Source organism: Dipodomys merriami, unplaced genomic scaffold (assembly GCF_024711535.1).
Source record: "Dipodomys merriami isolate MVZ:Mamm:240054 unplaced genomic scaffold, mDipMer1.0.p SCAF_4, whole genome shotgun sequence".
NCBI classification, from domain to species: Eukaryota; Metazoa; Chordata; class Mammalia; order Rodentia; family Heteromyidae; genus Dipodomys; species Dipodomys merriami.
This window is the reverse complement of record NW_027205603.1, coordinates 78,004,752-78,076,840: the sequence shown is the minus strand read 5'-3', so window position 1 is coordinate 78,076,840 and position 72,089 is coordinate 78,004,752. Positions and strand designations below refer to the sequence as shown.

Genomic DNA, 72,089 nt, shown 5'->3' with positions numbered 1-72,089 from the left:
GAAGGACATGGAGTTGGGCCAGTTTAGGCTGTACTAGGCAGCTACTGAAAGAAAAATTTCTGCAACGAGAAATCTGTCTATGAAAAGTAAATTTTGTGGCCAGTGCTGCAGAAATGTCTCTCTTTTCCCCCAGCAATAAGCATAAACTTAAAACTCCTTCAGGTTTAGGAGATCTGCAATTATTGCACCAACACAAACATAAACTTGAATTCAGTGTCCTCAGAAGGTATTCTTTAGAATACCCAGATGAAAGGGATGGACAGAGCTGGATAAGTTTGCTACTGATGTTTCATCATTGCTACCTCCTCTTGAGGAGGTAATGATGCTAAAGTTGAGGTCCTTAACTAAAATTAGTTTCCTCATTTTGAGTAACTTTGATGCCATCTTGCAAATGTCACTTTATTAATTCCCAAGGTGGACTTTTCGAACAAGAAGAACGGACCAATCTAGTGACCCTATCCTTCATGCCCAGTAACCCTTCCTTCATAGCTATTGTCAGAACAAGGTGGTTACCAAACCAAATTAATGCTTGGTAAGACAAAGTGAAAATCTTTGATGACATTCTCTTTTATTTCATTTAAGATCTTTTTGTAAAAAAAAATCTTTAACTAGTTGTACAAAGGTATTTTAATTCAACATGTCAATTTATGAGTACAATGCACCTCAATGCTACCTTTTCCATCATCTTCCCCATCTGGCCCAGGCTCCAGCCATCCTTTCAAGTAATCTAGTTCTATCTTTACATATGTACATTGCAATTATGACTTTATTCACCCACCCTTACTCTTTCCATTCTCTTTTAAGTTAAAGGAAGATATACCACTCCCTAGTAGTCTAGTCATTTGGATGATTACAAGATAATTGTTAAAAGAAGTCGTCACTCCCTTTCTCTATTTCTGTTTGTCTTAACACACTTCCTCTTTCTTTTAAAGAATTGGTCACTATATATTTCATGAATAAAAAAGAAGTTTTGGGCTTCATTAAGTTTTCCTTTTTGCACTGAAAAGGGCATAGTTATTTATGGTGTGTTATATGTTCTGTGGTTAAAAGTAATATTGGAAATAAAAATAGAGAAAAGTAATACTGGAATAAAAATAGAGGAGGATAAGGAAGCAGGGAGCAAAGAAGGAATTGGTATTCTGGATTGCATGGTCCAGAAGATGACATCAGAGCAGAGCTTGCATTAAACGGAAGTCTGTCCAAGGGTGAACCTGAGGCAAGGACCTCCAAGCAGAATCAATTGCAGTCTAGAGGTCCTGAAGGGAAATTCTGCTGGATGGTTGTGGTTTGAGGAAGAAAGTGATTACATCTGGACCAGCTTGAGTATCGTGAGAGGGGATAGTCTAAAACAAGCACAGTTGTAAGCCATGGTGAGGGATATGGAACCATTTTTTAATTAAGGAAATAATTGGAGGCTCACAACAGAGCTATAGCATGACCTATCTCTGCATCAAAGGATTTCTCCAGCCCTCTCATAACAAATAAACTGAGGATGGATATAATAAACTACTTTTCACATGTCATCTAATGATCCCCAACTTCTGGTATTAGTGTTCTCATGTCATCTCCTCCACTTGAGTATGAGCAGGGCCTATGGTGTGCTTTTACCCAATAAAATGGAGTAAAGGTGTTCAGATGTTGCATCTGTGATTTGCTTATGTAACACCGTAACTTCTGTCTTGCTAGTGCACTCATTAACTTAACGTACACTTTGAAACAGGGAGCCATGTTGAAAAGTCACATGGCAAACATGGCATTTGGCCAACAGCCAGACCCTTTGTCAGGAACCTAGTAGCGATTATCACTAAGTGTTACCAAATTCCATTTGTTCTAGAAAGGGAGCCTAGCATATAGCCCATGTATTTATCACTTCTCAGCTTCTTCAGATAACTACCCTCAAGGCCTTAGAATCTTGTTACCATCTTGCCTTGGCAATGTTAATGAGGGCCAGTCACAGTGAAGCTTCAGGATACCTGAGACCAGAGTTGTCAAGGGACCGAGTTTAGAATTTTTTTTAATAATTTTATTTTACTGTAAAGATGCTGTACAAAGGGGTTATCATTACATGAGTAAGGTAACGAGTACATTTCTTGTCAAGAATTGTTACTCCCTCCTTCGTTGTTCTCCCACTATCCCTTCCCTCCTCTTCTTTCCTCACTCCCCCCCCCAAAGTTGTAAAGTTCATTTCCCATATAGTGTCTTGTGGGTATCATTGTTGCAATGGGTCATCCTGTGCCCTTGTTTCAGCATTTTGTTATTCCACTCCCCCTCCCCAAATTGGACAAATGTATATACAAGATGCAGGATACCAATATCAAGTACAATGACAACAGGAGATATACCATAGGGGGAAGAACATACAAAGGAAACAAAACCATCACATAGTACATTAAAAACAACAACAACAAAGAAGAACCGCTTGTGTCCCTATCTTGGGGTTTGTTTCACTTAGCATCATCTTCCATGGTCCTATGTACATAGCTTTTGAGCTTTTCTGCTCATCTTATAAAATTACTAATTATTGGAAATGAGGGAAAACATGGGGGAAAACAACAATAGAGAAAAAGAACAAATGATATAGAGGGTCTAATGAGAGCCTCTTTTTCCCAGAAGTTGGAGTTCGTGTTAATATGCTTCATTATAAATAGTTCTTTGCACTAAGCGTTAGAATTTTTGAATTAACTTCCAGAGTTGGGTACTTCCAATTCATCCTTTTTCATTATTGGAAAATCTTGTTCCTTGAGCTGGATGGTAACCACTTCTCTAATGAAGTATTCATCTGTTAGAAACCCTTCCATAGCTATTGTCAACAATTATCTGGCTGAGAAAAATTTCTTGTTTACTAGTGATAGATAATATCCATGGACATTATTATACAACTTCATTTCATAATAAAACACATTTTCCCATATCAAGTTATAGCTACTTAGCCATCAGAGGATTGTAAACTGTTTCACAATCATATTTTTCTACATACACAGAGAAAAATGTTTCTCAAATATTGAGATGAAGCTGTAGACTTAGCTTGTTGAAAATAACAGCTTCAGCAGGCTAATGATATATGTAATAGTTTTGTGAAGCAAAACATCTTTTTGAAAAAAGAAAGTATTGATAGAAAACACTTAAAAATTCTTGAAATGATGAGCGTATACCATCAATTGACCAGATACATTACTGAAATGAGTATAGACCACAGAAATCTATTCTGACTAATTCAAATAATTAAAGGAATTTGTTGTAATGATGCAGGAAAGGTGATTCAGAAATCAAAAGACACATGAATCCACTAGGTTCAGGTCAGACTAGAACCAGTATAGCTATAGGGAGTAAATGTACCACCATCAGATTATGTCAGCTTTCCACTGTCATATGGGGCTCTCTCCTTTCTGTACTTTAATCTCAAGGCTCTGGTAGAAACATTTAGAAAAGTATAGTATAGATCATATGTTTACTGTAAGCAGTGCCTGGAAGCTCTTAGCAGTTCAATAAATTGCTTTTTTAGGAATATATAAATGAAAGCCCAATATGTCATGGTCTTACCACTTAATTAGAATTGAAAAGATTGAATTTGATGTTCTAGGAAACCTGTGTTAGATTCCTGTTCTGTTGGTAATATATTACTATATTTATTTGTATAGAAATCCCATAAATTTATTGTCACACAGTTCATCCAGTCTAATTCCTTCTGGAAACTCTAGTGGAGAATCTATTTCTTGATTCTTTTCATTTCTAGAGGCTTTGGAGAGTCTATAGCTTGTGTCTCCATCACTCCAGTCTTTGCTTTCATTATCACAATTCCTTCTATTGACTGAACTCCTTGCCTCCCTCCCATAATTATATTTGACTTACTGGGTAATATAAGATCTTTTTTCCAACTCAAGATCCTGAATTTAATCAAAACTGAAAAGTCCACTTAACCATGGAAGTTAAAATATTCAAAGATTTTGAGTATTAGAATGGAGACATGCTTAGTTAGCCATTTTATTTTGCTTCCCACAAGATTGCTGAAATTCCAGAACTCTGGGATGCTCATAATACTGATACCAACTTTATAGAACATATAGGACACCTGGTATTGTTGTCCATAAAACTCACAGAGTTTTATAATCAAAATGGACAAAGCTATTACTATAGCAAGTCAGAGATTCATATTTGAACTTACTTTGTCTACTGGATGAACCAAAAGTTTAGTGTCTACGACATATAATTAGTGATAAGATCATGAATTTTAGTTACAGAGTTTCTACTAATTTCACCTCCAAGAATGGTGTCAATGCAAGAGAACATTATCTGAAGAAGTTACTCAGACAGAATTCATACCTCCTAGAGTGAATCTGAACAGACTAACAACCACAGGGGCCTCCAATCCTGAAAAATTCCTCTCTCTCCCTTCTGATTAAGAATTCAACAAAAAACTTTAAACCACAAAGTCAATGTAAAGAGCTAAAACAAATATATAAGTGTAGTTATGATTTCTACTTGAATGCTTTTTTTGGAATATTTATATAGAATACTTTTATTTTCACAACTGGCATTTTGTTGTTAGAATTTCCTGTTGCAATAAGTGAATTCTTATTGGATAATCTAGTCTTAAATATTTCTAGCCTGTAGGAAATAAAATTAACATTACTTATGCAAGCCACTAATTTCTAGATACCATTTTATTGTTGTTGTGGTTGGTCATGGGACTTGAACTCTGGGCTTGGGCACTGTCCCTCAGCACTTCAGCTCAAGGCAAGCACTCTACCACTTGAGCCACAACGCCACTTCTGATTTACTAGTGGTTTATTGGAGATAAGAGTCTCTCGGACTTTCCTACCCAGGCTAGCTTTGAACCAAGATTCTCAGATCTCAGCCTCCTCAGTAGCTAGGATTATAGGCATGAGCCACTGCCACCCAGCTAGATGCCATTTTATTCCTCCATTTTATGATACCTGGCATTAAGAGGACGCTGGCATTTTCAATTTTATCATAATTATTTAAATTGAAATAATGATCCACCATTTATAGATATAAAGATATAAGATATAAAGATATAAGTGATAAAAGATGTTAGATATAAAACAAAAATCTCATGCAGATCACTAAAGTTGTTTGTTCACAGTAATTTGTGCTTTTTATATTTTAGACCATACTATGTTATTTCCCATCTGAGCTTTATGCAATCACAGAGAGAAGCAATTGGCATTATTTAGCAATTGTGTTATTCCAACAATTATTCAGTCATACATGTAATCCAGAATTTAACCCCAAAAATGATGGCAAGTATTGTTATTATATTCATTTTATAGTTTAGAAAACTAAGGCCTGGAGAAGATACTGAGTTTTGTTCAGATTATGCAGAAGAATATATTAGCCAGGGGATTGGTGTCTAAACCAATATGCTATAGTAAATTCATAGTAACACAGTGGCAAGATATTATTCAAACACAGAATCTACAATGATTTCCTTTCAACTTCTTTAATCTATTTCTTTTATATTCTGTTTTCATTGTAAATTAATAAATATTAATACTAGTGGTTCTGAACCAGGTGTGGGCTTCAAGTGGATATAAATGAATGGCACTTTGAGTGTTAACGAAAAGCTGATGTTTATCTCCACAAAAAATATATTTGAGATTTCCTCAAAATACCCCAAGTAAGAGTTTCTAGATATTCTTTTCAGGCACAACTCGGAGATTCTGATTTTACATGCCAGTAGACACCTAGTATGTTACTACATGCCAAGTCTAGTAGTCACCTGTATGTTACTTCACTACCGACTCCTGGGAGAGAACCACTTCACCAGATCTTATTATTTTTGAAAGAAGTGTATCATTATGTCACAATTTACAATTGGAGAAATCTAGGAACTCCAAGTCGAATTAGAAAGCTGATCAATACAATTCAACCCAACAGCATATGACAATTGCAAAAAGACTGTGAGTCTAGCTCAGAGGGAAAGAAAAATTTGCAATGGAAAGGTGATAACTGACCTGATACACTGTGATACTGGAAACCTTTGAAAAATGGGCTCTTTTGGTCCTTTGTGGTCCCTTTGTTACAGTGATGGTGATCACTATGTTACAGTATGCCTTTGCATTCATGAGAAGAAAGTTATATGGGGAAAAAAGCACTGAAAATACATTGTGATGGGAGTTAAATAGGCACAGTCATTTAAGGGAAAAAAGGAGCATTCTTATCCAACAAAGAGCAGGGGTAATAATCCCAAATTCAGCTCCATTTTTCTGGCCAGGCTCTCACAATTCTGCAAAATGAATTTACAGACTAAATAAAGATATAGAGAAAAGCCTTTCTGAAGGATTAGTGTCCTGTGTGACAAGTTCAGACTGGTTTTGAAAGCTCCCTGCATGACTTCATACAAATTATGTAAAGTAATTCACCCTTTGCGACAAAATAACCCATTTATTCTTTTAGTCTGTATGTGATATTCTTGTTGTTGATATAGTGGAAAAAAAAACTTTATGGCTTTCTATTTTGTTTGTAGTTGTGGGAAAGGCAAAGGAAGTTTGTTTATAAATTGTACTGTCTGCTGCTGTAGTTGATTTTTAGAAATGAACTAATCTAGTATCATCTACTGAGAGTTTGCATGTGTAATCAACAAACAGTATTTTATTAGGATGTACTGCATTTTTTAAATTTCCCAAGATTCATCTTACATGTTACTGTTTTTATTAAAATTCCATACATAGTATTCTGAACTTTCATTTCCTAAGATCTGTTTCTCTCTTGGTTTATTCCATTTATCTCAGCTTTTCCCCTGATTTGGTCTTAGATTATAGAGCTGTTATCAAATTAGATATGGTTTAAGAAATACTACCACCAATTCTCCTGATGTTGAATATGTGTTTCAGTAAAACCACCCACTGGAAAAAATCAATAGTCACCCATTCAAGTGACAAAATTAAATTTTATTTTTCATCTGGTCATGGCTTGTAAAGAATAGCTGCTTTGACAACTCATTTGCTTGACCTGATATTGATTTTTCTATTTCCATGATAATGATTCCACCATCAAACAATATCAACAGAATACCTCCAGGGCAGAAAGCTAAGCTCTGTGCTAGATCTTGAGCATGAGGTCACTAAGTAATTCCATTTTCCTTCTTTGCTAAATTTGAATGACAGAAATCATTCCACTTATCCCTTTCCCTTTACATACATACTTCTTCCTAGTAAACACCATCTAACTACAACTGCCTGCAGATGCAAGTGTCATGCATTCCTACCAGAATGGTTTTGGCTGGAATGATCAAAACTGGCTATTACCAGCAGCACAGCAGCATCGATTCCTAGATCTACAGCCTTCACCACATGTGTCAGCTTTGATGGCATTTCTCTGGAGAGGGCCTCCAGGACCTTTCAACATAATTTTAGAAAACACTGTAGCCCCTATTACTCACTCTTCAGCACTTTCAGTATTCTACCACTCTCAATTCCCCACATCAAATCACATGTTTATATATTTATCCAATTACCTGTTTAATTTGTGTCTCTTCTAGGATGGCAAAAAAAATGTTTATTTTATTCTGCACCATATATCCAGCACTTCACATAATTTCCAACATACAGAGTGCACTCATCACTTACTAGCTTATTAATTTGTTCACCAACTTTCCAAAGGATAGCAGATAGGAAAATGCACATGGCAGGGGAAAAAGTCATGCCTTCTTAGAATTTATATTAGACTGGAGAGGGGGGAAAAGATAAATAAAGGTAAATAAAAGGGGGCACGTTTTAGGAATTTCAGAAGCCAAATCATTTTGAAGATGCACTGTTGGTTTTATGTATAAGCAATGGAAAGTCAGCTGCTGCCAGAACAACATTTTGATGTGCCCTCATTTCATAGATAGAAAAGATGAATAAAAGGGAATCCTCAATTGATGAAATACATCATGTTGCATGTATAATGATGATAAGTGCTAACGTGAAAATAAAAGTAGACAGGATGGGTCAGGAGAGTTCCTTGAGTTGTCACATGAATGAAGTTGTATTAAGTATGGGGAAAATGGATGATCATTAGAATTGACATACAGATCCAGGCTCAACTTTGTATCCATGTGCATACGTGATTTTAGTTTCAGTTTCTTATTTTTTTAAAAAGAAAGGATAAAATATACCAGAGATGGTGAATTAAAAATATATACTGTTAATGATTTAATTATCTCCATCATTTTATTCAGAAGCAAAAAATTAACTCTTTATGCATTGGAGTCAAGACATTTATATCAAATGCCTTGCAACTAAATGGGTCTTTAAAATACTCACTGAGTGAGTAGAGAAATAACTTTGGACAGACCAGTCCCAGAAGACTGTTGATTTTGATTATATGAGATATCTACGTTAGTCAAACTCATAGGCTCATAGAACACAGTAATGTTTTCCACAAGCTGAAGAGTGAGGAAATGGGTAATTGTTTGATCAGTTTGAAATTTCGATTATATTAGATGATTAAGTTGTGAAGATGTACTCAACAGCATAGTCTTCATAGTTAACAATCCTATAAGCTCAAATAAGTTCAAAATCTGTTAGAAAGATCAAGAACAAAAAGAAAAAACAAGACCCAAGGAAACCTTGGAACCTATGAGTATTACCTGGCTTTTGGTGATATAATCACAAATTGTTTACATCTGTCCAAACACAAGAAATTATACACATTATGTATTTATAGCTTGTCATTTGTCAACTGTGTCTCAATAAAGATGTTAAAGTAATAATTAAAGCTGGGAGGTGATAGGTCACACCTTTAATACTCAGGAGGCTGAGCTCTGAGGATCATGGTTCAAAGTCAGACTGGACAGGAAAATACATGAGACTCTTATCTCCAATTAACCACCAAAAACCAGAAGTTGAGCTGTGGCTCAAGTGGTAGAGCACCAGCATTGAGAAAAAGAACTAAGGGACAACACCAAGGGCCTGAGTTTAAGCCTCAGTATCAGCACACACACACACACACACACACACACACACACACACACACACACACACACACACACACACACACACACACACACACACACACACACACAAAATTTATTGGATTTGTTCCAAGAAAAGCATACATTATCATTAGGGCCTTTGTACTGAAATACAAGACATCTAGATATTCTTTCAATGAAATTTCATTTGAGTACTAAATGAGTAGCTTTACAGGATATAATGACTAGCTGGGATGATCAGGAAGACCCAATGGAATGATAGATCGATACTGAGCTTGGGCTTTCCCCATCCATACCACAGGCAGTGACTACTCTCAGAGGGATTTTTATGTGCTTCCCTGGCAGACCACAGCCAGCTATTAACCTTACAAGGTTCTCAAGAGATTGCACATGTTTCCCAACATTTTTGTATGGGTGCCAGAATTTACAGATGTAAATTTACAGATGTAACTCCCTGCTGGAGTGTAGGCTCTTAGGTAATATAAAACAACGGGGGAATGGTTGGTTTCCTAGCCTTATTTAGATGAACTTGCTCTGAGGAGCAATAGGCCCACTGGTGGATATGCCAACTTGCAAAGCACTTCTCTGAAAATGAATTAGCCTCTCTCCTATGTTAAGAACTGACTAAGGCATTTACCAAAGGTATCCAAGACCAAAATTCCCTTCGAAATATAGAACTTTCTCTAACCACAACTGACCTTCTCCTGGCTTTGCAGGTCAAAAAACTAATTTGAAAAAAATAATAACTGTTTGAGGATGGTCTTAAGTCCAGCCACCCAAGCACCAAAGCCAACACCACTTTGACGTAAATGGACAGCTGGCCAAAAACGTAAGGCTCCGTGTTGGGTTCCTCCTGCTCTTCTAACCTGGGAGTGAAAAGTGGAAGAAGGGAGGAGAGGACAGCAAGCCAAGAAATCAACAGAGTGCAACATGTCTCATAGCCAAGTCAATGTGGCACAATCCCTCAATGTTGTTGACCACTTTCTGCACTGTGCAGAGAAAGCCAGCTCCCGAATCAGATGAGTTGTTTGTATTCTTCCAACTTGGCATCCGTCCCCAGGCTCCCAATAAACCAGGCACCAGTGAAGGAGCATTTTAAGCATAGTTAAAAACACCTTTAAGACTAAAAATCATTGACAAGTTATGTTCAAATGATGTATTGATAATGTCTTGAATGAAGTTAGGCAGGACTGCTCTCAAGATATGTTAGGCCACAGCTGAGTTCAAGCTCTTCTTTCATTTCTTTCATTATTTCTACTCATGTCACTTGGACTGATTCAACCTATTATCTCATCTCTAGTATAGACATTAGTAATATTATTTTTAACCTGTATTTAACTTGAAAGGCCAAATGATAAACTGATGTAAAGATATTTTGTCAACGATCTAAAGCACTGTGTGAATGAATTAGATTTTGTCTTGTGGCTTCAATGATCAATTGGTAGCATATCGCTGAAGATAGGAGGATAACAGATCTATTTTTATGACTAATGATATCACAACCTATTTTGACTTTTCACATAGACTGGAACAAAAGTAGAGATTTTCCAAACATGAAACTTTGCAGAATAGAGGAAGCTTTAGTCCAAGGTCATTCATATTGTCTGCTACTCTTCCTTTTAATCCTTTCTCAACCTGGAACACAACAACCTCGTCATCTTTGTGGTCTAAGAGCAATGGGTATGGTATGCATGGGTAAAATAAGACACACACTGACTCTCCTGAATTGTACGGTCTTGCCCTTGGGAAAAATTAAAATAAGAAAAAAGATACTTTAAAAAAGAATAAATTACTTTACAAATGGTGCCTGAAGCTTCTATCTGAAGCTTCAGAGAACAATAGAGCCTAGCTTTCAAAATCCTCCCCATGCTCCCTGCCTTCCTTCTCTGTGACTTTAGCACCTGTGTCTAGGCCCTCCTTCAGCTTTGCATATCTGCCTCTGCTGGGCCCACACTCCTCCATGAACAATGCATGCACCACCCCCACCCATCTCTGAGTCTTCAATAACCTTCTTTCTCCAAACCTGGGATTCTAGTGTTCTTCCCAAAGCTTTCCAAAGCTCCTATCTTTGTAGAAGCCTTCACATATATCATCCCCATCCCATTTCAAATGCATCCCCTAAACTTCTGCAATCTTTGTACCCTATGTCCTTCATTATGTTCTCTAACCCCTAACCTCTGCTTAACTCTATTTCAGAATTTCTGAAATGTGTGTAATAGTAAGCTCCAATTAAGGGATCAGATAGGAGATGAAGAAGACAGGAAGAGATCCAACATCAGTGAGTTCTATAGTAACAAGTGAGACTGAACACATTTTTAGGCACTTGTGGGCAGGTAATTCTCACCTGACTTGACCAGCAAGGTTGTTGGGATGTTTGGAAATCTGGGTTATTCTAGCAAATAAGGTGTATTTGTAGAATGAACTCTCTTTAAAATTATAAATTTCCTGCATTCAATGACCTTGACAGTTTTGTCCCTGTAGCTAAGATGTGGAACCAACCCAGATACTCCTCAGCAGATGAATGGATCAAGAAAATGTAATACACAGACACACAGACACACAGACACACACACTGGAATTCTATGCCTCCATCAGAAAGAATGACACTTCCCCATTTGTAAGGAAATAGAAAGACTTGGAAAAAGTCCTATTAAGTGAAGTAAGCCAGACCCAAAGAAACATAGTTCCCATGGTTTCCCTCATTTGTAATAATTAGTATATGCCTAGCAGATAAGCAGAGTAGCTCAATAGCTATGTACATAGGAGCATCTAAGATGATGCTAAGTGAAATGAACTCTAAGACATGACCTTAAAACTTTTTTAAAAAGTGAATTCTAGACATAAGCAGAATCTATCCAGGAATGATTGTGTGTGTTGTAATCCCAACATTTGGGATGCTGATATGTGAGTGATAGACTATAGCCTGTCACCAAAATGGGTGGAGGTGAGGAAGAAAGAAAAGAATGGAATCAGGTAAAGAAAAGGAATTCAGAACAAGTGTGTAGGTAGAGATTTGTGGGCAGAGAATAGCCCAGACGAGATAGAGTCTGAGAAAGGAAGAGCAAGGTTTGAAGTACAAACAATGCCCAAAGAAAAAAGCAGCCTGTCATCTGCCCTACATTTCCTTCTTCTGCACATGAAATGGCCTTTGAAGTTCATATTTCTGTAGGTACTACATAGTATTGGTTGAGAATTAGGAATAAGAGAGCAGAGGAATCTGAGAATAATCAAGGCCACCTTTTGGCTTCTGGTAGGAAGATTCATCTGGGCTTTGGTGTCCTTTCTCAAGAGACACATTGCTTTGACTAGGAGGAGTTCCCAAAAAGCCAGGCACCCTTGAACACCTAAGTCAGACCAGGTGGGAGCATTATGCTGGGTCTCTAAATGCTGCCTTATTGTTCTAACTCCAGCCTGTATATGGCAAAAATGGTTTCACGGCAAGACAAAGTCTCACGATTAGAAATTTTAAATTCATGAAAAGTAGGACCTTTTGCCTACCAAAAAATGTATTCACACTCAAACCAATTTCTTATTCGGCTTAAGAAGGGTCACATCCAGTGGGGATCCAGTGGGGAAATTAATTAGAATGTGTTGAAACATTTGGCTGCTTGGACTAACAGAGATGTTTGTACCTTGGTTAATAATAATATTATTGTATCATTATTTGTCATATTTCAATATTTATCTTTCCAGGGTTCTGGTCCAGAATACTGATAGTGAATTTTCAGTGTTTTATAAATGAGGGTTGTCTTTTATTCTAGCTAGTGTATCATTATACTAAGCAAGTTTATACATGGGTTCACCCTTTGAAAATGTGAACTCCTGGGACAGCTCAGATCTTTGGATGGCTCATTCTGGTTGGCAGGTGTGGGAAGTGTGACTAAGTCATTCATTTTAGAATCTCAAAGAGATACTTGTTAGAGGATACAGCAAACAGTAACTGATTCAGGAGCTCCTTGGGTTCCAAACAGCCGGGTACTTACCACAGATTATAGTTAAAGGAAGCTCGGCTCCTTCTTTAGTGGTTGTTTAGATGTAGGAGAGATGAAAGGAGGACAAAAGCAGAAGTTCCAACAGCAAGTGCAGTGAAAAGTATGGACCAGGGGAAATTTTATGGTTGTTAAATAAATCAACATATGATAAGGCTTGGATGGTGTCGGATAGAGATCTGGCAGTTGAACAGCAAATAGTCTCAGGTCTTGTGAAGGATTTATAGGCTAAGAACAATAGAAAAGTAGGTAGAACTCAGGCTCTGAAGCTGGACTGCTTTGCCTTTAGATTCATGCTCATTTGCTTGTTAGCTTGGCCCTTCCATTTCTCTTGTGCCCGTATTTCCTCATCCAGAAACCAAGAAGCTAGGGGCTGTATCTACTTTCTGGTCCTTGTTCCAACAAAATACATGGAAGGCATTTAAAACAGTGCCTGAGAAGCAATAAACACTCCACAAACATGAACTCATCACTGAAGTATCCCAGAGGATTGCTGGGTCTTAGGGAAGCTCTATGTTTAGTCTTCCGAGGAACCTCCATACTGCTTTCCAGAGTGGTTTCCTTTGTTACTGTTGTTGTTGTATTTAAGGTACTGTGTGATTTCTTCTTTCTTTTGTGTGTGTGTGTGTGTGTGTGTGTGTGTGTGTGTGTGTGTGTGTGTGTGTGTGTATGTGTGTGTTTCCCCCCTATGGTTTATTCCCTGTTGTCATTGTATTTGATTTTGGTACCCTGGGTATAGTATATATATTTATCTGAATTAGGGAAGGGAAGGGGAACAACAAAATAGTGAGACAAAGGACAAAGTGGGAACCAATGCAACAGCGATACAAGACAATACGTTGGAAATTATCTGTACCTGTACAACTGTGGGAGGGGGAGGAGAAGAAGGAAAGTGGGAGAAAAATGAGGGAGGAGATAACAAGTTCAAAGAAATGTACTCACTACCTTACTTATGTAACTATAACCCCTCTTCACATCACCTCAACAATAAAAAAGAGAATAAACAACAAAAGAAAAGCTTTCCTCTTTCAAGGGAATAGATTGATGCCTTGAAATAAAATTCAATATCATATGAAAAAATGTCTTTAGCATCAGAGCTGTGAACACAGTAGTCAAGTTGAGCATCTGTCTAAAGGGATGTCCAGGAAGGAAACGAGAATTTCATTAAAAGGTCCATATGCCAGACCTTCCACCCTGTAATGCCAAAAGCTTTGTTACTTAATAGAGTGCTATTCAGTGGACTATCACTGGTGAAATTATGGATATTCAAGTGTGGTACTGGCTAAAGCACACATTTCCAATAAGAATAAGATTTTCTGCAAGTGGGAAGAAATTGATCTTTAAAGGTTGAAGGGTATAAATAAAAAGTATGAGATAAAATTAAGGTGTCGTGGCCTTTCAAGCCTGACTAAAATCTTATTCTTTTGTCTTTATCGCATTAAACTAAATTAGATTTAAGAAATCTAACTAGGGCACTACTTAGGAGGAGATGGGGAAGGGGGAAAGAAAAGGAATAAGAGAGGGTAAAGAATTTTGAAATATATTTTGAAAGAGGATGAATATGGTTGAAATACATGGTTTGCCACCATGAAACATGGAAACCCACTGAAATTATTTGGGCAAATGGGAAGAAGGTAGTGACAGAAGGGGTGAGATTGATTGAAATACAAATGTGCAAAAATGTAACAATGAAATTCCCCTCTGTATAATTAATATAAGCCAATAATAAGAATATTAAAAATTAAGATGAACATTTTTTCAGTGGAGTTAATAATTTTTAAAAATATGGAGAAACATTGGTTTGAAGCATTTTACAACTCTTCTATGCCCTTGTCTGAATACAGAATGTGGCCAAGTTTTGTCTTTATTTTTAAATTGATGCCCTAGGTTTGAGTCTTGAACTGTCCTATATTCCATCTCTGATTCTGGAAGTACAGACAGAGGCATTGTAGCTTCATTCTGCCTCTGGAGATTGTCACATTTGATTCAGCTTGATGTGTTATTATGCAAAGTATGTTCAGAACTCTCCCTGCTAAATTGATGAAAGCTAGGACTTCATCAAAGTGCTAATTCACATTGGGTGACTACTTGGGGACAGACTGCTAATAAGCATGCATACATTGGCAGAGTTGTGTCTAAGAAGAGAAGCCAACCATGACCTATTTCTAACTCTTGGTTGCCCTGAAGAGATCCCAAAGACCTAAAGTTCTGCATAATAAAATCAACTTTGTACTTTAGAAAAAGCCTTAAATTTATCATGGGCAGCAGAGTTTCTTAACAAATTAGTCTGTTTAATTAGTCTAATTTAGACTGTCTGAGCTCAGATCTATCCAGCACCTGTTGACCTTATGTAAGTTAGTTAACATATCTGAGCCTCAGTCGTCTTCTTCTTCTTTTTTTTTTTTTTAAAGAAGACTGGTAATAGTGTCCATGTCAGAGTAGTTAATACATGTGAGATGTTAGTGATGTGCATTCAAACACCATTATTATTTGAGGGAACAATAAGTATCATGGATATAGAGAAATAGGTAGATACAAAAAATAAATAAGGTTAAAATATGCACCAAGCAGAAAAACTGGGTATATATATATATATATATATATATATATATATATATATATATATATATGTATGTATAATTATTTGTTATATACATTTGTATGTGTATATATATATATATATATATATATATATATATATTTCTCTTTTGTTTGTGATGATGGTAATTGAATCCCAAGCCTTGTTTAAAGCTAAGTGCTCTACTACTGAGTTACATTCTCAGTCCTTTGAAGGATACTTTTTAATAAAAAGTATTTATAAGGTATCATGTAATACTGTAGTGCATGTATATTTCGTGTAGTATCCAAGTCAAGTCAAGCCTGTACAAAAGCTCTTGAAGTCTTTTTCTTCTATCTCTTCTGTTTTGCCTTCTGTCCGTGTTGGGTGCTCACTACAAAGTCGAACCCAAGAAGTGCCCTTTATTTGTTGTGATGGAAATTTACATAGGGCATCAGGACTTGTAAACTCTTTCATATATATCTGTTGATTCCTTTGAATTCCCATGAGGCACAGATAGCTTTATTACATGACTGGAATATTCATTTTACAAACTGGGAAACTCAGAGGCTAGAGAAACTCAAGAGTCACCAAGTGACCTTATCAAACCCAAGGAGAGAAATACTGGAGCTAAGATTCATTCTCCCTCTCTTGTAACTAAAGATTGAAGGATGGTTGTTCCAATGATCATTACCCAGTATCCTGCTTTGTGTTAGCCACTTTTCCCTCTCAGAAAATGATCCTTCAGGTCCCTTCTCTCACATTTAAGACACACCAGTGGCTTCCTAGTGTCATGACACATTCTTGCCTGTGGTATGGCCCTGTAGCCATACCACAGCCGGTCCTGATTTCCCTCATATTCCCCCGTGCTCACTGATATCTGGGCCCACTGTGTCTTCTGCCTGATCAAATGTTGCTTCTTCAGTGAGCCCTTTCATGAGAAGCTTGGCTAGAGTAATCCTTCTTAGCCACTCATCATTATACTAACTTGCCATGGTAGGCTTCTCCTCAATAAAACTTTCCTATTAGTTCACATCTGTAATCCTAGCTGCTCAGGAAGCTGTTAACTGAGGCAAGCCAGCTAGGGAGAGAAGTCTGTGATTCATCTCCAATTAACTAGGGAGAGAAGTCTGTGTGATTCATCTCCAATTAACTGGAGGGTTGGAGCCAAAGCCAAAGCTGTGCACTGGTGGCTCACGCCTGTAATCCTAGCTACTCAGGAGGCTGAGAGCTGAAGAGCTCAGTTTGAAGCCAGCTGGGATAGGAAAGTTTTACTATTATCCCCAATTAACCATCAGGAAACTGGAAGTAGATCTGTGGCTCAAAACAGAAGAGTGCTATCCTTGAGTGAAAAAGCTCAGGCCCAAGCTCAGGCTCAGTGCCCAGGCCCGGAGTTCAAGCCCCACAACTGACAAAAAAAAGTCAAAAGTGGAGCTGTGGCTCAAGTGGTAGCATGCCAGCATTGAGTTTTACGAAACTCTAGTAATGAGTGAGGTTGGCAGGAGAGGTCACAAATTTTGTCTTCCTCTTGATGATTGGACCAATAGACCCTCTCTTCCTGCCTGTTGAAGTTCTCCTTATTTCTCTACACCCAATGTCTACAGGTTGACCAGAAGTTTTGCTGTAATTTCCAGTTTCAGAGTGTGTCCTGTTTTATGTTTATGTGTGGATCTATCAGATGCTCATGGTATTCTGTTATGGACTGAATGTTATCGTGCCCAAATTTCTTTTTTTTTTCTTTTTTTTTTTTTTTGTCAGTTGTGGGGTTTGAACTCTGGGCTTGGGTGCTGTCCTTGCGCTCTTCAGCTCAAAGTCAGCGCTCTAGTGCTTGAGCCACAGTGCCACTTCAGGTTTTCTAGTGGTTTATTGGAGATAAGAGTCTCACGGACTTTCCTGCCTAGGCTGGCTTTGAACCTCGATCCTCAGATCTCAGCCTCCTGAGGAGCTTGGATTACAGGCATGAGCCACCAGTGCCTGGCCCGTGCCCAAATTTCTTATCTGAAACCCTATTGCTGAAGGAGATGTATTAAAAGGAAGGACATTTAGGGGTGATTAGTACATTTCAATGAAGCCCTTCAGAGGGAGATTAGTGCCTTAGTAAAAGAGCAGTGAGCTAGCTCTCTAATCTTCTTTTGCATTGTTAGAACATAAAGTGAACAAGGAATATGTTCCTGTTCTTCAAGTTAATATCCTTTCATATATATATGTATATATTACATATTATATATCATAGGTATTGCATGAATTTGGGGAATAATGAAGATTTTAAATTAATACTAGGTATACATATATTTTATCTATCTATCTATATCTATCTATCTATCTATCTATCTATCTATCTATCTATCTATCTATCTATCTATCTGTCTGTCTGTCTGTCTGTCTATCTGTCTTGGAAATGAGTATTTCTGGTTTTCAGGTGAGGAAGTAAGAAGAAGAAGATGTTTGAGACAGTTGATTAGTCACCCCAGAGTCCTTGTCACCTCAGAGCCTGCCTGATCTCTCAAATCACCTAAATCAATCGCTGTCTGAGTTTCAGCTATTCCCATTATGATGATGATTATAAATGGCTTTCTATATGAGGTGCTGAGCTGCTGTGATAAAGAGATGAAGAACTTCTCCCCTAGGAGCTCCCATGATGCAGGGACCATTTCTCTAGTGCTGGAAGTAACTGACATTGAAGGGAGGAGGGAAGGAGATGGACAGTGTTGTTGGGAATAATCAGAAATGTTTGCAATGCAAGTGTGTTCAAAGCAGGACTCCATTCAGAGAATATGGGGGATTGCTGATGAGGTCTTCCCCAGAAAGTTGGCATCACATGTATTTGGTACCTAGAAAGGAAATTTAATTTGAGGACTAACTGTTTAATGTCACCAATGGCCTCTGCCTGTGAGTGATCTTTCTGTCACAGGAAGATGAATGCAGTCTGCCAGGTGACTGTTTAAACATCTGCCCTTGGGTTCAGTTCAGAATCCCAAGGTCCATTCCAATTAAATCTCCAGATGAACTCTAGCTTCAGTGTTCAGGGCACACAGTAGCAGATCACTCAGGAGTACCCCAGGGGGGTGGCTAGATCGGTCCCAGAACATAACAAATGAAATGACCAATAACTCATGGTCTCTTGTCAGTTTTCTGCCAGCAAGTGATTAATGGATGGCCTACAGTCAGGGTCTGGGATACACAGTCAATACTCAGTCTATTTTGTGCTTCTAGATAAATGATGCCCTGATCTATGTCAAGATTTCCGCTAATTACCACCCCCTTGGAGCCACCACTCTAGCTCTTAGCTAGTATGGAGAATTACAGGGAAGTAGAGGGTAAGCTAAAAGCTTCAGAGAATAAATACCATGGGAAAATACAAGGTTCCTGTTCTCAGACCTTAGATCATTCGTTCCCATATAAATATCCCAAGGGCTTCAGACACTAAGAATACGGAAAACAGCATTAGTGTGCTAGACCTTATTTTGAGTGCTTTGCATGTTTTATCTAATTGAGCCCTCATAACAACCATTAGTAATCCCATGCATAACATGTGATTATTCTTGTCATTATGCAGATAAGGAAACATAAGTAAGTCAACTTGTCTATAGTTACAGAGGCAGGAAGTAGGGGGGGATCTCCAGTCTAGGTAAATTTCTGCTGGGCATTGGGCTGTTATTTTACCTGGGTTATTTTATTTGCTGATCACAACTGAGTTACTACAGTTGTTTGCAAAAAAGAAAAAAAGAAGTACCATATTTAAAAACATGTTTCTGTTTGCTTTCTGTACAATATCAGTTTTACTTTTATCTTATAAAGGAAAAAACTAAGGCTTAGAGAGGCACGGGCATTTTCTAGGATTAAATCCTTGGTTTGGTTTTGTCCGAGGTTTAAATACCACATATGGGCCTCTTTTGAGAACTAAAATGACTTCACACTATATGCTAGATAAATATTACCCTGACTGGAAACAATACTACTGCCATTTGGATAGGGTTTTGCTACTACCATTGGATTTACTTGAGTCTCAGGATAAGCCTGTTAGTAGTTCTGGTTATGGATATTTTAAAAATTCAGCCTATAAGGGACCAAAGGAGAATCATACAAATTTGTTCTCATTCACTGATCTGCCTTAGTTCATTTAAGGTGTTGGTATGTCTCAGCTCTTAAGGACAAAGCTGAGCAGGAAGACTCCCCTCCCCCCCCCCAGAATATATAGTGACATTCATTTGCTTTTTCGATTGTCATTCCTTGGTAACAATCCCCCTACTCAGGAAGCCTCTGTGGTTCACCTTCCTTGAACTTTTGTGGAGCAGGATCCCACCTAGTCAGGACAGACTTCTGGGATTTTTATTTTCATCCATGTGAAAACAGAGGGTTCATGTGACAGCCTGAGATCCCTGGCCCTGGCATTCTGGGTAATTGGGCAGTTCAGTATGGAAGCCATCAGGTCCAACTTCAAGACAGCTGGGAGGTTGATGGGGAGGGCAAGAACCCTTTATACAAAGCACCGAACTTTTCAACAGCTTTGAGCAGCGGAATCGGCCTTAACGAGGCAAGATCTACAAGGTCAGTGTTGAGGATGCTAAGGTACCAGGAACCTTCTAAGGATGGTGCTGGCGAAGAACATAGTGGCTTACAAGGCTTTTCCTGAATTAGACAGTAAAGTTTTATTCTACTGCTTTTACCCTGGGACCGACAACCCCAGAAAACAGGAATGAATGGGGAAACACACCAGCTTCAGAGCTGATCGGAGTTGGAACAGTTGCTTCTTCCAGTGCCTCAGCCACCTCGCAGACTAATAATTACAAACTTCCTGCAATTCTATGCATAAATAACAGGCCTTGTTATTGGAGCTCTCAGAACCCCACAGCGCAGGGGCCGGGTGACAGGGCAAGCCTTCTCCCTGAGAAGGGACAGTGTCTGGGACACTCCAAAGGCCTCCGGATCTTGGCTCAGTGGAGGCTCTGGGTGGAGGAGCCACAGGCACAGAGGCTGCCCAGCGTGCGCCCAGCCCTCCCCCGCCAGTCCCAGCTGCTAGGAGGCTGGCCAATGGCGGGAAGAGGCTGGGAAACCTCAGAGCCAGGGCGCACAGACTGCAGCTGCCTTGTTCCACACCGCTTGGTGGCCTCCCCGCCCCCCTCACCCCCCTCCGTCCCTCCCCGGCCCGCACCTCCCCACCCCTTTGCCAAAGCCAGACCTCCCGCCCTGTGCCCCACCTCTCCAAAGGGATTCTTTCCACTTGGCTCTGAAAGGGTTAAGCCGGGAGTTTTTTTTCACCACCACCCACCCTACCGATCGCTCCCAGGGTTCCTAAAAAGGAAAGGTGCAAAATTGGTAAAGGCTAGAGAAATGACTGATTAAAGGCAAGGCCAGCGACACTTCCTGTTACTGGGGCGTTATATATAAAACCTCACCGAAGCCCTGGCTTCCACAGAGGCACCTAGCGCTGCTGGCCCCCACACAGCTGCTGCCACCCGCCGCCCAGAGCCTGAGGTTTCCCCGGAACCAAACCGCGATGAACCAGTGGCTGTGTTGTGCGCTCCTGGTGAGTCCCCGGCCTCCCTTGGAGAGGTTGCCTGCCCTCTCCCCACCTCCAGCCAGGGATGGGTACCAAGCCCAGAGCTCTCTCCCTTTCCCCGCTCCCCTCTTCTCTCTCTCCCCCCCCCCCTTTTTCTCTCTCCCACTTCTCTCTTTTGCTCTCTCTGGAGGGATTTGGAGCTAGGAAATCTCTTTCTCATCGTGTCCTGCTTCCCTTGTGCCTTTAACCTTGCAAAGTTCCCGCAAAGTTTGCGCAGGAGAGAGAAGGGGGAGATGGAGACTTTTTAGTGTGAATGGGTTCTTTTCTATTCGCCTTCTTCACCTCAGGTTATTTTAGGTCTCCATGGCTTTGCTATATCATACATATGTACAGAGCATTTTTGAACCCCTAGCAGAGAAGGAAAGAGTTCTTTCTCCTCAAGCACACACACTTAATTATGCAAGTTAATACTTTAATAAAGCTTGATCACTCACAGAAATCATTCCAGTCCTCAACACCCATATAATGTGGAAACTATGGATGGAATGAGGTCAATGGTGTTTAAGAATATAATAAACAATTTAAGTGCCACGCTAAGTACAGTTAAAACTTTTGTTAAAATGCTCTTTGGGAAATAAAATAATGTGTTAATGAGTGTAGTTTTCTATTATTTTACTTTTCATTAGTTTTCTTTTTTCTTTTAGGTTAGAGTCTTTGTCAGTCATTATGAAGATTTGTATATAAACTAATCTATGATGTTTGTATATAAGCTATTCTATGAAAAACAGTATTTCTTTCATGTCAGTAGAGTGTGGAGTGCTTAAAGTCATGAATCAGACATTCATACCAGGCTAGGAAAATCCATGTTTAAGCCACATTTATTTGTGTTTTGGATTTACTGGTGGAAATGTTTGAATTTCCACCTCTAACCCACAAAGTATGAATGGAAAGCTAGGTAATTTCACACTTAGCCATGGGATACACAAACATAAATAGGTAATACATGACAGTCACTCAGGAAAAGTTGGACAGGAGTCCAAGAATACTGCATTAATCAAATGCACATATTATATATATATATATTACACATACATGGATTTTTATGAATGTTTTGCATTTGGCTTTTACATTCAAAGTTCTTTTTGTGAGGTACAATAGTTCGTACATTTACATCACTGTATAGTATTTCACTGTCGAAAGATGTGAGTTATTTATTCATTCTAGGTATTAGCTTATATAAGTAATGGCATTATTTATATTGGGGATATTTTTATTCCTCCTAATCCTTTGTATTCACTTAAAGGTGCAATAATGAGCATACTATCAGTGATGTCTGAAAATCATGATTTCTACTCAATCGAATGCATTCTTAAGAAGTGTTCCTAAACATTAGTAGACAAATATTTCATATATGAACTGCTTAAGGATACAGATATATGAGACACTTATCACCAATTAACTATGAAAAAACAGAAATGGAGCTGAGACTCCAATGATAGAGGATAGCCTTGATCAAAAACCCTCAGGGGCAGCACCCAGATCCTGAGTTCAAGCCCCAGGAACATAAAAGCAAAGAGAAAAGATGGACACCAGTCCTGTGGTCTGCATAGCCTAAACAAGAAAGCAGACATTTAGATGAATTTTGCATCTATGTATTTAGAGTTACAAAAGAGAAATCCCCTGGATGACTTGTGAATATGAATGCTCAACCTGAAAGTTTCATGAAGGAGTTGCCAGATGGACATAAATTTGGATTTCAGCACCATCTCTACCTGAGCATCAACAGTGGCCAAGTTACTTTCTCATGAGCTTTAGTTTTCTTCTGTATAAACTGTTTACAAGGTTATACATGTATCCAGGACACATCATGATCTTCCCACTCTGTGTCAACACTAGCGTCGAGCTTTACATTCACAGATAATAAAGGTAAAATGTAGATACAAGTGAATGATGTAGGAGATGATGATGATACTCAGAGGAAGGAGAGACAACCATCTACCATCTCCTTGAAGGATGGGCAGAATGTTGTCTTGTTGGGGATAAAATCAAAGTAACCTAAAGCACCAGAATAACAGTAGGGAAAATTGTGGGTCAAATTAATATCCTAGATTTCATGTGAAGAGCAAAGGCTCTGCTGCTGGGGAGCAGTGATGGAAGGGGAAGGGTCATGATTAAAATGAATACGATAGCCATGGGCTTTCCTAGTATGATTCCCTGTAGGGTTACGCAGAGACCTGCTCTGCAGGATAAGATAGCAACATCCACTCATTTCTTTCACGATGGTGCCTTATAGTACTGATGGTGAGTTGGAAACATGCTAGCCTGTGGTTGAAATGTCCCATGATGCAGTGCCAGAACCATCATGACATTTCTCAAAGCTGAGCTCTGAATTCATGCTATGATATAAGGAGATGGGGTGAAGGAGTAGGAGGGTGGAAGAGTTTTCTTCTAAGGAAAGCTTCACCAACTGTTTTTCTTTGGGACCTCTGACTTTTTGATTTTTTTTGTTTGTTTCCTTCCCCACTTTTCTCCTAGTGGTTGAGCTCATGGATTTGCCTGTTTTTTTGTTGTTGTTTTGTTTTGTTTTTGTTTTTGTTTTCCTTTCAACGAGAATGAATACTCCCTAGTTGACATACACTCAACTTCACCCAGTCTGGATCCCTATCCATAGCAACCTTCCTAGTCTTCTAACTACCTTCAAACATAGGTGCTAATTTTAGTTTGGTTTTAAAATTTTACTTCTTAGACTGAAACAATAGTATCAAATACCACTGGGAGAGGAAGAAAGCATGCTGTGCCAAGTTCTAGAGCTATATTTTGGTGTACCTATCACGGATTAATAAAAGCAAATTAATCTATAATAAAACAAGCTTCTCATGGAGACATAAAGAAGTCCTGTGATGCTGGCATTTTAACAGCCACTGACAAGGAATTGTACTGGTGACCCAAAAGCTGCATCCGCATTGGCTCTGGGACTGTGGTTTTTCTGAAATGCTGAGAAAATCTTGCTCAAGTTCAGTCTTCTAGCAGATTTTGTGCTTTTAAATTCTTAGGAAATTGAGCAGCTTTAGAACAATTATGCAAAAGTAGTTTGTATATATATAAAATGAGGTTCTGATCTAGGCTTGGAAAATGACAAGTAGATTATTTGTATCAATTGTCAAAAGTACTGCAGAAGATTTGTGTGGTATAGTATTATTTTTGCTTGTTCTGGAGACATAATACCACTAGCCAGATTGCCATTAGAGGTACCCCACAATTTCCACAACTTCTTTAAAGTAATAGCATGGCTCCCGTGGTGAAGTCTGAGCTCTTTGCAAGCTTTTATTCTACTGCAAGCTTTTTATTCTACTCACTTACAGTGACTGACACAATTTGTGTTTGCTGAGTCAAAAGAGCTAAGGTGAGACTTTTCTAGGACATGGGGTAATCTGCCAGCAATTTCCATGAATGTTCCACCAGAATTTACATACTGGTGATGATTTAGTAATAGGATGTTGATTTTTATCTCTTTCAAAATAGTCATATAACACGTTATCCATCTGATCAATATTTTAAATATCTTGTGTACATGTCTACTACCATTCACATCAATAGTTCCATTGAAGTTCATTCTTAAGCAAGTAACAAAAGTCAACAAGATTTATATATTCATATATTGACCTTGGCAGTTCACTATAAACATAGCTGCAATAACTTTTTGACTTTTCCATCTCATTGGATGCTGTACTAAGCAGAGAACAAGGATCATGGTATAAAGCATTAAGCATTCATTTGGGGTATATTTATAAAAATCCCAATAGACCTGTTTAGTGAGTCTTTAGACTCAAGAAACTCCAGACCATAGAAGCTTGGGGCAGCCTAGTGAAAGATGATTGCATGCGGCAAGAGAGGAGAAGATAAAGCCACTCTTGGATCCTATTTCCAATATTGATAATCTGGTAAACAAAATGCAAATATGAACAGCAATGTCAGCCATGTTTAGAAAAGCAAACAAAAATCAAAATAAAACTTAGCAAGCCACAATAGCAGGAACTAAGGAATCGGAAGTCCTAGCACCATCTGTAAACGATCTGTGTGAGAAGAGTGAGTGAGGTATGGCCAACTTGAAATAGATACAAGAGCCGTATTTTTATGTGACATGTAATTACTTTTGGAAGTCACTACCACAGAATACTTTGGGGTAACTAGCATAGAAAGTCTAAAAAAGGAATTCTTTTAGACAGTTGTAAGGGATAAGAATAGCTTTAAAGAACATTAGGTAAGAAGTGTACACTCCCTCACAGGTACCTGGCCCTTCTAATTAATTTTCCAACACTACAGACACTTAAATAGTTTCTCCAAGACAACCAACAATGTTGCAATGAGAAACATCGTTTTCCAGATGCTTGGCTAAATTCTTTTTTTATTTATAAAAAATTTTTATAGAAAATTCTTACAAGCACTTGAATGCAGCAGACTATAAATGGATAGAGGTTGCAAAAGACTCAGGGGTCTTATTCTGGCATGGATGGCTCACAACTCTAATCCTAGCTACTCAGAAAGCTGAGATCTGAGGATCTCTGCTCTAAGCTAGCCCAAGTAGGAAAGTCCATGAGACTTTCAAAAGCCAGAAGTAGAATGGTGGCTGGAGTGGTAGAGTGCTATTCTTGAGTAAAAAAACAAAAAAACAAAAAAAACAACTAACAGAACCCAGGCCCTGAGTTCAAGTCCCAGAACTGAAAGAAAAACAAAACAAAACAAAAAGCAGTGGGTTGTTCTTGGCCTTGACTTACCGCTTTTTCATGTGATTTTTCAAAAGTGACTTTTCTAAATATAGTCTTACCTTGAAGATATTGTTTAATTTCCTCGAAGTATCTTCTTTCATATTTATCTAAACATATGATACAATGTTTTGATACACATCTATTTTGTGAAATGTTTACTGCAAGCTAATGAACACCTCCATCTGCTCCAAAGTAGCCTTTGTTGTTTATGTGGGTAAGAACACTTAAGATCTGCTCTCTTAGGAAACATAAACATGCAATAGCTTTGTTAAACATAGTTGTCACAAAATATTACTATATCCGGTTAATGTCTCCAGAGCTTATTCATTCAGACTAAAACTTCCTACCTTGAACTAACATCTTATTCTCACTGCCCCACCCCTGGAAATCCCCACTCTCTTCACTGTTGAAATGAAATGAAAATTAAAAAAAAAGAATACCCTTAAGGTTTATACTTCAATTCAGTCTGTATTTTGGCAGTGTGATCTGTAACAGTTTCTTAAGTAATCAACTTAAAACAGAAATATAGTGGTGAGATGAATTTAGATTTAAAATAAGATGGTAATGTATCTAAGCTTGATGACTTCCTTTGGTAAATTAAGCTCCCCCCCCCAAAAAAAAGCCCAACAACATTAATCCTAAAACTTTAATTGTCTTGGCATGACTTCCTATTTAAATAAGAAGTCCTGTTTCATGCTCAATTATTTTATTCATTCTTTTTAGTCATTTCTTATTTTTGTCTTTGTCTTGTTCTTGGGCTCAATCTTATACTTACTTGTTTGAATGTAAACCTTGGTATTAAGTTTTTGTTCAAAACATCTATTTTATTTTTAGAAAATATCAGGACACTATTCTTTTATCAGTTTCCTCCTTTTTGCATCAGCACCACTGGACATAACAGTGGGATTTAAGAATTCAATTGCCAGGTGTTGTGAACATATTCTTCAACATCAAAGGCAGTGAGAGGCAAGAGCTCTAATTTCCTATGTCTGTCCTTGTCTTTGAAGTTAAATCAATGACTCCATGTCATGCATCTCCAAAACAGAAGAGCTAGACCAGGTCACATATGGAAAGTCTGCTGTAACTTAAAACTTCTGTCATCTGACTTGAAAAACAAAAATAAAAAGACCAATTGCACTAGGTCTACTCCAAAAATCAAACATATTTATTTATTTATAATATCATTGTAAGAATGCTGTGTGGTCATTTATCTCATTTTTCCAAGTTTCTGTCCCTTGGGTTCATACATAGGAAATTCTATTTAAGTCAATAAGACCTTAAGAGGAAGCAAATTTTGAAAGGTTGCCTACTTTTAGGTGGTAAGACTTGCATAGTTTAGGAACACAAATTAAGTCTTTTAAGCCAAAAATATTTTCTCATTCAGAAACAAGACTTTCTTGTGTTTATCTGGTATGCATAGGAGTTGTTAATATGGTTTTTTTTTCATATTCCATTTAGTTAAAAGCCAAGTCCAAGAAATTCCCCTGGGAGTTACAGAAGAGGTATAATTATGGTCACTAGCAATCTCAGACCCATTGAGCAGAATTTCCTTTGAATTTGTATTCAGAAAGAAGGCGTTCACAACTGCACACCGCTCTTTGGAATAAATGTCAAACCTTCAGCCATCCTAAGTATGATAAGATAGCTAGGAAAGACAATTAGAAATTACAGTTGAATAATAGACCAGGCTGATAGAAGACCTCTGCTCCCCCACTCCTTTTTGTCTTCTCTGTTAATGTCCAGTAAAATAAAAATAAAGGAAGGAAAATTAAAAAACCAATAGATTGTGCCATTGCTGATGTGAACTAGAAACTATGAGCAATGTATGAAACATGTATTTCAGATAATGTAGCTATTAGTGTTGTTTGCCTGTTATTCTGGCTCTCCCATTCAGAAATTTGGCAGGACTGTGCTTTCCAGATTCCTCTCGGTAAAGAGAGAATGGGAAAAGATATGCACAGTTCTGGCCAATGTCTTCTGAGTTAAAATGCTACATTACTTCCCCAAAAAATCTTTAATTGCCAATGTATGCAGCCCCAAAATTTCATTTTCTTCTATTGCTGCTTCTCAAATGAGCAATTTTCTAGATATTAAAAGTTTATGTTGTACTGATTTATGTAAGAGCCATGAACAGAACACCTATAGACAGTAGCATTAAGTGAGAAACTTTTGATGTTCTTTTTTAGCCACTGAGATTTTGAAATTATTAGTTTGCACAGCATGAAACCCAATCAGTCCTGACTGATTTGCTATCTAAATCCCAGTTATATGTGATTGTTGAGGTTCAGTAACTGCAAAAAGCATTTAAAAACCAGAAATGATCTAAATCTATGATTTTAAATCATCAGTCTAAATTTTAGATTATCATCAAAGTAATTATTAGAAGGACTCATGAAAAAATGAAGCCCTACTTCTTACATTTATTACAAAGCAAAATTCAGGCACCAGCAGTTACATGAAGGCTTATTTAGGCTGTAGGGTTAGAAATTAAATAGATTCTTAGAAGTAGACCAAGTCAAGTGCTCCATTATATGAGACTGACCAAGGTTTTCCCTCATTGATCCCAACCATCCCTCCTTTGTAAAAGTTCACCCATATTCACTTTCAACTCATTTAAACTATGCCAAAAAGTGGAAAACACAAAATAGGAAGGTGTAATTTTTTTTTAACTCAAGGCAAATAAATGCTCTACCACTTGAGCCACAGCTTCACTTCCAGCTCTTTTGGTGGCTAATTGGAGATAAGAGTTTCATGGACTTTCCTGTCTGAGCTGGCTTTAAACCACAGTCCTTATATTTCAGATTCCTTAGTAGCTAGAATTACAGGCATGAACCACTGGTGCCAAGCAACATTAATCATTTTTATTTTTTTTATTTTTTTATTTTTATTTTTATTTTTGGCGTCCGGTCGTGGGGCCTGAACTCTGGGCCTGGGCGTTGTCCCTCAGCTCTTCAGCTCAAGGCTAGCACTCTACCACTTGAGCCCAGCACCACTTCTGGCTTTTTTCTTTTTGCTTATGTGGTGCTGAGGAATCAAACCCAGGGCCTCAAGCATGCAAGGCAAGCGCTCTACCACTGAGCCACCTTCCCAGCCCCACATTAATCATTTTTAAATGCGGGCCACATGTGGATGGTACATATTGAGTACTTAAGTTATACAAAAATCTGATGGTCCAGAGATTAGTGTCAATATTTCATAGACAAGGAAATGGACTTTCAGAAAAGATTAGTAATTTTTCCTAGGAAAATTACTTCCTAAGACAGTTTTTGTGTTGTTTTTTTTTTTGTTGTTTTCTTTGGTTTTTGGTGTTTCCCCCCCCCCCTCGGTTTTGTCTTGTTTTGTTTTCTGCTCCATTGCAGACTATGCTAAAATCGAATACCAAATCTAGTGAAAAATAGTTAAGAATCAGAGCAAAGTTTCTGGGGTGCCTTAACTCAGGATTTTCTCAGTAAAGAATGCTCAAGATAGATCTAATTAGCCTCAAATCTTCAAACCAGGTTATTCCAATATAGTTTTTATACTCTTGGTTAGGCTCATTCAAAGGAGCTCATTCAGCTCTTTGGCCATCATGAAAAAGTTCTTGGTGTTTACTGAAGATGAGCCTAAGCTCGTAGTTTCTAGGTAACAGAGCATGAGGCAAGAAGCTTACGTTTTGTTACTTTATTAGAAAATACAAGCCTGAGGAAGCAGAAGTGAGCACATACTGAGAAGGAAGGGGATGCCAATCCATGGATGTATTACTGAGGACCTAGCACTTATTATAAAGTATAAGGTACTGCACAATCTCAGAGGACCATCTAAATAAGACATTGTGAACTACTACTCTGAGGGCTATGGCCATAAAAGAGGAGTTACTCATCAGTATGGATGGATAGACCAATGCATGTATAAATTGATAGACAATAGATAGTTCAATAGATTGGTTGATAGTTGAAAATGGATCAATAGATCAAAAGATATATCATTAAACTTTATATTGCATTATAGTTGACTTCTCTTTCAGAGGACAGCAAACTCTCATGATTTAGAAGAGTTAGTTGTTAGAGACTTAGGTTCTGACACGATTGAATTTTAATCCAAGCTTTAAAATCTGTTAGTTCCATGACCTCTGACAAGTCACTCAGTGAAATGAGAATACCTATATATGATCAGATGTGGTTAACAGGATTGCATGATGCAACAGGTGAGGAATGGGCTTAGTATAGAGGAGCTTGTTACATAATATCAGAATATATTATTATGCTGTTATCACCAGGTCATCTGGAACTTCTAATAGGAGGCTTCCTACATCATAGGCACAAAGTCGGTATCAACAGGATTAATGTGGATGCTGTTTGATTCCATTTTTACTTCTAGTTTTCTATCCTACTCTTCACCATCCTGGCCTTATCTTCTCTAACTTTCTCTCATAAGCTGCCCCTGGAGGTATGTTGATTAAACTTCAAGATGCTTCATTAACAACCAACATGATCTATGAGGTGTTACAAGCAATGCATTCTCTTCAAAGCAAAGCACTATAGAGTTCTGAATCCCAAATATCAGGGATTATAGCTGGAAAACTGAGGTAATAATGCCTTGTGCCTGTCAATGGAGACAATTGAGGATTATTTACAAGGTAGAAAAGATAACCAGCACCACAGTGAAGTTCATTTTCAGAATTAATGTTATGTCTTTAGTACAGGGAAGCAAAATATTAGGTTTAGGAGCTAAATGTATATCTTCCTAAGGTTATAAACTTGTATAAATAAGTACTTTTCTCTAGCAATTGATTTTTATTATTTTTTTAAGTTTGGGATTTTTTCATATCTTTATTTGTCACTCTGTTCAATGCTAATTGTCTATAAAACTCCCACAAAACTGTAAAAGCATCACATGTAAATTCATTTTGACAACTCTGATTGATTCCAAACACAAACAAACTACTGCTAATTAATTTTGAAGCCTCTAGACAACTACTGGAAACTTCTGAAAAGAATAAGAAATTATATTGAAAGTTAAATTTTACCTGCAGACAGTTCTTCTGCCCCAAGGAAAGCAAATGAGTGTAGAATTTGGCCCCGTGATGCATCTAATCAATCACACGTCTGATCCTCCCTCTCATTGCCTAGAAAAGCTGTTGGCGGTAAGTCAGTTTTGTGGAGATGAACAGATTTAATTCATTTGCTCCTACTTTTTTACCTAGAGACATAATCCTCAGCCAAATAACTGGCTATTGTGGAAATTAGTAAGTACTGCTTGGCCCTGGAGTGAGATCTGGTAGCAGTAGATTAGACTCTCACATGAGCTATCTTTTTTTTTCACATATTCACCTTTAATATGGAAGCCAAAAGGAACAGTCCATGCAATACACCATGCGAAATGAAAGAAAACTTCCTTTAGGCAACTTCTGCCATCCTTGTCATTTTACAGAGGAGGAAAAACACAGGTTTTGTTATCCAAATCTGGGATATTTATCTGCTTCTGCATAGTCTCCAGTATGGTCTGAATTGTACATGGTGTGGTTTTCAAGATAGCTACCAGATTGAATAAAACTAATCTTATGTACTGAACACGTACTATTTGGATATCCTCACGCTAAACATTTGAGGAATCTAGAAACCAATACTTTTCCATCTGAACTTTTCCACAGAATCATTTGAGCAGGACCAAGAAAATGATACCAGTTGAGAAGATACTGAAAGTAATTTTAACAAGTCAGAGATATTGTTTCTAAAGACACTTGAGAACTAGATAGGCAGTCAGATAAAAGCACACGTTAGATAGGTAACTTCCTGCTGACCAAAAGACTCAAAATGGAAAGAATTGGATTACACATGTTTCCTATATCCTATCTCTCAGGTAATTTGCATGTACTAATATTTCTTGTTTGACTGGAATTTTCTTCCTTACCAACTTTATTGCTATCTTCCCTATTGACTTCAAATTTAACACGTATACCCAGAAAAATACTGCTTATTCTCATTTCAGAAGTGAATCATAATACCAAGCTAATGGTAGAACTGAGTTGGAGACCGGTAGGCATATGCTAAATGCAGCTAAAAGTACTCATAGTAATTCACAATTATATTGAATTAACATGCACTTTTCCAAACTTAGTACTCATGACTATTTTGACCCTTTTGAAATCTGACATGATCACCTTCTATTTGTACATTGTCTTTTCTATCCCATCTCACAAATGTTCATAAGGTTAAAGATTTTTATCCTTTTCAACTTGAATGCAATGTTTTTGGGTTACTCCATCCTCTCTCTCTCTCTCTCTCTCTCTGTTCCTAGAGTCATTTATAATGTGCTCAGAACTCTGAAGATTTTGCCTTTAGTTGCTAAGAATCACCACATGGACTGAGTCTCAGATTGAAGATGTCACCACCCAAATCTGTCCTTTTTCTCTACAACTTTGGCTCTCCTTTTGTCAAAATGAATGGCAACATCACATACCTAGTGTTTACAATTCAAAGGCCTGTTCTTCATTTGCTGCTTTTAGTATCAAGTCCTCCCAATGCAACCAGCTATCCCCATTACTTCTCATAATTTCTGAACTGTTCTTCTGTTGTCTTTCATTGATCTTCCATCTCCTTTCTTCTGCCCACCAATTGTTTTACCTTACTCAGTTCTAACACCAATCATTCTTGCTGGATTAGTGAATGAATGAATGAATGAATGAATGAATGAGTAAACTAATTGTTTAATGAACGGAAATAAAAAGAGAGGAACTGCATTAGAAGACCCTAAAAATATCCAGTAAATAAACCCATACAAGAACAAAGTTTATTCTTAAGAAACTTTGTCATTGACTCTATAAGCATTTATGAGAAAGTGCCACAGTAGGTACATAACACCAGAATATCTACCATGGCTACTGCATGCATATATATAATGTATAAATATATAATCATGGCTAAGATAAACTAGAATGTGGCCCAGTGTACAAACTGACCAGAAGTTTAGCTAACTCTGGAGAGTTCTCAAATAGTTCTCTGTGGCAAAGATCATGACGAGGGATTACAAAAGGAACTCCCAAACCAAGTGGCTATTTCAGGCTTTGCGTGGGTTCCTTTAATGAATCTTCCATAAACAGAAACCCACTGGATCATTCATGGTTCTGCATACCAGAGTGAGCCCAGGAGAATGGGACTGGCTGCATTGCATAATGGAAAAATAAACTTGACCAAAGAGGAAGTATATACTTCATTTTGCCTTGGGAAGAAGAATAAACCAGGAGAATGCTGTAGTTCAACCACTTGTGATGCAAAAGGGAATTGAAGGCATGGGTGAAAAAGTAAGAGTTAAAAAAAAAATCTGCATACTAAGGGGTGGTGCTAGTGAAGCAAGAACTCAGAAGGGAAGACTAAGACATTTGTTTCCAAGTTCATTGGCTAAATAAATTGTCAAAACAAAGTACTGTGACAGAGCTAGAAAAGGCAAAGAAAAAGCATAATTCAGGCCATCCACCATCATTTCCCACTATCATCATCTGCTAACATTTGATAGGTAGAAAAAGATGGGTTGAAGTAGAAAACCATTTAGCACTGCCCAACATTAAAAATGGAAGGAGTGGGGAGTAGTAAAACTATTAGTGATACAACCTTAGCTATGATTCCAAGGAAAGAGATACGGGTGCTTGAAGAACAAATTCTGGACTGGTAGAAAGCACTGAATTGGAGGTCTTTTAGATTCCCTTCAAGTAATAGTGCCCAGTACCAAATAGTGGACAAGCAGAGAATAGGAGAAAAACTCAACAAAACATAGAGAAAATCCTATTAATTATTCTTTTTCATAAGTCTAGTTTAAAACATAGAAGAAGAAGTGGCGCTGTGGCTCAAGCAGTAGAGCAATCGCCTTGAGCTGAAGAGCTGAGGGACAGCGCCCAAGCCCAGAGTTCAAGCCCCACGACCAACAAAAAAAAAAAGAAAGAAAGAAAGAAAGAAAGATCCACTAAAACATAGAAGAGTGACATTTTCTAAAGGAAGCACTTCATGACAAGTGCCTGTTCTTTGCAAACTTCTATCAGTGATTATTTCTACATTACACAGAAATTTGTTTTAAATTTTCATTAGATTTTAAGTATTATCAGCTGGCAAAGGAGCTATAATAAGTATTGAGTTGATCTTTCTCATAACATCTTTTTCCCAATTCAAGAAATGGGAAAGAAAGTGATAGAAAGGACTGAGATCAAGAGCTCTATTCATCTTGTTGAGTCTTCTGTCCAGTAACAGATTCCAGAAATCCTGTGTGGGAATTGGGGCTAACCAAAGATTAAGGCTTGAACATCCAATTTTGGCCACATAGAGTTCTGACACTTGACCAAAGTGGAAAATTTTTCAAATGAAATACAGAGGTCCAGTTGAACTTGCTGAAACAATTCGTTAGTTACTCCAGGCTTTCTGATTTTTAAAAGTGCCTATGACAATTTCTTATGGTAGTTTTGAGAAATTGCCTTCACTAATTAGTCGCTAATTCTTGAATTGACCTCAGCTATTTATTTTTCTCTGTGGACTCCTTTCACTTCAACTTTCATGTATCTTAATAAAAAGTCAGCCAAATTTCCAACCATGGAAGCCATCAGTATCATGTCAATTACCTAGAAAAATACAGATAGTATTGGAATTCATGGTTATACAGGCTGAGTATTCGTTATTTAAAAAGCTTAGGACAAGAAGAATTTCAGCTTTCATATTGATTTGCATTTGGAAATACTTGCACAGATTTCTACTAGTTGAGGTTCCCAGATCCCCAAATCCCAATTCAGACATGCTTAGTCTGATGCTCAGAAGGTTTTGGATTTTGAGGTATTTCCCATTTTGGATCTCAAGATTAGGAAATGCTCAACCTCTATCAGTATTTATGTAGTTCTTTCCAACAAAGAACATAAGCACTATCAATGAAAGAAAAGTGGATGGAGGCATATTTCAGGGTTGCCACCTACCAGGTTGTGACTTCAGAGGCAGTGGTGTGTGAGATACGAGGGTCTCTCTCTCAACTCTAAGGCAGTCCTCAGGAAAGCAGACTAAACCCTCAAAAGTGGCTTTTCAGGAAACCTTCAAGATTTCCCACCAGAGAAAGAAAGTATTTCTCATTGTTTTCATAAGGGTTTACAAACTGTGTCAGGAAAACCTCATTCTACAACACAGGATTTTTAGAAATACTTGAACTAAGACTTAAAAGATGTCTCATAACATATTTGAATGAGCAACTAGCAAGTCAGTCCTTTCCTAGGGTTTTTTTCTTCTTCAAGTCAGTAGAAAGCCCCAGGGAAATTCAAGAAAATGGTTTCCTCAGATGCTCTCAGGTCAAGAAGTATCTGGAAAGACCACCGAAGTAACCAAACGTTGTACTCTGTCCTATTTTCTGTTGGTTGTGACTCCCTTACATCAAAGTACTCTTTGAAAATTACTCTCTGTTAAAATATCCATGTCCCTTGAGGAAATGTTTTGTACTTTGGTTTTCATTTGTTAATTCATATTGGTCAGCACACACATTTGCCATGGTCCAATAGGACATGAATGAAGTTACTTAGATTGAAACCTATAAATGCTAATCAAAAAGGTTATTTTTTTCTCTTTGCTATATCTAGTTCCAAAAGGCAGTGCTACTTCTTTAGTTTGGCATGTCTCTCCCATATCAGGAGCTTTCTGCAACATTTCCTAAGTTCTTCAAAGAAGCAATATTGTCCTTAGTTTACTTCCTCCCAAAGCCTGAAAAATAGTCATTGTTGGTCCATGGACCAAAAGACAGACAATAAAAAATCAACAAACCAACCCCTACACACAAACAATGCTGTTTTCCTCTGTGCATGCTTACTGTACTTGGTGTAAAGAATTTCCTCAATGTCCCCTAGAAGATTTTTGCAGATCTAGCAAACAAGATCCAGACCTATGAGTAGCTAGTGTCCAAAACACATTCTCAGAGATCAAAACCTTCCTCCTGCTCCTCGGACCTCTTCAGGCTCTTACACATGGCAACCTTCTGAAACACTGTCTGGCCTCCTGCAGTTGTGCTGTAATTGAACCCCGAGAGTGGTAGTCATTTAACTCACCTATCAGAGTGGAGATTGTTGTTCCCTATGGTCAAAGGCCATCGGTTGATAGAGAAAGTGTCAACCTAAAAACTCTAGGGATCTTTCCAGTGGGATGTAGGACCATGTTGCCCATGACTATACCTGACTCACTTGCATGTGCTGGTGCCTGACTCCTAGGAGCATGAATCATTGCTTGAATCAATGAATGAATGAATGCTAAGAATAACTTTTACTAGATTCATTTATATGCCACCAACCCTTAACTGTTAGTGTTTTACTAAGCCCAAGAACAGGAAAGTCCATAGAGATATATATCATCTAGTGCAAAATGTGGTTTCTATGACCAGCCAACCTAGAAATGGAGGGTGGCAGTGAAAAGGGAGAAAGGAAAGAGGTGATGAAAGGGTGAATATTAATGAAGTATTATTAATGAAGTATTATTATTATTAACGAAGTATTCATGCATATATGAAGATTATAGAATAATGAAATCCATTGATATTGTAAAAGAAGAAAAAGTGAGGGACAAGAATAATTTGAGGGGGTGAATAGGATTAAAGTACCTTATATGCATGTATGGTAAGCTGCAATAAGATACATTTGTGCAATTAATATATACCTAGAGAAAAGAAATTAAAATCTCTCCATATTGTCTATCTCCATTATCTGCTCATTTTAAACAATATTTATCTTCTAACATAATGTATTCACAATGCAGTCTTCTCCAATCGGATTGTAAACTACATGAGGGCAGAGTTGCTTATTGCTCTGCCGGGGACTTTGCTCCAGGGTTGAGAATAGAGGTCACGTACTAACTATTCATCAAATAAATGAATGAAAGAATACTTAGGAGTGTGTCAGACCACTCCACTGTACAATTTTTTTTATCCTCAGGCCCAACTCCAAATCAATGTAACCAAAAATGCACCATTTTTAGCAAGAATTCTAGATGATTTTAGTATGGCGATAGATGCATTTACTAATCTGGAGGTAATCCTGAAACAGAAGCTTCACTGGAAGCAAAAATGTGTGGCTTCTGAACTCACTTCATGACACCTCTCACTAGACAGGAGGTGGATTGTGCTTCCGTGGGGAGAGAACTTTTCACTTAAATGTTGCCTTTGCACCAAAGACCAACCCTATGGCCAAGCTCAATTTCCCACTGCCATTCCTTTCTCCTTCTAGTTCCTGGACATCTCCATGAAATGGACCACTCAAGAATCCTTTCCTCCAAAGTACCTTCATTATGACCCAGAAACTTCTCGTCAGCTCAGGTGTGACAAATGTCCTCCAGGCACCTACCTAAAAGAGCACTGCACCGCGAGTCGGGAGACCATGTGCATCCCTTGCCCTGATGACTACTACACAGACCGCTGGCACACGAGCGAAGAGTGTCTGTACTGCAGCTCAGTGTGCAAGGAGCTGCAGTCTGTCAAGCAGGAGTGCAATAGCACCCACAACCGCGTGTGCGAGTGCGAGGAAGGGCGTTACTTGGAGCTGGAGTTCTGCCTGAAGCACAGGAGCTGTCCCCCCGGCTCGGGAGTGGTGCAGGCCGGTATGTATCTGCTTCCTAGACATGGTGAGAATCAATGGGGACAGTGCCAAGCCACGTAGGGGTGAACGTTTCAGGGAAACTTTTTGTCCTAATGACCTTACAGGAGAGCAAATTGCAAAGGTTAAGGAGATCTGTTGGGTATGTGTTGTGTGGCTGGGTTGCATCCAAAGGACCGTTCTCAGAGGAATACTTTGTGTCCTGCTACAGGGTAATTTAGTGAAGAATCTCAAATGCAACAAATTGCTCTCTAATGAGATGCATGATGGATTGCTCTTTTCTTTCTTTCTATTTTTTTTTTAATTAAAGGAACATACTTTCAAGTTGCATCATTCATAGCTGATCTATACCTCGACATTTCACTTCACCATGGACTGTTTCAGACTTTTTGACAAACATCAGAAATCTTAATTGATACCAAGAGAGCAATTATGCTGATCTTAATGAGTCTCTGGAGTGCTAACAATGAGTGATTATAATTAATTATGTTTAAAAAATGAGAATGGTGAGGGAAATACATTTCATTATTAAAAATGAACTAGTTCTTCCTTTGGCACGGGAATTAGTGTCTGGGAGGAGACACACTGTAACAGTCCCTCGAAGGAGATGATTGTTTATCTTAGACAAAACAGATTGTCCAAGGCAAGAGGGCGGCCTTGTCTATAAACAACACACTTTCTCTCTTTGCATTCCCAACAGCACAGATGAGGGCCAATGCACAGTACATCCTTTAAGCCTGTCATTTTCTCTGACATTCACAAAGCTGCAGTATAAAATGTAATGTCTCCTGGCTTGGAAACATTAAGAATTATTTCTTTAGCTGAGAAAAGGAGTGATCGCTGGCTGGACATTCTCATTGTTCACTTGTGAGTAATGTTTCTCAATGGCAGCACATTTGATTGACATAATTTTTTGTGGGGGGGGGGGCAACTGTCCTGTGAAATGTGGGATATTCATCCCCAGCCACTAGCCCTCCTTCCATCTCCATGGTGGTCACCGAAAATGTCTCTAGACATTGTCAAATGTTCTCAAGATTCATCCCTTGTTAAGAGCTACTCACATAGTAGGTGCCCAGTATTTGTCACGATTTTATCTTTCAAAAGTTATAATAAACAGTCTTAATTACTAGATAAGTTCTTAGGTCTAAAGGAAACATATAAATAATTAAAGTTTGGTATGGTGGCATACTCTTATAATCCCAGGAGCTGAGGTTGGAGAACTGCAAATTTGAGGCCAGCCTAAATTGCATAGTAAGACCCTGTATCAAAAAACTGAAACAAACAGACGACCAGAAAAAAGTAAATTAGGTATCAAAAGTGCCGTCAACAGTTCCTTGGGAAAGACAGAACAGGATTTGACTTTTAAAACTAAGTATAATAGTAAAAAACAAACAAAAAGAGAGTGCTAAGTGTGGTGGCACAAACCTGTAATCCCAGCAACTCAGGAGACACAGGTAAGAAGGTCCCGAGTTCAAGGCCAGTCTGGGCCACTTAAGACCCACTCTCCAAAATGAAAGGGCAAAAAACAAAGATGAATAAATCTATTCATCTTCCTAAGTAGAGAATCTTAAAGTATTAATCACATAAGTTACAAACTGCATGGAAAATCCTTTAAAAATGTCTTTAGTAAAAACTTTGGAGAGAAGAATTGTGACATTCCTACTTTTTATTGATTGGTACTTTGGGACTCAAATGCTAAGAAAACTCTTATGGAGAAAAGCCCATTCAACAAAACCAAATCCATGTACTCGAATGGAGTATGTGGTATATGCCCACACATTAAACATAGACTATGCAGCTTAGAAGTTAGAGTAAAAATAAATAATGGGAAGAGTGAGCAAGGATGTTTTCCTAGTAGATATGACAACCCTTTTGTAGCAGGAAGCTGAGAACAAAGGCACTTCAGTCAGACTTATTTACTTCTTCCTCCCCCAAAACTCACAAGGTGGTTCCTCATAGAAAATAAGAGGTTTCCAGCCCAAACAGAAGGAAATGTTATGTGCTGTTACTCAAAAAATGTATTTAATAACCATTTTGTTGTTGTTGTTGTTTTGAAGTCACATTATTCTTGTTTGATTTTGTGGGGCTTTTTCTATTTTGTTTTGTTTTCATTGCGTCTACCAGCTAGCCCTCTGCTTCCTACAGAAGCAGAAAAAATTAGAAGTATAAAGACAAATTCCTCTTATCATTATAGTAGTTCAGATTTTTGCCTGCTAGATTGTAATTCTAATATTTTCACGGATACTGATAAGGCCAAATCATTACTTGGATGAATGGATCTTTTTACAATTTTTTTATTATACTTAACTAGTACAAAGGAGTTTCCATTCAACAAATCACCGTATGAATACAGTGCATCGTGATTGATGTCACCCATCCTTCTCCCTCATCCCTTCTGATCCTATCTCTCCACTGGATTTTCTCCATTTTGTAGGACATGCATTGACTTTTATCATTGCCTCCTCCCTCCTACCATCCTCTCTTCATTTGTCTACTTCCTCCCTTGACCTTAGTCTCTACCTTTCAAGTGCATGCTTCCTGGCATTCATTTTGTTGGACTAAAGAATTACACCATTTGAATGCTTCCCTGAGAATACCATATTTTGGTTAATACATTTGAGCCACACTTGCCTACAACCCTGATGGGTGTACTTGTATAATTATAAATTTGTTCTAGCTTCCACATCTGAGAGAAAACACGTGTCCTTTGTCTTTCTGGGGCTGACATTTAATTTAGCATCACTTTTTTACCAGGTCCATCCATCTTTTCTTACATAAAAAGTTCTAACAGTAATAAAAAGCTAAGTCCGGTGCAGAAGGCCATTAGAGTAGAACTCCAAACATAGTATGAAACTTTAGTCTTCTCATTCTTGAATTTCTTTTGTTAAAGAGCTTTAAAGGAGAGCTTTTCTAAAGCACTGACACATAGCAGATCTGTAGCTAGAGTGCATGTGACCTGCTAGCCACAGAATGAAGAGTGTAAGGAACACACAGCAGCTGGAAACAGGTCACTTGACTCCACATGTCCACGTGCTTTCCTCCCGATAAATAAACGCAAAATTCATGAGATCCAGCCCAAATATCTCTGCTTACATTATAGAGTTTAGTACAGAGGTGGATTCCATTTAAGGAAAGATAGGTAGTAAGAAAGTCCATTTTTAACAAAGGAAAACAAAAAACCCTCTTGGCTTTGTGAGGTATTTCCTAAGATAAGATCACTACAATGTTAGAAATAGCATTCGATATGTGAAGGTTTCAGGCTGTGGTTTACACACCCCAGCCTTTTATTTTCTGTTACTTCTTTGTCAGTTTTTCAGGTCAATGAATCATCAGGTTTTTTAGAAAAGAAAGAGATAGGAAATGAAACTAGACCCAGTCCATTTTGCTCTTTTCTCCTTCATCCTCTTTCTCTCCTCCTCCCTCCCTCCCTTCCCTCTTTCCTTCCTTCTCTTCCTTCTCTTCTCTACTACACTTCTGCCCTCTCCTCCCTCTCTCTCCTTCTCTCTTTTGGCTTTTGGAAAAAGGTATAATGAAGTAGGAGGCTGAAATTTTTAATTAATAAACTTAAATTACTTTCAGTAGCTTTCACTTATCTCTTTCATATGTGTTAACTTGGATAAGCAAGAATTGGCCCTTGCAATCTACATTTGAATGTTCACATCTAAATCTGTTCAAGCAGCTTGCACTAGATGGAGATATTTTCATATGCAAATACACTACAACGTATGATCATATTCATGTAGAATGGAGTTAAGTGTTTCCATATACTTACTTTCAATAGGATTTTTAGTTACTGACTGGTTTAAGTTTTCCTACTAGTGATGTTTTCAAATTTGTCAAGTACTTTGGGATAAAATGTCCTTGCAGTAACCCTTCCTGAAGTCTTAATGACTGTTCTTTACTCATAGTTTTAGCCAATGGTATATCATCTCCCATTTACTATGGAGCTTAACAGCAGGCTTACGCTTTTGAGTCAGCAGCCAACTTTATTGCCACCTTCAAAACTTTATTATAATGTTGTAAATTTTTACTTCTCAAGGTTAGCATGCTTATGAGTTGCTTCACAATTAGGATTCAGGAAAGAAAGAACTTTAGCAGGAACTGATTGGAATTTAACGATGCTACATTCAATGGGTGCTGATTTTGAAGAATGGTATTACAGCAGACACATGGCAGTTATCTTGATGGTTTTCCAGGAATAATTGTGTGAAGAATACAGTTGTCAACAAGCCTTACTGCCTCTCCAACAGAGGCAGGACTAATGAGCACCCTTCTCTCTTTTTCCTCTCACATTTCGGTAGCATTTTGTAGGTAACAGCAAAACAAACTTGCATTTGTATTACAAGAAAGGGATACTGCCTAAGGGGCTGACTGTAGACATTTTGTTCTCTCTGTCTAATGAACTGAAAAATGAAAATGCCCAAGTTTTGTGCAAGAGAATAGGAACAGTAAAAACCAAGCCTCTCCAAAACTGTGCTAAGAGTGTATCTACCATGAAAGTATTTGAGAAAGAAGTGCTAAATTGCTTGATATTTTCTATAGGAACCCCAGAGCGAAATACCGTTTGCAAAAGATGTCCAGATGGGTTTTTCTCCAATGAGACGTCATCAAAAGCTCCCTGTAGGAAACACACAAACTGCAGCATCTTTGGTCTCTCTCTGACTCAGAAAGGAAACGCAACACATGACAATATATGTTCCAGAAGTAATGAATCAACTCAAAAGTGTGGAATAGGTAATTATGTTCCTAACTATCTGCCTTTGTAGCATTGTACTATATCATTTCTGTCTGAGAGGAACACAACAGCCCCTGTTCACATTCTTAGTCAAGCTTAACATTTTCCCTTTCTTGAATCTCAACTAGCTCACAGTTGCTAATGTCACAACTCAAATATCTCTCCAAAAGCCTTTATCTTCTCACAATTAGCATCCCCAACCCTGACTTTCTCTCTTCATCTCATGCTCAAACCAAGTCTTACTCATGAGCCATGTCAAGTTTGTTGTGTGAGCCAAAACTTGCAGAGCTCAAAGGACAGAATTTAAGTTGCGTTCGTCCCTTGCTATATTGCGGTTCACTGATTGCAGATTCACTGTACTGCGGGTTTGGTTTTATTTTTTAATACGTAAATAATGATCCCTCACCTATCACATGAGAGCTACGTTCCAGAGACCCCCACGACAGGTGAAAATCTGTGAAGTAGCAATATGTGAACCGCGATGTAGCCAGGGATAACTACTAACTCAGCTCCTTCAGGGATTTTCCCGGAATAGGTGAGGAATCCCTGTATGTATATTTTTAGCACTTTGAAGAATGTACCAACTGGCATCTAAGAAGTAGAAATGATATAAACTTATGATAAATGCAACCTTTAGTAATAATATAAAAGTGCTCCAACGTTTTCTTTGGGTCTGTATAAATTGTGGATGGCAAAATCAGGATTTCAACCCAGACCTGATTAATTTAAAGACTATTTCTACCTGTGAGCTATACTGATCCTACCCAAACACTTGGGCAAACCTCCACACTCTACTGAATGGTTTTTATGCTGGGTTATTTGCACACACACACACACACACACACACACACACACACACGTGTCTTGCTAGGCAAGCATTCTCTCATCGAGTTCAATCTCCCAGTTCTTAACACATACCAACATAATACATTAGTATTTATCTCCTGCTTTGTTTCCACAGATAAACTACTAAATGTTTGCATATGTACAAAAATATAGATTATTCTGGATTATTATGCAAGTTCCTTACAGGCACTGATTATGTTTCTCTCTCTCTTTTTTTTTTTTTGATACTGACCTCGAAGTACATTGTGGGCACTACACAAATTTTAACAGATTTAATAATTGAATTTTAGAACATTGAGCTATAATTTATTTATATTGCTTGAACATTCATTAAATTTCTTCTATCAAAACAAGTCCAAAAAAGAAGATTAAAAATCAGATAATCCCTGTAAGTCTCTTCCACTAAGAACACGCAATAGGAGGAAGGCTGTTTGCTTCATCTTTGTATGTTAGCATATCATATCTGAGAAAACTCAACTGTCCTGTTTCGTGCTTTGTTCAAAAGACTTCCAGAAATGTGATTATCGAGTAAATCTCCCTGTGTTCTCACTTCCATTCAGATGTCACCCTTTGCGAGGAGGCGTTCTTCAGGTTTGCTGTTCCTACAAAGTTTACACCTAATTGGCTCAGTGTACTAGTAGACAATTTGCCTGGCACCAAAGTGAATGCGGAGAGCGTGGCGAGGATAAAACGCCGACATAGCTCACAAGAACAAACTTTTCAACTGCTGAAGTTATGGAAGCTTCAAAACAAAGACCAAGATATGGTCAAGAAGATCATCCAAGGTATGGGCACCCCAAATAAACCAGTCCATCAGACTCACATGGGGGTCAAAAAGACACCCATTGGTCATAAAACAGACTATGTGTCTGGGTATTTGGTTGTGTAGCTGTTTCCCTTTCTGAGTCTTCATTAGTCTGAATGATTTTTCACCAAATGACAAGGTACATGCAATTCCTGTAGCAGCAATGCTACCTCTTCTCCCAATTTCTCCTTAGAGTGCTTTGGATATGCTAAAAGAAAAATGATGTAGTTCAAACATAAGACTAGACTTTAAGGATCTGTTCCAGCTCAAGGTTCTTTTCTTAGCCTTCCATCTGGTCTACATAGGAGGAGATCCTTAGCCACTTTGGATTTTCACTCGTATTTCCAACCCAAAGACATATGCATGTATGTACGTGTGTATATACACATATGCATACATATAGCTGATGCTTTGTCGATTACCTTCTGATAGGTGCCAAGTATCTGACAGGATCCTCTCATTCATCTTCACCCCACAGCCTATATTAAAATTATGATTTTAGGAGTATGTGTGCTGAGAATTACTAAGAAGTATTAGGATGCACTATAATGGAAAGAGTTCAGACTTCTATCACCATAGGGAAGACATACCAGAAAAAGTAAGGAGACGGTGCCAATGAGAAATTCAGTCTGCTCTTCACTCGTGTTTCAAAGACTGAGGTTTTTTTTTAGCACTATTCAGAAAACCTCAAACATTTAAGACTAGATGAAGGTGTTTTAGAAGATAAACCTCTTTTGACAGTGAACTTACACACAATAACTTTTCTTCTATATGTATGTGTGTGTTGTGTGTGTATGTGTGTGTGTATATATATATATATATAAAATTGCAAAACAATAGTTTTCTTTTAACCTATAATTAGCCCTGAAGCAAAAAGAAAGGGAAAGAGAGCATCACAAGCCATCAGTTTTGAAAGGACCAAATTCCCAGCACTATAAATGCAGACATTGCAGCCCAGAAAGATGAACTGACTTGCCTTAGGGTTCACAGATAGTAAATGATTCATGTCATTAATAGAAATGTTCGTTACTCCTTCTTATGTTTATGCTCAAACTCATTGCTGAAATATCCTCTAGGCTAGGTATATTCTCCAGTTCCTTGGACCCCTGTTATTGAGTCTGTGAACATGTCTCACAATGGTACTCCTCTAGAATTATGTATATTTATTAGATACTAGCTAAAGTGACTCTTTCCAATAGTGCCCATGTCAGATGTTGACTAATAAGATTTATCTTACAAAGTTTCCAACTTGAATCTTTATTTCTGTTCTTCTTAAATGTCATGGTTTTCAGGTCTCAAACTTTTCTTAGAAAACCAAAAGTGATATCTATAATTTTCTACTGTCAACTCTCAAAATTAGAGGTTTCTTACACAGCTTTTATCGGATGCCTAGAAAGTATATAGTGTATTATCTTCTTCTCACACAAATAGTATTCATCTTAATTCTCAGAAATAACTAGTGTCACTTATGCCACTGAAAGAAAGAAGGAAAGAGGGAAGAGAGAGAGACGAGAGTGAAAGAAAGGAAAGGAAAAAGGAAGGACAGAAATTTTATTCTTAACATGAAATGAAGAAGTCCTAGGAAGGCCTTCTGCTCCAGCGGCTTTATCTGATGGCATCGAATGAATGTAAATGGTGTGAGCCTCTTTTGTTCCTTTTCTGCACGCAGATATTGACCTCTGTGAAAACGGTGTGCAGCGGCACATTGGGCACGCAAACCTCACCTCCGAGCAGCTTCGCACCTTGATAGAAAGCTTGCCAGGGAAGAAAGTTGGACTAGAAGACATTGAAAGAACAAGAAAGATGTGCAAATCAAGCGAGCAGCTTCTGAAGCTGCTCAGTTTGTGGAGAATAAAAAATGGCGACCAAGACTCCTTGAAGGGCCTGATGCATGCACTCAAGCACTTGAAGGCATACCACTTGCCTAAAGCGGTCACCCACAGTCTGAGGAAGACCATCAGGTTCCTACACAGCTTCACAATGTACAGACTGTATCAGAAGCTCTTTCTAGAAATGATAGGGAACCAGGTGCAATCAGTAAAAATAAGCTGCTTATAACCGGAAGTGGACAATGGGCTATTTCCTGATGATGGGTCAGATCTGATAGATGTATGGACCATTTCTCGGGCACTCGAGGGAGTGCAGTGATTTCTGCCTCATCACCAAAGACTAACTTTTGCTGCGAGTCAATAAAAGAAACTATGGTATGGAGAAAAACAAGTATCTCCTTCAAAAGGTCAATAAATCCAAAATAGTTGAACCAACTATCAGATCTGGTTTCGTATCTACTGACCATATTTTTTCTTTAATACTGCCTTCAGTAATTCAACTGGAAATAATAACAATACAAAAATAAAATGTAGACTTCATTGTACCTTTCTAAATAGGGGAATATCTAACTTAAATAGCTTTGAGATTTCAGCTATGCTAGTGGCTTTTATTAGAAAGCCATTTTTTTTTCTGTAAACTTACTAAGATATCTGTAACACTATTATCATATTGCTATTTATATTCATTCAGATATAAGGTTTGTACATATTAACATCTTAAAGAGAAATTAAGACTTAATTTTCAAAAGGAAAAAATATATTGTGTTTATTATTGTGACAAATAAAAGAGATATATTTTTAATAGAAAGTGTGTAGGATTTTCTAATAAGTATTGCTATTTTTCCTTTGTGGAGTATTTTTATAATAAATTTTATCTGTATAAGCTGTAATATCATTGTATAGAACATGCATCATTTAGTCAATTGTTCCATTTTAAAAAGTGTATGAAACATAAATTATCTGAATATTAGATGCTCTGAGAAATTGAATGTACCTTATTTAAAAGTTTATGGTTTCACTATATAAACATCATCATTAAAGTTTTCAAATTATTTTTCACTTAGTTTCCTCTTGTTTTCATTTGATTGGCCATTAATGGGTCACTGTTGTCACAATTTCCCTGTTCTTTTATTATGCAACCTGCTGAGAAACTCTGGGGTTGAACCGAGAAACTTTCATTTTTAGCTTGATGCAATGCCATTTTCATAATACAAAATGGGGAGAATTTCTGAAGTCAGGTTTAGTTTATAAATGATACAAGTTACTTATAAGTGCTGTCACTGACACAGAGCGATCAAACTAAGCTCTTTCCATAGCAATCCACAGAAACTCACACTACTTAGTTGAAACAAAAGAAGAAATTCTGAGGTCAAGGTGAAAGGCGTAGACAAATGAAGAAAAGAGGGGGGAAAATGCAGTCAAGAATCCAATATATATCCTAACAAAATTAAGAGGAGTGAGGGAAGGGGTGGGTAGGGGAAGGATGGGTTAGAACTTTGAAAGGGGTGACATTGATCAAGATATATTCATAAACTGCTTTGTTAAATGGCCCCTCTCTTGTACAACTTCTTAAAAACAATAATAAAAATAAATTTAAAAAAAGAAACAAGAAATTCACTGCAAGGGTGGTGTATTGATTGGGTGGGATAGATATGTTTATATCAGAATCTTGAAAACCTGTGCAAGTTATGTTATTCATAAATGCAATTGTGTTCAGGATTTTGAGATCAAATCATGAATATCCATTTAGGGTCAATCCAAATGGGTCTTAAATCAAATGATGAGTATCTTTATAGAAGTCACACAAAGTGGGCAGATGAAAGAGTAGATGATATAAAGAGACAGAGCAATGGAAAAGATGCTGCTACATGTCAAGGAAGCCAAGCAAGACCAGGCACGGATAGGTTCAAATAAGCACCTCTATTGTGAATGCAGCCCTGAAAATAGCTTGATTTTGGCTATCTGTCCTCCAGAACTATAAGAGCATAGTGTTAGGTTATAGTCAACCATCCACATTGTGGTCATTTGCTACTTTGGCCATGGGAAACTACTCCAGGTGGCTTCCAAGCTTCCTGAAGGGTAGAGAACAAAACTCTGGGTCCCTTGGGGTAGAAGTTCCTACTATTTCTCCTCACTTTACATCTCTGTATATTTTTCTTATCTTTAAGTAGTTGTACAAAGGAATTACCATTTGACAAAGCAGTTTATGAAAACAAAGCAGTCTATAAATTCCATCAGTCTCACTCATCCCTTCTAACCCTAACCCTCCCCTCAGTTTAATTTTGTTCGGTATGCACTGAATTTATGATTGCCTTCTCCCCCACTTCCTCTCTTCATCCTCTATCCTCCAGTTCCTGTTTCCTGGTGTTTATTTATTTGTGGCACACTAAAAGGTCCAAGTGTACAAAATCCAGAACCACAAACCTATTATTATATGTAACAATTCCATTGCTCTCCCATCCAGGTACAAAGCAGACCTGATCCTCCTTAGCTTTGGGATCAGAGTACATCTGCCAAGTTCAGGGTGTGCAGCCAGACAATTCCATCTCATTAACAATATGCTTGTATTGCTCCTCTGTTGTCATCTTTGGCCGCTCTGCCAACTCCTTGCAACACCAAACTAATTTCCATCCCTATAATTTTGCCCTCCAATATATTGTATGATCTAAGTCATGCAAGCTGTTAATCTTTTGTGAATATTTTCATTAGCAAAACACATTTAACATTTAACATTCTTTCCATGACATTGTGTGAATCAATAGTTAGCTCCCTTGTATTTCTGGGTAATTGTTCATAGAAAGACAAGAAGATAACATCCACCTTGGCTATCATCTTTTGAAATATACCAAGGAGTGGCATTTCTGGATCATTCTCTGAGTATGTATTTAACTTTGCAAGAAGCTCCCAACCTTTTTCCCACTTGGCTATTCCATTTTGCTTTCCCTCCATTTTATTTCCTCGACAGTACCTCATGTCAGGTTTGATGTTTTTATTTTAGCCATTCCTGTATTGTGTAGTAGCATTTCACTGATTGTAAGTTGTATTTGCCCCAGCATTAACCTGCTGGGGCTGTCATAATAGAATTCTACAGATTAGGGTGGCTAGAAATCCAAGATCAAGTTGCTGTCAAGATTGGTACATGGAGAGCCCTTTCTTGCTGGCTCATAGATGGCTCTCAGGGTCTCGTCTCAGTATACATTCAGAGGAACTCTCTACTTTTCCTCCAGCCTTAGGTGCCATCAGGGACTAGGGCACCACACTATGACTTTATTTAGACTAATATCTCCTTTTAGAGTTTCTTTTCTCTAAACACACTGGAGATTAGGGCTTTCTTTATAAATTGGGGGACACAAGTCTCTAACTCTAGTAATGTGAAAATCATTTCATCTGTTTCCTAGAATCTTTTATCTTCTTTGGTAAAGTTTCTGTCCAGATCTTTCCTCAATTTGAAATCATATTTGAGTTTAAGAGTACTTTACATGCTCTGAGTACAAGCCCTTTCACAAGTACGTGACTTACAAATATGTGACTTACAAACATGGTTTGTATGCCCCCCATTGAATACTACTTCATATTTCATAAAGCACAAGTTCTATATGTTACTATGGTTTTATATATGCATGTATATTTTTAATGGATTGTGCTTTTTGGTATAATACTTAAATATTCATCACCAAATTCATGTCCATTAAATGTTTTTTGTTTTCTTTCATAATTTCATATTTCAATTTTAGGCTTATCATCTACTTATGTTTTTATCAGTATATGAAGTCTTTATTTTCCTTATGAGCATCCAAATTTTAGTATGATTTTGTGAAAGATTAGTATTTCTTTGTTGAATTACCTTGGCATCTTTGTAAAAAAAATCCATGGATACTATTTGTGCACATGTGTCTATGGGTCTTCAATTCTATTACATTTAGTAAATTTAGACTTTTACCAATAATGTGTAAATTACTGTCACTTTATAGGAAGTGTTGAAGTGATTTCTGATGATTGGGCTGTTGTCTGAAAATGTACAAGCTTTTTTCTTGCCTCATAATTTTTTTTGCTAAATATTGCTACAGGTTGTGAAGTTCACTATAAACAAATGTTGCTGTGTTTTAGACTTGACAATAAACATTACTTTCTTTTTTCCTGTTAGAACTTAAATAGATGACTTATACTCATACAATTAGTTACTGGCCCATTCCTTACTTTGATTATTTTGTTCTTGTTACTATGGTTACTCTGCATGCACCACAGATTTGAATTTCATATAGTGTTTCTAGGGTAGTGGAAAGGCCTATATCCTAGCAATGTTTGCTTAATTGAATTTTAGATCCTTCCTTTGTGTCTCAAAGAAGTTTTCTTGCCCATTCTCATTGCTTGGCAATCCCTTTTTCTGTAGTATTTTGCTGGGATTTGCAATTTATTAGAAGCTTCTTCACTTCACAGTGGGAGGTGAGAGGTAAACATAGTCTCTTGTATTCTGATTAAGGCTGAGTCTTAGAGGTGTGGGTGGTCTTTTCAGTCCTGGCACCTTGAATCCTGAGTCTTTTCCCTGGAATGGGTCTTTCCCCCACCCCCTTCATGTTGCCTTCCCTCAGCTGCAGTGAGTTGTCACCAGTATCTGAAAGCCACCAGGTTTGCCCTTTCCCAAATGAGTTAACCCTTCCGTTTTTCTGTGTGGGTTTCTTACCCTCCAGACAGAGACCCTTCCTCCTCCATCCAGTGCTTTATTGTTTTCAGAATTGTATCCTGTTGAAACTCAGTGGAGTTTGCAGAGAAAGGAGGAGGAAGCAAGAGGTGCAGGTTGCCTTCATTTCATATTCTCCAGTAGTTGATACTATGGAGGTAACCTATATTCATCCGTCCTCAATTTTTCAGCTAGCTGAATGTTTGTTTGTTTTTTTAATTAGTATTCAGGTGATACCTATGCCCCAAGCAAGCATACAATTGTGTGTCTTCTCCCTAGACGTTTGCTTATTTGTTTCTTTATTTATTTTATGTCTGTCCAAGGTCTTGAACTCTAGGGCTTGAACTCAGGGCCTGGGTGCTGTCTTGGAGCTGTTTGGTTCAATGCTAGTTCTCTACCACCTACAATTCTAGCTTTTTAGCGAGTAATTGGAAATAAGGGAATAATGAACTTTCCTGCTGGGGCTAACTTCAAACTGCAGTCCTCAGAACTCAGCCTCTTGAGATGCTAGGATTACAGGTGTGAGCTACTAGCACCAGCTAGAGTTTAGTGTTTGATCTTGACTTCAATGGAGACACTTTGTGGTTATTTTTAGTCCTAAATTTAGGAGTATTACTACTAATTCTAGTTCTACAGTTTCTAGTTCTATGCATACTGTAGAGAAAGCCAACATTTATGATATTATTCAACATTTTTGCTTAAACAGTTAATATAAAAGTTAATACTACACTTGCAAGTCTAGATCCACTATCTTCCCTTGTTCACTTATAAATATACACAAGTTGTAAAGTATTTACAACAGGGTTAGTTGTAGAATCAATAAACACTTATTTTAATAACAATTTTTTCTTAAGAAATCTCCACATACAACTGATTTGTATATAGATTAGTATTACTTATATGTTAAAAATCTTGCTAATTCATTGGGGAAAATAAAACAAAGAATATTTTGAATTCTAAATTCTAAGGCTTCAAACCATGTACTTTATGCCTAGTTCCAAATAGGTATCACAATTGTAAATATTCACTGCTTTAAGGAGCATCAAGTCTTTTGATGCTTTAATTTGGTGTTTGTCTAACATTCTTGTCAAATACAAAGGTACATTTGCATGAGAATAGAGGTGAGTGTGAAAGAAAAGAAAAAGCCCTTAGAAAAACGTGAGTTCTTGGTTATCAAGGGAGAGAAAGTTCTAGTGTGAGAAAGAGCTTCTTTCTAACATAATCTATCCCTTTGAAGCTGTTTCCTGAACCAATGCCCAAACTCAATCTGAATGGTAGACTTTTACAATTCCCTTCCCTGATTAAAGTTCCCAGTGGTTATTATAGGCACAATTAGTATAGTTGTGGTTGTCCGTGTTGAATACAACTAGACTCTGTTCTTCATGGCTTTCCTGCTGTGATTTCCCCCCCCTCCCAATTTTCTCTACCCCAAACTGGGAAATTATAAAACAAGCAATTAACCATAATAATAGTCTTCAGCAATTCTATCTGTGATCTGAGTTTAAATACATCTAGGATGAAGATGGCTTGATCTGTTTGGGATACAGGGCACATTCAAGCAAGATTAATTGTTAATACCATATAATATGTGCTTAATTCCAGTTGAGTTAAATAAATACAGCACCACCATCAAATGTCATGTGTGGATCCCAGGACAGATCATGGTTTTATAGAAGACCATGAGCAAGAGAAGCCCTGGAGAAGCCCTGGGGTTTGGCTCAAATGTTTCATACCATATTGATGAAATATTGGTTAGCCTCATGTGGTTTGTTTAAATATTCAGTGAGAACAGTAAGATAACATTGAAGGTGTTCATTACTAAGACACTATGAATTTTGATAGGTGAAAGTAATTGCTTTGTCTATGAGAACCATTTGTTTTTGTCTAGTAAGTAATTCTTCCTTTTAGGGAACTACTTTCTCTCACCTTGCCCCCAGATCAACCATGGTGTTAACTGCATCTAACAAACCATAAATATTCTCCATTCTGACCTAACTCAAGATATTCCAAGACTTGTTGTAGCCTCTGACATTTTGGAAGTCCTTTAAAAGACTATTTTCTACCTAAGGTGAGTAAAGTGTGAATCTGAAACCTGCACAGACCATAGAGAAAGAGAACTAACAGAAGATTTAATGAGAAACAGACAAGCAAAAAATCCATACTGATGATGAGTCAGGTGCTGGGGGCTCACACCTGTAATCCTAGCTACTCAGGAGGCAGAGAGGTAAGGATCACAGTTCAAAGCCAGCCTGGGTAGAAAAGTCACCATGAGACTCTTATGTCCAATTAACCACTCAAAACCAGAACTGGAGCTGTGATTCAAAGTGGTAGAGTACTGGCCTTGATAAAAAGAGCTCAGGGACAGTGTCCAGACCCTGAGTTCAAGTCTTATAACCAACCAGAAAAATAAAAAAATTCTAATGATGATCAAGGTCCTGGTTATAGTGTTTAGTTCTGTGAATCATCGAATTTCCTTTATTTATTTTTTAAAATTTCCTTTTTTTACCCAAGCCAGTTTCTGTCATTCCTAGGTAAGAGCTATGATTAATATGGAGATAACTAAGAAGGCCTTGAATACCCAAGAACTTTGGGTTTGAGGAGCTTACTGTACTAAGTGATAAGGTATTTTCCAGATGAGAATCTTTAATTTTATAGTATTTATCTATGCACATAATGTTAAGGATGTTAGGAATCATACTGATTAGGTTGTTAAGAATAATATTGTTTACTTGAAAATAGCATTTTGGAAAGAGTATTCTGATACAGTAGTTCAGAATGGATTGGAGCAAAAGTAGGTTACAGACAGTTAAACCAGATGAGATACACAACTCAGAGAAATAGAGGTAGGTACCCATCATGCAAGATGGGTAGTGGTGTTAGAGTAAAGAACCCTTGGTTCTTTAAATGTTTGGTGTCCACTTTTTTTTAATGGTTTTTCTGGGAGTCATAAAAGGACAAATACCATCATTGGGTATCCATTTATGACTAATGGGTTGAGACTTCTGTTTTTTTCCAAGTATTTAATACAAAATAACCTTCCATTTCCTTGGGTTTATTGAGTCTTTTCCTAGGGTAATTCACCTCATCTTTTGAGACACAAAAGCTTAAGTCATACTTCCACAAAAATTCTTCTAAGTAAAACAAATTATTCTCCTAATTTGCCATTTGTATTGCAATTTTGGTTTTGCATGACTCACCAACTTCAGACAAGTGGAGGTAAACAGGGAGGAAGATGGATAAAACCTGTATTATCCTAGTGGAATCATAGGTTTCTAGAGATAATATGAGATCATCTATTCCTTCTTTCCACTTTTTATACTTTGGCCTAATTCCCCTGAAGAGAGAGACTTAAGGTTTAGCCATGTATCCAATATCTTACTGCCATAATGATCTCTCATACACACACATATATCCTAAAATCACTTGGGCTATTCATTACAAATGTATTTTCTTTGCATTAATTCAAGCTGATTTTGATTATATGGCTCTGAGGATGAATTACTAGAAACATTCCTCCTCCTCCTCCTCCTCCTCCTCCTCCTCCTCCTCTTCCTCCTCCTCTTCCTCCTCCTCTTCCTCCTCCTCCTCCTTCTTCTTCTTCTCTCTGTCTCTCTGTCTCTGTCTCTCTCTGTCTCTCTGTCTCCTCTCTCTCTCTCTCTCTCTCTCTCTCTCTCTCTCTTTCTCTCTCTCTTACTCTCTCTCTTCGTGTGTGTGTGTGTGTGTGTGTGTGTGTGTGTGTGTGTGTGTGTGTGTGTGTGTGTGCTGGTCCTGGGGCTTGAACTCGGGTTCTAGGTGCTGACCCTGAACTTCTTTGGCTCAAGGCTAGCACTCTATCTCTTGAGAGACACAGTGCCACTTCTGGCCTTTTCTGAGTAGTTTTGTCTCACGGATTTTCCTGCCAGGGGTGGACTTCTAGTTGAGATCCTCAGATCTCAGCCTTGTGAGTAGCTAGGATTACAGGCCTGAGCCACACCCAGCTTTTCCCTTCACTTTTAAGATACAGATATAAAGATGTAAAAAAATTAAACTACCCAGCACATAGAACTCAATTTCTCTATTACTCTAAGACTCTTGTTTATCTTTGGGAAGCTAATAATGAAAATAAGAACAACTAGCCTTCCCTATTAAGAGTTCATGTATTTATCATTGACTTTATCATTTGGCTATGTACCAGTCAGATTAATTTTTTCCTTTATGCTAATGGCTATGTTGATAGTCACTATCACTTATTAAATATGTTCTTCTTTCCAGACATTAGAACTATTTATGTTTCTAGAAAGCAAAGTTTCACATAGCCAGGGACCAACATATCATGGATTCATCACACACTGATTTGCTTTTGTTCCTGCATGGACTGGACACTCAGACTAAATGCCATTTATCCAATACTTGCAAGAAGCACAACTCTACACTTGAGACCATTACAGACATCATTTCATTAAATCCCGATGTTCCAATCATCTCCTTCTCCCTGACCTCCACTACTCATTTATTTTATCACCATCATTTTATTAAATCCTAATGGCTTTGGCAGCTGACTTCCTGTGACATCTACTACCTTCTTAATGGGAGCTCTGCTACTCTCTGCTGCTTAGACAGGTTGCGAAGCATGACTGATCCCAAGGCCCCAGCTATGCCAAGTATATATATGTTACCAATGTCCAGTTCTGATTGTTCCTTTTTATTTAAGTGTGAGATGAGAAACACACTCCTAAACTGAGATGATATCAACCATCTGGTGAGAGAAAGTCATAATTCTGAGAGACAGACCCACTACCCAACAATGCAAAAGTAATGGCTTTATATGGGAAATACAATCTGCTCTTTAGTGGGTAGAGGCATATCTGAATCAGATTTTCCACCTTCTTCCAGAATATATCATCTTGGATGGTAACAATATGATCTAACTACCCATGGCAAGGAAAAGAAGCAGGATTTATTTACAAAAAGAAGATGTCATAAAAAGGTAAATCTTGTCTAAGCATCCAGAATAAATATCTATAAAAACCAAACTACAAGTTGGAACCTGGTATGAAGAAAAAACCACCACAAAAGAAGTCGACTGGTTCTTTAACTGTAGCTGTCATCATGTTATTTTCCAATATTTTGCAGATAAACTCTGTTGACTAAGTCACATTTTGAAAATAGGGAAATGTCATAATAATGTGTCTAGAAAAATAAAGTCTAGTAAGGGCTGAGAACAAAAAGAACATAAGAAAGTAAAGGGAAAATGACTTTAAAATAAAACATTGCAGACTTTAAATCCTGACTCTTCTAAGTAATGTGTCCTTGGTTCTTTGGATGAGTTACTTGAAATCTTTGGACTTAGATGTTGTATCTATATTATAAATAGAATAAAGCCTCGAAAGACTCTATCATAGTAATTCATGTAATAAATCATATTTATAAAATACATTCCTCCTCAAGTGATGAATTCAGATGAGAGAAGGGAGCTGGCCATATCATGTGATCATTTTGAAGGTAATGATTAAGAGGGATTCCTTTAGTAAAATAAGCAAGTTATTTGGTTCAGAGCTATAATCACCTCACCACAAAATGGAAGAGAAGCAAGACAGGAGAAGATGGCTGAGGGTACAACGGAATATCCACAGGCGTGGATTTCTCTCTGGGTTCCAGACTTGTTTAGTCTCTTGGAAATGGTATGGCTGTTGCTATGGTGCTAGTCAATGCTCCTGAGTCAGTGACCAATGTGGCACTAAACATTTGCAAGCATTGTAGAGGTGGCACTTTTTCCCTAAGCATGGCAGAGGTTGTGAGTTCTTCCAGGATGGGAAGATCCTCCTTGAGACATAGATCTCTTACAGCCATAGACATTTGAAAGACTGAGACAGCTTATCCCCACGCCCCCCCCCACCCCCAAGTCACACAACTAGCTTTGCATTCATTGAAGCCACATCAATCACTCTAACTTCCTTTTGATAAAGCAGGTAAAAGAAATCTCTCAGAAAGAGCCATTCCAACTGGAAATAATCCTGAAGGACAGTAGAAAAAAAAAAAAACATTCATTGGGATTCTCTTATCTGCCAAGATCTTACCTTTCTACACACATCTTCTAAACAACTTTATAAATTAGTCATTGATAGTATCATTTAAGATAAAGGGTTATGATCCAAAGAGAATAAGTTACATGCCTATCTTTTCATAACAACTAAGTAACAGAGACAAGATTTGAATTTAAGCTGTCTTTGAAACCTCTGAAATTTCACTGCATCACACTGGCCCAAAGACAGACAGAAGTTAATCAAGAATCAAGAAATGGATACATGAAAGTTGTATACAGCATTCTTTGCATTTTCTTTTGTCATTGAGAGAAGACAGGTTTCACCAACTGTTTTTCCACAGGCAAATTCTTTATTATAGCACATCTCCCTAGTCCATCCCACCCCTCAAACTTGTTTGCTTTCCCTGCATCCTTGATTCCATTAATAATACCACCAATACTCTCATCCTGTAACATCAGAAACCTGGGGTTGTCTTTGACTTTGCTTCTGACCTTCTTATGCAGGTTGATTTCTTCCTAAGGTTTCCTGGCCTTCCTACTTTCTCTCCATTGTCCCTTCCATACAGAGCCTGAGATAAACTCCTTTCTCAGGACCCAAAGTTATTTTGACTTCCTGAATCTATCTGACTCCAGCTCCACCTATGGCAGTCCTTGTTGCCACATAATTATCAGACCAATCTTCCTTAAACATTCTAGTAATTAGCATTGGTTTGTTTCCCTAAGCAGCTTGTTTGAGAATCGCGGTTCTCTATACGTTAAGATCCACCATGGTACCACACTTGCCTTGCTTCAAGATAAATCAGAAAAACCAATGCAGTTCACAAACAGAAAAAAAAACACAGCCTGGTGGAGGCATTGTCTAAAGAAGGTACATAAAATGCTTAAAACATGACCCCAAAATACATTATTATATTATTAAATTCTACAAAGAATTGCCACCACTATTATGTGTCTTTTTTTGTCCAAACAATTCTTCACATTCTTCTATTCCCCAACAGAAAACCTATTCTACAGTTATGCTGCTAGCAGTTTTCATTCTTGCTGAACCTTCCTCTAAAGTCTTTTTGTGAAAATAATTTGCAAAAACTATACAAAAAGATGTGTTATTTTTCTGCTTAAGTAGTGGCTTAAAGAATACAAATCAATGTACTTAAAGTTGTGGAGATAAGAATCTCAAAAGGGCTCTCACTGAATTGAAAGCAAAATGTGGGTATACGTTCTGTCCACTGAGGATGCTTTGAGGGAGAATTTGCCACCAGTTTTCCTTGAATCCATTTTCCATCTTGAACCCTTCAGCATGGGGCCAAGTCTTTCTTAGGCTTCCAGCTTCCTCTCTGATTTCTGCCTTCTTTTCTCCTTGTCATGGACCCTTGGTGGTGTGATTATATCGGCTTCACATGAAAAACCCAAGCTGTTCTGTAAGTTAAGCTTCTTTATAGCCTAATTCTATTAGCAATGTGCCTTCCCCTTTGACATGCAAGGTCATATATTTAGAGATTCTAGTGAATAGGATGAGCACATTAAGATGTGAGCCAAGGATTTTTTTCAAAGTTCCCTCTCAAAGCTTCTGCTATGCATCTAATATTGAAAAGCACTTTTCTTGTAAATTCTCATAATTTTATCTTTCTGTCATTGTAGAGAAAAGATATGTGATGATGATTAAAAGAAAGGTTCTGTCATTTGCCTTTATTCAAATAGCCCAGTTTCACTTCTGACTAGTGTTTGGGTCTAATACTGGTCAAGTATTTCTGTTTTTTTCTTTCTGTTTAATTTTTTAAATTCCACAGATTTGTGAATTTTTTGACATTATATTCCAGAAACTTTCATTGAGACAAGCCAAATCACTTAGATTGACAAAGTCAGTACTTGTCTTCAGAATTATGAAATTTAAATAATAAATTTTTATTGTTATTGTAAAGGTGATGTACAGAGGGGTTCGAGTTACATGAATTAGGTAATGAGCACATTTCTTTTTGAATAACATCATCTCTTCCTTTGTTTCCTCCATTTTCCCCTCCCATCTGCCCCTCACAAGTTGTGTGATTCATTTTTGACATTCTATTTGTAAAGAATTGCTGAAAAGATAAAAATGAGATAATACATAATAAAAGTATTTAGTATATTAGAGTACTAAAGAGTGGGACTTCAACTAATATTAGCTCTAAAAGTGTTTCATAGCCAATTTCCCTGTCTTCAAAAGGCAACTAGATTTATTTAGCTGTTTTCTTTCTGTGGTTCTCAGAAAACACTTGCCATTTGATGGATAGGAAACAAGCAAATGTAGCTAAACCACAGGATTGCAGCCCTCTGAGCCAGCAATCTTGTTTTATTTTAGGGCAGTCTTATCCAGCCTTTTCTTCCCAACTATCTTCAACCTGAAGATTGGAAACTTGTGATACATCAGGTCTAGGGCCCATCTCCCCAAGAGATAATGAATCCATTGGGATTGACTGAAGTACCAGTATTATTTAATCTCTCCAGTGTTACAATACATAGAAATGGAGAAAGTCTCAGGACTGAACCAAATGGCTACAGTTGTTCACATTGTGAGAAATTTCCTTTACTTATTCCTAGGAATACCATGACAGGTCTATTGATGCAGAGAAAGAAAAAGGAAGAGACATGAAATGGAGGGGAGCCAAAGGAAAAACCAGAGATTGGAGAGTAAGATGATGAAGCTGGATATCCCTTGGTATTAGTGTTATTTGTTAACTGTGCTCCTCCATTCCACCTAGGTATTTATATGGGATAGATATTCCTGACCAGAATCTTATCAAAGAAGTGGGATTTTGTGTCTTTCCAAAAGTTAGTTCTCAAAATATATTTCAACAGATCTAAATTTAGTAGCTGCAAGTGTGATTATGTAGATGGCCTGGAAAAGCACAGAAGGAGAGGGACAAGAGGAGGACAGGAGAAGGAGAAAGATTTTAAAAAGTAGGAGATAGAGGCAGAGGAAGAAGAGAAGGAGGAAGAAAAAGAAAGAGGAGAAGGAGGAAGAAAAGCAGGAGAGAGAGGAGAAGGAACTGTTAAAAGTTCAGGGGTATTCTCAAACATCTCCAGAGAGAAAATCCCTTCCTCATCCTAGTTACAATGGGCATTGTAAAATATATGAGTCAGAGGAGTCAATTACTCAAGAAAGTTGCCAAAATTCCCTCCACCTGGTAGTAGAAGGCAGCTCAAAGGAACCTCAAGGTGATTTCCAGGCATTTAACACCAGTCATCAGCAGCATTGGGCAAGGTGGCCCCAGAACTCTCCTATGTACCACAAGTAATCTGTACAAGTCATCACAATTTGCATTTACACTTCTTTCCCATTTTTGCTCTTACCTGGTTTGCTTTTCAGAGAAAAAAAAACCATGAAGAAGAAAGAAGAGAGAAGAAAATTTTTATTTTGGCTTAGTTTTTAGAGGGTTTCGTCCATGGTGCTTTGGTCTCATTGTGCTTGAGCACAGTCAGCATCAGACTGTATGGTGAGATTCTCACTTCATGGAGGACAGGAGCAGCAAGCAAGACCAAAAGGCATCAGGGACAAGATGGCCTCTGAGGATCTAAACCTAGTGACTAACTTCCTCCATCTAGGTCCTAAAGTTTCCCAAGCCTCCCAAACTAATGTCACCATCTGGGAACCAAGCATGCAATACAGAAGCCTGCAGGGACATTTCCCATTCAAACTGTAACAAGATTTAAAGACAGCAAAATTTCGAGGCACTGAAAATCAGCATCAAGAATAGTATATAAATATACACCTCTGAGGGATGTAGAAACTATTATAAGGAATAGTTTGCAAGCAAAAGGAGATTTGATATCCCACTAACCATATTTTCTGAATGAAAGTAAAATCTCATTTGTCAAATGTCATTGCATTAGTCATTTATTAGTAATGGCTAGTGATTATTAAATATCAAAATGGTACAGCAATATGACATATATTAACCATCTAAACCTAACTCCTTTCCTACAACGTAATTAACACTTGTACGATGAGTTAAGTTCATAGTCAGGGATACCGGGCCAATGATCCAGAGCTGGTGGATGGCAGAACCATGATTCAGACCCATGGTTCTCTGGCCCCAGAGATCATTCTTTTCCACTGCTCCATGCCATCTCCTAAAAGCCCATAATTAAGCAAAATAATATGTTCTTGAGAAATGAAAAGAACTCAAGCACTAAAGTGAGGAGATGACTTGAAGTTGATGGGCTTCCAAATAGGCAGAGGAACCTTTTTCTGGAAACCGCACTGGGCATGAAGAGACTGAAGTCCAGACGGTTTCAGTGACATAACTCAAGGTCTCCCGGATGTTCGCCTTGAGTCTGAAATAGCTCTGAGCTTTCTCATGTTAGCATTTCCCTGCCTTCCCCATCAAGCTGCCCACAGGACTCACAAATGGGTGTAGTGACAGTGCCCCTAGGGCTTGAACCAAGGTGAGATTGCCATCTTCTCCATCCCAGTGACCATTTGCACTGTCCTCACGCTCTGCAGAACTTATTCCCCATTCTGTGGGACTCCATGATTGTTTTGCTTTTACCTTTGGAAAGGACTCTTTTTAAAAAAATGTTTTTTATTGTAAAAATAGTACAGGGGGGTTACAGTTACATGAGTAAGGGAATGAATACATTTCCTATCGAGCATTGTTACCTCCTTTGTTTTCCCCCTACCATCCTTTTCCTCCCCACCTCCCCAATGCCCCCCTCCCCACCTCCAAGTTGTAAAGTTCGTTTTCAACATAGTATCTTGTGCATTTCCATGTTACAATGGGTCAACCAGTATCCTTGTTTCAGCATTTTGTTATTTCCCGTCCCCAAATTAGATGCAGGGCACCGATGTCAAATACAGTGAAAATAAGGGTTATACTGTGGGGGGAGAACATACAGGAGAAAACATAGTACATTTTAGAATCGTTAAAAACAATAGCAAGAAAGAAAAAACAAGTTGTGTCCCTATCTTGGGGTTCATTTCACTTAACATCATCTTATATGGTCACATGTACACAGCTGTTGACCTTTTCTGCTTGTCCTTGAGTTAAGCTAGTTATTGCAAATAAGGGAAACCACGGGATCTATGTTTCTTTGGCCTGGCTTACCTCACTTGATATGATTTTTTCCAAGTCTTGGAAAGGATTCTTAACAGGTGAAGACTTTTATAAACAATTATCCACCATCCCAGAGAGCTGCTGGGAGGAAAAAACAAACCCCTGGCACTGAGGCGGTACTGGGGGCTGGGATGTAACTGGCTTCACAGAGCCACCTCTCCCAAGGCTTTCTTCCTGCTTCCATTCCTAGCGCCTTTGTTGTAATCAGAGAGCATTTTCCCCGGCTCCTAGGGCTCTGCAGCTGTGGTTTCTCAAAGTGTTGCCATGTTCCCTAAATCTTCCTGAGCCCAGGCTTTGTCTTTCCTGAGATCTTACCCTTACTGTCAAAAACCAGCAAGAAAAAGCAGTTTAAAAAGAGAGAGGGAGAGACTTTGGCCTTAAGCACCAAGCACGGAGGCTAAATCGTCTTCTCCTCCTCCAAAGCAGAAACCCAGGAGCGCCTGCCTGACTCGTCCGCGCATTTCCTCCAGGAGGGATCAGAATCAGTGCATGCAAATTCCATGCAATGTAAAACGCAGAGTAGTTCATTCGCGGCTCGATCTGCCTCAATCCGGCTCAATCTGTTTCGATCTGGTTCAAGCTGTTTCCAACCCGCTCGATCCTGTTCTAACTGGTTCAATCCTGCTTGAGCTGGTACAAACCAGTTGATCCAGCCCTATCTGGTTCAAACCAGTTCAAACCGTTCATACTGGTTCAGTCTGGCTCGATCTGGTTCAATCCATCTCCATCCAGCTCAATCCGGCTGGATCCCATTCAAACCCGTTCAATCCGGCTCGATCTGTTCCCAAGTGTATTTCCCGTTCAAGTAAGTGATTGCCTGCAAATACTCAGAAGCGATCAGAGACGGGCAGGTGGGCACGAGGGAAGAGGGATGCGGACCGGACCATCTCACTCCGTCCTCTGGCCCTTGATTGAAGGCACGACGTCTTGTTTCATTAACTCCTTGCTGCCCTTCAGAAGTGAAGGGTGCTCACTCCAGGGCTGGCGCAGAGCGGCCCCAGGAGCGTGGGCGCCAAGGTTGGGCTTCACAGCTGGCAGTGACTAGTAGGATTGGAGGGAGATCAGTGCTTGATGAACTTTCAGCTGCTATTAGTTTGCCTCAGTTCTGCAGGAGAATGAACCTGCAGGTTTGAGTAAAGTTAGGGTTTTAATGGATGCCAGATACAGGGAGCCCACCCAGATCACCATGATTCTGCAGCACTTTCCTCACGTTTAATTGTACAAATGAATTCATTCCTCTTGACCCAGTGGCAAGGACACCTCCACCTCAAGGGTTTTCTCCTATGGCTTTCTCCATCTTGAACCTTCTGTTGCAAGAATGAGTTGGTTCTTCAGTGTCAGGGCCATGTCTTAGAGTTTTGGGGATTTGGGGGGAATGCATGGATTTTAAGTCCTTGCATTCAGTGGATTGTGCTAACCCCCAGACATGTACTTATTTTGACTTCAATGCATTATCTCAATAATACTACAGTAACTTCCATCAGTCCAATGGTGGTTGGTTGGTTTGCTTGTTTTTCTGTTGTTGTTGAACTTTCCCTAGCACTAGGTTTTGGGGGCTCTTAATTTTTATTTGAGCAATCCCTTTCATAACAAGAGGAGGTTATCCTTGGCTAATGGGTTATCCTTGTATTCACACATTGAGGAAATTATCCCTGCCCTTTCCTGGGTGAACATACCTGTGCTCCCACTGGACTGTATCCTAGCTACATTTCTCAAAGGTAGCACTATTCTCTTTAGGTGCTATGAACTCAAACACCTGTCCAGTGTCTGCCACATAATATGTATTCAACACACATTCAAGAACTGACTGCTACAGTGGGATATAGAAATAAGGCATTCTCAGGAACAAAGAAAAGAGCATAGTGCATGCTCAAGACATGGAATTTATGAAGGAAGCTACTCTCCTTTTGGAGAAAGTTGGCTGCTGTTGAGGTTACTGCTTAAGGAAGCTTCTAACAGTAGACCTCTGTCTGTACTGTGCAGAGGACTTTCTCAGGCAGAGTACAAGCCAGGCCTTCTTACTTTTCCTTTGCCACAAAATGACTATGTTACTGCTAATAAAGGAAAGTCAAACATGAAAAGAAAGTTTACCGAATATCTATTATGTGTATATTCAATCTCCCTGAATCCTGACCGTAGTTTCTTGTGCTATTACTGCCACTTTACAGGTGATGGGTTTTAAAATGAAAGCATTTAAATGACTCTCACAATGCATACTTTTCCCTGCATGCATTGCTGCTTTCATTCGCTTAAGCTATCTGGCCTCAGTTTCTGCACTTGAAAATGAATGGATTGCGTTAGATTATTTCCTAGGCACTTTGAGTTCTAAAAATCAATGAATTTATCTTTGCAGTGGGGTTTCTCAACTGAAAGGCAACTTCCTTTGAAATCTGTCTATTCCTCAATGCAGTGCTAGGCACCGTTCAATAATTGCTTGCCGAATGTAAGCATTGTGTTTAATCACCTGGACAGCTCTGGGAAATAAAAACAGTATAACATTTTGCTCTAGTTAAAGAAGATTTGCTCACAGTTCCTAAGCAAAGCCTGCATATCCTCATTTTTTTCACTATAGCCTGTGGTTTGTTCTCTATTTTTCAAAATTCTGTTCTCTAAAGTCCAGCTCAATTGTCCTCTTCCATAAAGCCCTCTCTGGGTGCTGATGAACCCATCATTAAGGTAAGAAGGGTGAAATTATAACAGTTGTCTTAGGAATACAGTCTATCTCTCCCCAACCTTTGGCTGGTATCTAATGTAAGAGTAGAATGGATGTCAGGTGGTGATTTCAATGTCTAATATATTTCCTGATGAAGATTTAAAGGGGGAAAAATGAGATGATTTCTATGTTGCTTTGTATGTTCCTCCCCCATGGTATAACCCCTGTTTTCACTGTATTTGATGTTGATATAATATGTAGAGGGGAAGGGCAAAAACAAACTAGGGTTACAGGTGGACCCATTGCAACAATGAGATGTACAAGTCGTTATGTTGAAAAATGAACTTTACAACTTTGGTGGGAGGGAGGAACGGGTGGAGAGAGGTGGGGGGAGTATAGGAAGGGATGGGAAGGGGAAACAAAGAGGAGGCAACAATGCTTGATAAGAAATGTACTCGTTATCTTGCCTATGTAATTGTAACTCCTCTGTATGGTATTTTCACAATAAAAAAAAAATCACTGGTCTTCAAAAGGGCTCCATCCATGCCTTAAAAATAAATGACTAAACATACTTCACAAATCTACATTACCTATGGCTTTTAAGATTCTTCATTGATGCTTCTAACTAACCTCTGCTTTGCTGTTATATACTACTAAACCTAAATTTTCAGTTTCTTGTGTGAGAATTTATCCCTCTGGCCTAAATAGTAGGGAAGAATACTGAATTGAATTGATCTCATTCATGACATCTTGCCCTGAGAAGACCTTGAAAAAAATCCAGGTCACTGTCAGCCACTCCCTGTGCAAGCAGATACACCTGCTCATGTTGAACACTTCTTCTTTTCAATATCCATTGTTTCTTAGCACAGCCATGTGAAATTAGCATCAGGTAATCACACAGTGAAATTAAGTGCTTACCTCTATATATAAACTAATATTGTGATTCCTTGATGTCCACTGTAGATGAATGAGAACTATATTAAGCCGCAGGGTCACTATATGGTATATGGTAACAGTTAATGACTTCATAGTGACTTTTCCTTCTTTCCAAGTTATTGGTTAACATTTGCTCACTCCTGACTCCTGGCCCATCATGACAAATTGAATGAATCATTTGGTAAATATTTTGTTGACTGAATAGAACAGTCAGTGGCTCACTCTCAATTTCTTCTTTCTTTATTCCTTAATATGACTGAAAATACATCATCAACATAACAAACACATTAACTGAACACTGGAAAATCTGAGTCTGAAAATGGAAGGAACTTCTGTCCCCAGTTCTTTGCTAATGTTTTTTGTAGAAATACTTCATAGTTGTTTTGCCATGCCATGAGTTTTAAGGGAGGGAAGTGATTCTTACCTCTGTGCCACCAACATTTATTGCGATGCCTTCTATGTAATATGTTTTCTTAAATCTGTGAGTAAATGAGTTTTTAAATGATTGCTGTACCTGCAGAGACTTCTTGCCCTCCTTCCACCCTACCCCCTTACCTTGTTCATTTCAATTTGCCACAAGCTTGGTGACTTCCAAACAATAACAACTTAACTTCTCACAGTTTTGGAGGCTGCAAAGTTCAATATCAGAATGGCATCAAGGCTGGGATCTGGAAAAGGCCCTCACCAGATTGCAGGCTATCTTTTGATTCTTTATTTACATGGTAGAGAGAATGAAAGATCTCTTTAGAGTTTCTCTTAGGAGAATGCTAATCCTATTCATGAAGGGCCCTCCATTATATAAATACCAAAATACCCAATATCCTAATACCATTATATCAGGGGTTAGAATGTCAACATGCAACCTTTGACAAAGCATGAGCATTCAATGTACAACTCTCAAGTGTAAATAAATACACACATATAGATAGAAGATACATGATTAATTGACGATAGATATATAGAGAGTAGAATTCTTAGCTACTTCTATGTCACATTTAGATAGGTATTTAGTAAAAATAGCAAAAATAAAATATTTTTAAATCATGAAACTGTAATATATGTAGGCCACTCACTTACCTTTCACATGTAAATTAAAAAACCTGCCTGTTGATAATACAAAATTGGTTTGGTATCTTGACATCATGAATGTCAATTTTATAAATGAAAGCTTAGAAAACTTAGAAAAATGCTATCAATGATTGTTACATCAAAGAAATTAAATTGAATGACTCAGCCTTTCAGAAGTTTCATTCAGATATTGGAAGGGATGGAGGCAACATAAAGACTTTCAGGTTTTGATGAAAAAAGTTCAGATTGATGGTGTCATTATGAGGAGCCATCTTGCAGTATATGACTATGCCATATAATCCATGATCCTGAATGAATAAACCCCACAATTTCTCATTCTCACAAAATATACAGATTATCAAGTAAGAGAATTTGGCAGGAATTTGTAAGCAACTTGGGTATACATCAGAGCACAAATGAATAAAACTGAGCCATGCACTCAGGTAGTGTATTATAGTAGTAGAGGCAAAACAGATCAGATTTTATTTTCACACAGCAATAAAATAGGTAATGGAACCACAGTGCTTAGTGAAACGTATGACATAAAACCATTTACGTAAATTAATAATATATTTACATAAAAGAAAATTTCAAAGCAACTCACATTAAACTCATGATGATAATAATATGTGATGGAAAGAGGAAAGAAATATGGAATAAGGGATAAAGAGGAATTTCTTTAAAGAAGGGCCCTTCATGTCCTATGAGTGGCCTTATTCCATGAACAAAGCAATATAACCAACTCAAAACACTATAGTGAATACTCAAATGAAAACAAACAAAAACAAAATTTTAAGCTTACTATGAATCAAACATAAATGATCATATAAAATATCTTTTTCACTTGGGTGCCAGTAGACCCCTAGTGCCTGTAATAGTAGCTACACAGCAGGCTGAGATCTGAAGTAGATGGTTCAAATACAGCCTGAGTAAGAATGTCTGTGAGGTTCTTACTTCCAATGAACTAGTGGAATTGTGAGGCTCACATGGTCAAATGCTAGCCTTGAGCAAAAAGCTCAGAAATAGTGGCCGGGCCCTGAGTTCCAGGACTGGGATAAAAATAAGCCAAAACTTTTTCATTATAAAAATAATGAAAGATTTATTTTATTTGAAGTGGAAACCCATTTCAGTCATTTATCCAATATAAATAAGTAATGATCAGCACTGCTATTTAACTTCAGTTCTAGAAATATAATTTAATGCAGTTAAACAAAAGGCAAGAACTAAAAGTATAAAAATCGGAAGAATATTGTTTTATTGTATAATTGAAAATCCAAAGAAAATATAGTATTAGAAAAATTTGGTAAGATGGCTGTGGTTAAATTTCATATTCACAAATTTTTATTTTTAGTCTTTATAACTAGAAACAAACTCTGACTTCTAGATGTAAGGTATAAAGGCATAAGGCTACAATGAAAAATATATAATTTAAAAATGAGAAAACTTAAAGATCTAGCTAAAGAAAACTGTGAAATAACCTACTATAAATGGATCTGAGAAAAGAGAAGACTTCAAAAATATAAAGATGTCTATTTTTTCCAATCAATGTATAATTAAGTGTAACTATTTCTAAAAGTACCCAAAAGTTAATTTGGGAAACAAAAGCTGGTTTCAAAATCAATGTGAAACAGTAAGAATGTTCAGGGAAATTCTAAAAGATTGTGCAGGGCTAGCCTTTGTAGATATGGAAATACAGTAGAAAATAATTTACAGAGTACATACATTACTGACAAAATAAACATGGAACAGAATAAATAGTTTCAAATATATCTGAGTATTAAAGAAGGCACTTAAAATCGGCAAAGGAAAGAAGGAATCATTTGATGAATGGCATCAGAGTAACTGGCTGGCCACCTGAAGAAAATACTTGGATCACTAACATCACCTAATACAAAGCCAGTGAAGTAGAGAAACCATGGTAACAATTTTTGATACATGAGGTCAGAGTAGCAAAGATCTTCCTAAACATGACATAAAAACCGGACGTGGAAAAAAGAAAACAAGGGTCATTTTGACCACAAAAAAGAGAAAATAATGAATCCCATAATAAAGTCAGAATACGCAAAGAGAAAATAAGAAAAATTTTGAAATTTAATGGCACATGAGTTGTGAACTGTCACTAACATGTCATTCTCTTTCACGATGTCCTTGCCCCTTGTAACAATGATTGCTTTCAATTGTTTGAACTTAGTTTCTCCATTTCTGGGACCCCCTTATCCATATTCTACGGTTTCCATGTTTTGTTTCTTTTCTTTTTGGTTGCTATGTCTCTTCATTTTTCCCTTGTTTTGTTCAGTTGGATTTGTGGTTGGGACTTGGTATTCGTAAAATTCTTTCCAAGAATAATGTGGAGCCTAGTTTGTTGTTACCTGCTCCAGAAAAGACTAGCTTTAGCTTCCATCAGCAGCTAACACCAATATTTTCATGGATCATTTTAATGTCAAATTAAGAAGACACACATCTGGGATCCATCTGTATATCTAAGATTTATCCTTATAGGAGAACCATATTCTATCAAATAAATTGTAGTACACTTAAAATAAGGTAATTTGGGGACTATATATAAATAGCATTATTCTTAAATAGCAATGATGTCAAACAATCATAGTATATTAACAATGTCAGCATAGAAAAGATGTCCTTTAGGTATTAACATAGAGCAATAAGATAAATGGTTTACTTTTTTAAAGCAAAGAACCAGAGGGTTTGCTATGCTGTCATTGAGGGATAAAACTCTCTGGGATTCAAAATAACTAAGTAACTGGATTATTTGGGAAATGGAAAGATGTATATTACAAGTAGAGAAAGGGAAGAAATTCCTTACAATATTTATGTGCATTTGGGTTTTGGAGTAGGTAAATTTATTACCTATTCAATATGGAAGCAAAGAAAGTAAATAATAAATACTAAATAAATGTTCCCAATTCTGGTAACTAGGAGGAAAGTCACTAGAGAATCTGTACTCAGTATGAAGGAATCACAGGAGACAGTGAATACCAGGAGACAAAAGCTATCAAAAGATATATGAGAATCTCTCTACCATGCTGGCCATCTTGATAGAAAGACAGCTTGGCTAAATTGATAACATTCTTTTTTTTTTTTTTTTTTTTGGTTTATTTGATGTTCTCTTGGAATACAACAGATTTTTCCTCATGAAACTAACTTTAAGTTTATTCTGAGAATGTAAGATGGCTCTAAAAGTTCATGGGTAACCCTGAGAAGACAAGACGAAATCAAAGTTATCCATAGGTAGTTGGTTTGCATACCTGCAGAAAATTAAAGTTATATTAAATGTAAATGGACCAACCTATTCAGATTCTGACACACTTAATTCAACACATATGCATTGAGCATACTCTTTTGCAATACACTGTTTGGAAGTAAATCAAACAGAACTGGATTTAAATGGGAAGATTTCAATTATGCTTACAAACTACTGCTCATCGTCTAACTTTTACCAAGATCCATTCTTGCCTGCTTACAAAATGTGATGAAGAACTTATTTCTTAGAATGTAAGTAAAATTGACTATAAAAAATCAGAATCCATGTCATTATTACTCACTCCTTACAAAACTGTGCTTATAAACTGAAAAGGGCTGCCCTTTCTTTCATCAGAGGGGATGTTCCAACCTAGCTAATGGAAAATAGAGCTATATTAAAGGGCAGCCAAGGAGCTAGGGAGTTGGATATGGAACTGTGCCTCTCTGATTGCCTGAAATGCATGGTTGAGGTCATCAAAAAGTAACGCCTAGAAACCCTATGCTAAAACAATCACAGGATAGGGTGGGAGTTTATGCCTTATCACTAGGCCCACAACCCACAGCTGCCACAGAGAATTATAAATGATAATTGTCAAGTGAGGAGTTCCTTCAGTAATATTAAATCAGAAAAAGAAGCAACTATATACTGCATTACTTGTCATTCCAAAATAAAGGAAAATAGAATGGACTTGGGATATAAAATATTTTTGAGCAGAAAGAGGGATTATGTATGACTATTAGTCACAAAGCTTGGGCCCAATATATGTGACAAATGAGTAAAACTGTTGTTTCTAAATCACTGTTTTCTACAATATCAATGAGGCAATTTGTTTTTTCTTGGATTGCCTATGGTGACAAAGAACTGCTTTTATTTTTTTAACATATTAAGACAACATTAGCCAAATCATTATGCGTGTATATATAAATTATTTTATCTATAAGTTTTTATTAGTTTGTCCTAAAGGTTCTATTATGTCTTCCCAGGGAAAATGGGGAGTTGTAACAAATCAAATGAAGAATATAGGCATTCAAGCACAACAAAGCTCACTGAAAACTATTAAAACTATTAAAGCAGAAAAGAAGAGAGGTATTAAAAAAAAAAAAGTAACATAGTTTGGGAAGGATTTGATGAAAATACATTATATATAGGTTGTAAGTATTATAATTAAGCCCCTTTGCAAATTAACATAGGCTAATAAGTATTCAAAGGAACATAATTTTAAGATACCTAGTATTTTTACTTCCTAAAATATATGAGAGATATTCATTCCAGTGAACTAAAAATTTGTTCATAGTTTTAAGGATTCAAGTGAAAAAGCAGGGTACATTGATGTCTATTGAGTGTGCAGAATTTTTTATTGTAAAAGTGATGTACAGAGGTTACAGTTACATACATAAGGAAATGAGTATATTTCTTTTCAAACAGCATTGACCCCTCCCTTGTTTTCTCCCATTTTCCTTCCCCCTAAAAAGTTGTAAAGTTCATTTCTAACCTACTGTCTAGTGAGTATCACTGTTGAACTGGTTCACAGTTTGTCCCACAGTTTCTGTGATTCCCCTTCCCTTCTCCAAATCAGATAAACTTACATACAAGACAAAGGGTAACAAAATCAAAAACAGTGACAACAGGGAATAAACCAAAAGAAAAAAAGAAATAACTGAAAACAGTACACTAATAAAACAAAACAAAACAATATATGTTCCCATATCTTGGAGTTCATTTCAATTAGCATCTATTTATATAGTCATATGAGCTATTGTGATCCTCTGCTAGAACTATCCTAGGCATATACTAATCATTACAAATGAGGGAAAACATTCAGCCTATGTTTCTTTGTGTCTGGCTTACATCACTTAATATGATTTTTTCCAAGTCTTTCCTTTTCCTTACAAATGGGGCAATGGCATTCTTTCTAATGAAAGAGTAGAATTCCATTGTGGATATGTACCACATTTTCTTGATCCATTAATCTACTGAGGGGCATCTCTGTTGATTCCATATCTTAGTCATGGTAAATAATGGTTGTGCTGGTAGCTTTAGTGTGGCTTTGTTTGTGGTTACTTGGGTAAATGCCCAGGAGTGGGATTGTTGGGTCACAGGGGAGTTCTATGTTTAGTCTTTTGAGCAACCTCTATACTGCTTTCCAGAGTGGTTGGACAAGTTTACATTCCCACCAACAGTGCAGTAGCATTCCCTTTTGTTCACATCCCCTTTAGCATCTGTTATTATTTGTTTCCATGATCATCACCATTCTAACTGGGATGACGTAGAATCTCAATGGAGTTTTGATTTGCATTTCTTTTATGGCCAGAGATGTTGAACACTTCACGTGTCTATTGGCCATTCTTATTTCCTTTTCAGAGATATCCCTTTTTAATTCTTTAGCCCACTTATCAATAGGGTGGTTGTTTCTTGGAGGATTTGTTTGGGAATTGTTTATTTTTTGAGCTCTAAGTATATTTTAGATATGAGACCTTTGTCTCATATCTAATGAAGATCTTCTTTCAATCTGTGGACTTTCTATTGATCTTGCTAGCTATGTCCTTTGCTATGCAGAAGCTCTGAAGTTTAATACAATTCCATTTATCCCACATTTCTTTGATTTGCTGTTTCTGGATTTTTATTTAGGAAGTTTTGTGCAAAGGATCCCTAATATTTCCCCTATCACTTCCTGAAATATTTTAAGGTATCTGATCTTACACTGAGGTCTTTGATTGGAATGGATTCTGGTGTAGGGTGATATATAAGGATCTAACTTCAGTTTTCTACACATGTATACCCAATTCTACCAGCACTATTTGTTGAAAAAGCTGTCTTTCTTCCATGTAGTGTTTTTGGCACCCTTA

At 37.7% G+C, this 72,089-nt stretch overlaps 1 protein-coding gene across 1 annotated transcript; it reads left to right on the top strand.

Annotated features, from left to right (window-relative positions):
* The first annotated feature begins 20,715 nt into the window (after positions 1 to 20,715).
* Positions 20,716 to 46,374, top strand: Tnfrsf11b (TNF receptor superfamily member 11b). Its single transcript, XM_069991834.1, has 5 exons — positions 20,716 to 21,011; positions 36,954 to 37,323; positions 41,862 to 42,053; positions 43,461 to 43,685; positions 45,375 to 46,374. Exons 1-5 carry the CDS (start codon positions 20,982 to 20,984, stop codon positions 45,761 to 45,763), a joined length of 1,206 nt encoding a protein of 401 aa, XP_069847935.1. The 5' UTR covers positions 20,716 to 20,981; the 3' UTR covers positions 45,764 to 46,374.
* The last annotated feature ends 25,715 nt before the right edge of the window (positions 46,375 to 72,089 follow it).

Excerpts from the sequence above, each read along its gene's own strand:
- Tnfrsf11b (XM_069991834.1), top strand. The coding sequence starts at position 20,982 with ATGAACCAGTGGCTGTGTTGTGCGCTCCTG. Across the intron at positions 21,012-36,953 it reads GGCTGTGTTGTGCGCTCCTG|TTCCTGGACATCTCCATGAA; the intron begins GTGAGTCCCCGG and ends TTCTCCTTCTAG. Across the intron at positions 43,686-45,374 it reads GGTCAAGAAGATCATCCAAG|ATATTGACCTCTGTGAAAAC; the intron begins GTATGGGCACCC and ends TTCTGCACGCAG.